The sequence below is a fragment of the Cynocephalus volans genome, chromosome 14 (genome assembly GCF_027409185.1).
Source record: "Cynocephalus volans isolate mCynVol1 chromosome 14, mCynVol1.pri, whole genome shotgun sequence".
Taxonomy (NCBI): Eukaryota; Metazoa; Chordata; class Mammalia; order Dermoptera; family Cynocephalidae; genus Cynocephalus; species Cynocephalus volans.
Genome location: NC_084473.1, coordinates 92,205,898 through 92,275,836, shown reverse-complemented (window position 1 = coordinate 92,275,836; position 69,939 = coordinate 92,205,898). Strand labels below are relative to the sequence as shown.

Here is a 69,939-nt window from a genome sequence, read left to right as displayed (position 1 = left end):
GCACAGCAGCCCAGTCTGTCATCTTGAGCAAGCGTTCAGCCAGAGACTTGATGTGATTTTCTTTATCACTCAGAACTCGTTCTGCCTGGACTTTGGAGTTTTCAAATATTATTTTCTGTTTATTAAGTTCACTCACTTGTTCTTTCAATACTTCCGCTTCTTGTAAAAGCTGTTTCTGGCTTTCCTGAAGTTGGGAATTTTCATTCAAGGCGTCTTTTATTGCCACCTTCAGACGTTCTTCATTCATTTGAAATATTTTGCAGATTAGTTTGGCTTCAGCTACTTGTGACTGGATGGATTTCGATTCATCTTCTAGGGACTGTATCCTTTTTGAAATATCCGCCATCAATTCATCTTGCTCACAATGTTTAGATTTCTGTTCCTTTAATTCTTTTGCTAGAAAGACTATTTCATCCTCAAGTTTAGATTTGGAGCTGCTCAGCTTTTCATAGGTTGCCTCCAAGCTTTGTGCTTCTGTTGACCCCTTCTCAAAGCTGGCATCCTTCACAGCTGACTCCAAGCCTTCATACTCCTCTTGAACAACGCAAAGTTTGTCAAGTAGTTTACATTTTTCTTCAATTAGTCCAGAAAGCTTTTCAGCAAGCTTTTTCTCTCTTCTTACATAAAGCCGGCTTCTCACCGATCGAACACTTCTCCACAAAAACAAGAGAATCAAAAATCCAGTAAGAGCCGCACATGTCACCAGTTCCCACGGAAAACCAGGGCCCGGTCTCAGGTCTTCAGGCAATGCTGCCACAGTCCTGCACAGCTTTCCCAGGACCAGCCCCAAGTACGGCTGAGGGGCAGCCCCGGGCACCTCCATGGCGCCCCCGAGGCTGCTCCGGCTGTGGCCACAGTAGCCACGGCCTGGCCGGGCCACCACCAGCAGCTGAGACAGCTCTGCGTTCTGTCGGGAACGCGAACCGGCCCCGGCGACAGCAGCAGACACAGCGCAGCCGGCCTTGAGGGGAGCCGGGGAGCACTGGCGCCCACCGGCCTCAGGCGTCCCCCACGCGCACCATGGTAACCAGGCCCCTTTGTGACGTCACTTCCGCCACGCGGTTCCGGAGCCTGCCCCGCGCGAGCCTGTGACACACGCTGTCCTAGCCACCCCCACCTCGGCTTGGTTTTGGCCGGGCCACCGCTGGATTTGAATCCATGTTTATAATGATGAAATCTGGGTAATCAGCATACTCATCACTCAAATATTTGTCATTTCTTTGTGCTGGGAAAATTCAAAATCCTCTCTTTTAGCTATTTGAAATTATCTAATAAATGCGTGCTGACTCTAGCCACCTTACAAAGCTGTAGATCAGTACAAATAGTTCCTCCTGTCCAGCTGCAACTTTGTATCTGTAACCTCTGCCTTTCCCCTCCTCGCCCTACCCTTCCCAGCCTCTAGTGACCACTATTCTGCTACTTCTAGGAGATCAACTTTTCCTTTGGCAATTTTTTAAAGGAAATTTTGCGATTTTAATTTCTTTCAGAGGAGCATCCTTCCTTAGATATCTGCCAAGGAACAAAAGTGTTTTCTTTGGACTAACTTTGCCAAAATAGCCGTAGAATGTGGCAATGGGAAGAGGCCTGAGACACTCTGGGCTTCAGCTGGCCCAACGCTTTCTTTATAGGTAATGAAGCAAAGGTCTACAGTAAGTGCACTACTTGTCCAGGGCTGTTTAGCTATTTAGTGGCAGAAGTGTGTTGTATTTCGGGATCTGCTGGATGTCAGTGAAATGCTCTTTGTTTAAAAAACACTTTATTGAGGAATATTTTATATACCTTGTAATCCACCCATTTCAGGTATGCAATTCAATGAGTTCTAGTAAGTTCATCAAGTTGTGCAGCCATCACCACAAATCAGTTTTAGAACATTTTCACCACACCAATAAGATCTCCTGTACCCATTTATTCTTTTTCCCCCCCAGTTTTATTGGTTATGAATATTCACGGGATGCAAGGCTGATTGTCACCGTTCATACCCAAGCTGTGATGGCCAGATTCATACTGGCCACATGACCGTTACATTTATTGTATCACCTTTATTGACTTTCATATGTTGAACCATCCTTGTATCCCTGGCATGAATCCCACTTCAGGTGCCTGAAACCTCTGCCAAGTTTCTCTTTTTGGTGCCCATAGGAGCCAGCCTGTGCCGCTGGTTCCCATGGAAACAGATCCCTGAGACACACCCTGCCTTGCAGCACGCACAAAGCGCTTGCTCGCCCTTTGCCTTTTCTTTTTTGTTTTTTTAGCCAGCCAGTTAGTTCCAACTTTCAGGACCCCAGGGGAATAAAATGAGGACTGTTCCAGAGGGGAGGCAGCTGCCCAGGTGTCTGGCCCAAGCTCCCAGCCCACCCTGCCCCCTGGGGAAAGGGGGGGCAAGCCTCAGGTCAGGGCACAGCTCCCCAGGAGCCCCTCGGCCTTTCAAGGCCAGGACAGCCCTGCTCCTTTGGCTCCCAGCACACTTCCAGGAGCAGGGACGCGCTGAGCGTTTTGAGTCTTCACGGTGGACTTGGGAGGAAGGTGTCTTTATCTCACTCTATGGATGATGACAGTGAGACCCAGAAAAGTAAAAGGGTTTGCCCAAGTCACAGGCTAGAAAGTGACAAAGCCGGGACATAAAGCCTGTTCCTTTCATCCCAAAGCGAGCATGGCGGTCAAGATGCACCCCAACCGATGACACACCCATGTTTCATACGTCAGCTTGGAGACTTGCTGATCACACTGCCCAGGACAGGCCTGGCCTTCCTTACTGTGTGAACTGAAAAGGTAGGACCAGAGAAGCCCACCCCCAAACCAGTGCTGCCCTCTGGTGAGTCACCCTCCCACTGCTCAGAGGTGCTTTCTTCGAAGTTAACAAGCTGTGCAACCAAACAGGTCAGGACGACTGCCCTGCCCACTGGGCCCCCCAGGCCCCGGGGCCTTGGGAACCTCCCACTGCAGCAGCCAACCTGGAGGGTTCCCCTCATGCAACACAGATGTGAATGTTCCTGCCCCCTGCCATGACCCCCCTCTGCCACTGGGTCCTTTCCCAGGCAGGAGGGAATGGGGACCGAGGACGCCTGAGTAGGCTCCTTGCATGGGCCTCAGCGGTGGCCGTGCTGTGGGCACGTGGCCATTAGCAAACTCCCCAAGAGAGAGTCAGTTTTGCAAGAGTCTCTGGCAGCTATCAGACCCAGAAAAGGGGCGGAAGGCTGCAGGAGTGCCTGCCCTGTTAGCTACGAGCTTGAGCCTGATGGGTTGGAACTGTGCTTTTCCTCCCACGGTGGCAGGAGCCCGAGGGCAGGGCAGTTTGGAAGTGGAAAGGGAAGGAATCGTTTCAAGTCTGGATGAAGGCTGCGTTTCCTTATGTTGCAGTTACTGAGCACTTCACACTGGAGGCGGCGGTGATGAGACGCGTTAGCTGACCAGGGTCTTATACTCTCATCCCAGGCAGGAGAGGGGCTTGGCAAGCCCCACCCACAAGTCTTGGGGTCTCCTGGACCTTCCTCATGACCCCCTCCACTCCAGGCCCAAGTTCAATCCCTCCTCCCCAGGACCCCAAGCCGGCAGGTGGAGCTCTTCCGTACCTTTCCCTCAGGCCCTTTCTACTGTTGGGCCTGGCTGAGGGGCAGAGACAGAGAAATTCCCCCTCGGGGTTTGGGCCCTGCCCCACCAAGAGCCCCTGCCTGAGACCAAGGCCCCTCTGGGAGGGGGGTGCGTCTCACCATGCACGTGGTGCCCGCTCTTTAAAGAAGGTCAATAAACACCTGTTGCCCCCCCAAAGCCCTCCTCTGGATGCCACAGAACTCAGGGATGTCACCAGGACACTGAGCCAGCACAGCTGTGGAACTGGAAACCACTTAAAGCAGCTTTATTTGTGTCCACCTCTGGCCCTTGAAACCTCTTCTGCTGGCCAGTCCTCCCACGGCCAGATGGAAACCTGACAGGCCCAGGCTGCTTCTTGGTAGGGAAATACCCGTGGTCTCCACCACTTCACGTCACACAGCACCGCTCGGCTCACGTCCAGGCCCAACAATAAAAAGGGCCTGACGTCATCGTCAAGTCCCCTGCTTTGAAGTGGAGGCCGCTCCTGCTGCCCCGGCCTGGTGGGGTGGGAAGCCTCGGCCGGGCAGCAGGCGTGGTCAGCCTCCAGCTGAACTGTGCTCTGGGCTTGGCGGAGGTTGAAAGCTACGCCTCTTTCTCTCATCGGCATCTCCAAGGGTCTTCAGAGCCCGGACATGGTCCCCACTGTCCCCCTGACTAGAATATTTTGTGTGGGCCTCAGAGAACCAAGGAGCCCCTGACGGGTAGCGGCAGCCCCACCTTCTCTTGGCCTGCATCTGTTCACTGCCCAGGCTGCCTCCTGGGACTGGGCCTGTGAGATTCCACGCCGACTCTCTCACACGAGGCCCTCACCTGGGCCGTCGGCCCTCTCCTCAGCTCCGCCATCAAAGCAGCCAGCCTGTCTCTTGCCCTCTAGACTTTGGGGTGGGGGTGGGGGTGAGGCATCAGTCCACTGGATTTCTCCACCTGCGGAGGACACCTCAAAGCCTAAAGCTCTCTTTAAAGCCCTCTTCCTCTGGCTTGATGTGAACGAGGGCATCTCACCTCACCCTCTGGTCTCAGCTCACCTCCCTGATATCCCCGCCTCTAACCTCAACACTTGACTCCTTGGTACCCTTGGTGTGGGTGAGGGGTCAGGCCATCTCTTCTCTAAATGCGGCATCAATGTGGGCAGGGGTCAGGGGCTGGGCGGGGTCATCTCACGGCACACACCGGCCTCCCTCCCCACATGGGGCTGTGATCATCAGTGTTTGTACGAGGGTTGGAAGCTAACTGCTCCATGCTTTGTCCAGAAAGTGCAAGGAAGGATTTGGGACCATGGAGGAGGGGCCCATGGTGTGGACCAGGCTGGCTGCCAGCCTCCTGGTTTGGTCCCTGGCATTTAGGCTCAGAGAGACAGGGTGCTAGGAGGTAAGATGGGAGGCCCAGAGGGTGGGGAGGGACACTGGCCACCACCACCCAGAGCAGGGCCTCAGGCTGACTCCAGAGAACTCAGTTATGTCCTGAAATGCCACCATCATACGTTGACTCCTTTGGGTAAGTATTGCCTTTGCTATGCAGCCCACATCCAGTCTCTGCATCCTAGTTTCTCAGCCCTCAGGTAGATAAGCAACAAGTCCTGTCTCTTGGTTGATCCTTGTAAAGCGTATAACACGCTTCCCCGTTGATACTCATAGCTCGATAAATAAATGTTAACTCACACTGCTTGTCCCTTCGGGTAGCATGGGCAGGCTCTTGCCCACCAGGCGACCCTCTCTTAGCACAACTCGGCCAACTGGAGCTGCCCTGGCCAGTCACCTGAGACCTTGGATGCCTTGGCCCATCTGGCATTTCTTTGGCAGAATCTTCCATGGGGCCTTTTGCTGGGTGGCAAGGCTGGAGCGTCTGGCACAACAATTCGAGTTTGCAAATACAAAAGCCACATCTTAAACATCACAAATTAGAACTGTGGTTTGGCAAAATATTTTTGTGCTCCTTTGAGGACCTGAAACTCCAAGAATAGTAGAAAACAGAATGTCTGGGATATTTATATACAGGTTAAGAGTCTCTAATCCAAAAATCCAAACTCCTAAACTTTTTGAGTGCTAACATGACACTCAAAGGAAATGCTCATTGGAGCATTCTGCAAATGTATTCTCCAAATATTCCCAAATCTGAAAACATCCTAAATCCAAAATACTTTCCAAGCATTTTGGATAAGGGGTACTCAATCTGTATTTTAATGGGGAGAAGAGAATGACAAAGTTGACTGTGGGACCGCAGGCCGCCAGAGTCATCCGACAGCCATGTTACACATGGTGTAGACAGCTGGAAGCCAGGAGTCATCTCATGCACGCACCTGTCTCCAGAGGCCTGACGCAATACCTCAGACAATGAAGAGACCAACACTAGAATTTTGATTAGACTCAACACATCCACAATTCAACTCAATTTAAAATTGCCTCACATACTCTTGGTAGCAATAAAACTGCAGCCTTTGGAAGATAATCTGGTCCTATCTTTCAGTATTTTCCATGTGGATATTCTTTGTCCCATCAGTGTCACCTCTAGGCCCAAACCCAGAGAAATCTCTGAAGGACACCAGGATGCTCACTGCAGCATTGTGTAGGACAGCACAACCTGGACACAACCTGAGTGTCCACCCGTGGGGCACGGGGTAAATACATGATGGTAAAATCATAATTGATGCAGCTTTAAAAAAAGAATGAGACGGTCCTCTCTACCCTGACATGGAAATAGAGGTCTGCAGGTTTCTAGATAGCAGAGCAGATTTAAACACAGGTGTTCGGACAGCGCAACGGGACCTGAGCTGAGGGACAGGAAAGTGCAGCCTCAAGACCCCGTGTCATTCCGCTTTCTCGCTCTCTTTCCCTGGGATCCAGAACCTCCGCCCTCCTTTTAGGTGCACTGGCTGGGGAGAGGCTGTGGCGGGAGCGGGAGCACGCGGGCAGCGGCTCAAGCGGGGCAGAGGCTGCAGCGGGATCAGGAGCGGGCGGGCAGCGGCCGGAGCCGGGCAGAGCCTGCAGGGGGATCGGGAGCGCGCAGGCAGCGGCTCGAGCAGGCCAGAGGCTGCGGCCAGATCGGGAGAGCGGGGACAGCGGCTGAGCGGTGCAGAGGCTGCAGCGCGATCGGGAGTGCGCAGGCAGCGGATCGAGCGGGACAGAGGCTGGAGCGGGAGCAGGAGGGTGCAGGCAACAGCTGGAGCTGAGCAAAGGCGGAGGCGGGAGCGGGAGCGTGAGCGTCGGGGCAGCGGCGGGAGAGGGGCAGAGGCTCGAGAGGGGCAGAGGCTGCAGCTAGATCGGGAGTGGGCGGGCAGCGGCTCTAGCGGGGCAGAGGCTGCAGCGGGAGCGGGAGGGCGTGGGCAACAGCTGGAGCTGGGCCAAGGCTGCGGTGGGGCGGGAGCAGGAGGGGGTGGGAAACAGCTCGAGCTGGGCAAAGACTGCAGCGGGAGCTGGAGCGCTAGCGTGCGGGCAGAAGCTCGAGCGGTGCAGAGGCTGCAGCGCGATCGGGAGCGCGCAGGCAGCGGCAGCGGCTCGAGCGGGGCAGAGGCTGCTGCGGGATCAGGAGCGGGTGGGCAGCGGCTCTAGCCGGGCAGAGCCTGCAGGGGGAGCGGGAGCGCACGGGCGGCGGCTCCAGCCAGGCAGAGGCTGCAGCGGGATCGGGAGCGCCAGGGCAGCGGCTCGAACGGGGCAGAGGCTGCAGCCAGATCGGGAGCGTGCGGGCAGCTGCTCGAGCGGGGCAGAGGCTGCAGCGGGATCGGGAACGCGCGGGCAGTGGCTCCAGCTGGGCAGAGGCTGCAGCCTGAGCGGGAGCGCGCGGGCAGCCGCTCTAGAGAGGCAGAGGCTGCAGCGGGATCGTGAGCGCGGGCAGCGGCTCCAGCAGGGCAAACGCTGCAGCGGGATCGGAAGCAAGCGGGCAGCAGCTGTAGCGGAGCAGAGGCTGGAGCCGGAGCAGGAGGGCGCGGGCAATAGCTGGAGCTGGGCAAAGGCGGAGGCGGGAGCGGGCGCGTGAGCGGGGGGGAAGCTGCTCGAGAGGGGCAGAAGCTCGAGAGGGGCACGGGCTGCAGCGGGATCGGGAGGGCGCGGGCAGCGGCTCAAACAGGGCAGAGGCTGCAGTGGGATCGGGAGCGCCAGGGCAGCGGCTCGAGCCAGGCAGAGGCTGCAGCGCGATCGGGAGCGCACGGCAGCAGCTCGAACGGGGCAGAGGCTGCAGCGGGAGCAGGAGCGGGAGCGTGCATGCAGCGGCTGCAGCGGGGCAGCGGCTGGAAAGGGGCAGAGGCTGGAAAGGGGGGCTGCATAGGGAGCGGGAGCTGGCGGCAGCAGCTCCAATGGGCCGACGCTGCAGTGGGATCGGGAGCACGCGGGCAGCGGCTCTAGCGGGGCAGAGGCTGCAGCGGAGCGGGAGCGCTGGAGCGCTGAGGAGGCCGCTGCAGCGCTGACGCTCCTCAGAAGCAGCTGGACTCTCCTACCTGCTGCTGCAGGAATCTGTGGCAACACGTTGCTTTGGTGGAAGAACGTGAAGCAAGTTGAGCTTCACAGAGACACTAACTGCAGAAGAAGTGCTTCAGCAGCCACTTCAGATGACTGTGGAGGGTCTTTGGTGCTGCACCAAAACTCAACTGACAAATACTAGGTTTTTAAAGGCCAAGAAGCTTTAGAGAAGAAAATTTCCAGAAAAATGGCTTTGGTTTGAGGAGAACATCCGTGAACAAAGAAAAACGGAAGCACTCCCCTCAGGACAACCTCGGGATACGTCACTTCACAGACTCGGCTGGAGGTTTTTACCCACATGGGCCCGGCCTCTTCTTCTGTCTGTCTCTGAATCTGCCTGAGAAAAGATCTGCAGATGGTTATGGCCACTGCCTCATTTCCAGTTTCCAATATTCTGCAAGTTTCTTTCTTGGCCAATTCTAATCTGGAAGAAGAGACGGAAGGAAACTGTGGAAAATGTAATTAATTCCCAGCTTAGCTGCACTGACAGAGTACAAAGCACCAGAGTGTAATGCCACATACTGTCTTTTTTCTAAGGCATAAATAGGAGACTTACCAAATTATTTTCTAGATAAGAAATATCAAAGAATTTTCTAGAGAATTTCCCCTATTTTACAAAAAAAAAATTTTTTTTTTTGCAAAAACTGAGAAGAAAATCTCATTTATTTTGTTAATGCATACCACCCATATAGGCGCTATAGAGTTGAATGATTTTTTTTTCCCCAAGGATTAAAGTTCTTAACGTTGCGGTCACATGGAAATCATCCTTAATTTTAACCTAAAGATTGACTGGTGCATATTCTTCAGATATTTCAAGCAAAACTTAGCAGTAATGTATTATTTTTATCATCAGAAAAACGTTAACTGTCAATTACACACACACATGCATAATTATATAATACACACATCTCCATGTACGGCGGCACTTCACAAAGCTCAGGGAAGATTCATATTATCTTTCAATTCTATTTTTCCACAAACATTTTGAAGTTCTCAGATACCCATATATGCAGGATGTTATATGGCTTTTTACCTGTATACAGTGCTCACTGTTTTCTATTCATAAAAAATTTAAATTAGAACCATAGAAGCATCATTATACCCTCCTTACAGGTTTCTTTCTAGATAGTAAAGGTCTATGAAACACATAAACACTGGTTAATAATATGCTTCATCTTCTTATCATATCTTCTCACCACAGACTTTTTCATTGCAGCATGGACAGAGGCTTAGATTTCATGTTTTAAGAGCATAAAAATATCCATCGACAGCAAGTTTTTATAAATAGAGGGTCTTGAAGGGTCTTAGATCCACAATTTCTTTTGGTAATTTTAAAAGATTATTATTATTTTTAACGGACACCTAATAACTGTACATATTTATGGGGTACATTGTGATTTTTTTAATTAAAAACCTAGCTGATTTTATTATTATTATCAATACCAAGCAAGTCTTTAAATCAATGAAAATTTAATTAAGCATAAAGTTACTTTCACATTTGTCTACAACCGTAGTAAATACAGTTCTTGGCATAAAGACACAGCCCTTGGAGTTTAAAACATCCCCAACTGCAAGATTACCTAAATAAATTTCCCATTATTGTTTATGTAATAGTGGGTTAGTTAATCAAATTAAAATAATTATACAATCTAGGATAAAATAAAATGGAAATAATTTACTCACGAAATTCATATTTAAATCATCTTTACTTACAAAATAGTATCCTGAGAATTATAATTCCATTAAGCTTCAATTTGAGCAAAAATTGTAGTTACTTAAACTGAAAATGAAAGATAAGTCAAAACTATTTATGAAGAGAGACCAAAAATATCATCAGGTTTCTTGCTGTGCTTCTGGATTTCAGGAGCAGGCTCATTTGAGCACGGAATCGACCCTGAAGGGAACTCACCCCTACTTTCAGAATGTGGGGGTGGAGGTGACAATCCAGCTCCTAGAGGAACATAAGGAGGAAATCCCCTCAGTGAATAGACATTTCTCATTGCAAATGGAGGTGGTGGCTGGACAGAGAAATCCCTTGGTAGAAAATAATTTTGAGGAGCTCCATACATGCTTCCTGGAGGAGGTGGAGGAAAAAGAGTTTCTCTTCTCATGAATGGACCCCTCCTATCCACTGGAAACAATGGACCTCTGATTGCAGGAAAAGGTGGAGGAGCAAAGCCAGGGCCACTTGCTTCCCTTTCAGCAGGCACAGATGAATGAGGCACATTTACATCACCAAGGTCGTCTTTGGTATCATTTCTGCTGGATTCCGTTTGTGAGGGCTTTGGCCCATCCACTTTATCCAAAGAAGCCAGGTTAAAACTTCTGAGTTCTGCTGGGCCAGATGGTCCACCAGGATCAGGATCAAATCCGTCTTGCCTTTGTGGAAGAAGAGCTGGATCAGAACATGGGTGGCCTGGTGGAGGAATCATCATCCTTCGGTGTTGTTCCCACGGAGGTGACAGGAACCCAGATGGAGGTGGTGGCTGCACAGGGAAATCCCTTGGGAGATAATAATTTTGACGAGCTCCATACATGCTTCCTGGAGGAGGTGGAGGAAAAGGAGGTTCTCTTCTCATGAATGGACCCCTCCTATCCACTGGAAACAATGGACCTCTGATTGCAGGAAAAGGTGGAGGAGCAAAGCCAGGGCCACTTGCTTCCCTTTCAGCAGGCACAGATGAATGAGGCACATTTACATTACCAAGGTCGTCTTTGGTTTCATTTCTGCTGGATTCCATTTGTGAGGGCTTTGGCCCATCCACTTTATCCAAAGAAGCCAGGTTAAAACTTCTGAGCTCTGCTGGGCCAGACGGTCCACCAGGATCAGGATCAAATCCGTCTTGCCTTTGTGGAAGAAGAGCTGGATCAGAACATGGGTGGCCTGGTGGGGGAATCATCATCCTTCGGTGTTGTTCCCACGGAGGTGACAGGAACCCAGACGGAGGTGGTGGCTGCACAGGGAAATCCCTTGGGAGATAATAATTTTGAGGAGCTGCATACATGCTTCCTGGAGGAGGTGGAGGAAAAGGAGGTTCTCTTCTCATGAATGGACCCCTCCTATCCACTGGAAACAATGGACCTCTGATTGCAGGAAAAGGTGGAGGAGCAAAGCCAGGGCCACACGCTTCCCTTTCAGCAGGCACCGATGAATGAGGCACATTTTCATTACCAAGGTCGTCTTTTGTATCATTTCTGCTGGATTCCGTTTGTGAGGGCTTTGGCCCATCCACTTTATCCAAAGAAGCCAGGTTAAAACTTCTGAGTTCTGCTGGGCCAGACGGTCCACCAGGATTAGAATCAAATCCGTCTTGCCTTCGTGGAAGAAGAGCTGGATCAGAACATGGGTGGCCTGGTGGAGGGATCCTCATCCTCCGGTGCTGTTCCCACGGAGGTGACAGGTACCCAGATGGTGCTCCATGAGAATCGGTTAACCTATCACAGCCCGATTCTCCTCTTTCATTGGTCATCTGGTGATCCAGAGTATTCTCTGGGCCTCTTGAGCCTCTTCCTCCTCCTCGCCCTGGAGTCAAAGGTGCGAGTCTGAGTGGAGAGAGAAAAGCTCTCGTTTCAGATGAAGGTCGACCCACTGGTGAGGCACCACATGGGGAATGCTCTCCGCCAAATGCTGTCTTTGGAACATCAACTACATATGGATCTTTTTTGAAAAGTTCAAATTTAAACTCTTTTTCAGCTAATTTTTGTCTCTTGGAAACATTTACTTTCCTTAAATACCTGAGGTGTCTTTCAGCAGTCTCAGCTGCCACCCAGCTGCCATGCGCTTCTTTCTCATAGGAAGTCATCTGCCCTTGATAAGAACGAACGCTTCTCTCCAATTCTTCTTCTGCATCTCTGGCTCTCCTTCTGTAGGTCTCCAGTTCCTCAGCTGCATGGCTCATCTTCTCTTCTACTTTGGAAAGTTTCTCCTCCTTCTCTAACCGGTCCTTTTCCTCTGCTATTAACTTCCTGTGGAGTTTCATTCCATTTTCTTGATACAGTTCAGTCATTCCTTTAAGTTTCTGCCGAAGCTTCTGATTTTCACTTTCCAACTGTGTGTTTTCTGACTGTAAAGATGCTTGTTCAGTCTGGAGATTTGTAATATGCTCTATAAGCTCTTCCTTTGTTTTATCTACTTCAGACAACTCAGTGTAAATTTGGTTTCTTTCTCCTTCTAGGGTTTTGAAAGAAGCATTTAACTTAGCAGTGTGAATCAGTTTCTTCAAAGCTCCTTTTGGCAGATCATCTAAGCGAGCACCCTTTTGTGATTCACTCTTCATCTGCAATTCCAAGTCATCAGCCATCATGTCTTCTCCAAGCACAGCAGCCCAGTCTGTCATCTTGAGCAAGCGTTCAGCCAGAGACTTGATGTGATTTTCTTTATCACTCAGAACTCGTTCTGCCTGGACTTTGGAGTTTTCAAATATTATTTTCTGTTTATTAAGTTCACTCACTTGTTCTTTCAATACTTCCGCTTCTTGTAAAAGCTGTTTCTGGCTTTCCTGAAGTTGGGAATTTTCATTCAAGGCGTCTTTTATTGCCACCTTCAGACGTTCTTCATTCATTTGAAATATTTTGCAGATTAGTTTGGCTTCAGCTACTTGTGACTGGATGGATTTCGATTCATCTTCTAGGGACTGTATCCTTTTTGAAATATCCGCCATCAATTCATCTTGCTCACAATGTTTAGATTTCTGTTCCTTTAATTCTTTTGCTAGAAAGACTATTTCATCCTCAAGTTTAGATTTGGAGCTGCTCAGCTTTTCATAGGTTGCCTCCAAGCTTTGTGCTTCTGTTGACCCCTTCTCAAAGCTGGCATCCTTCACAGCTGACTCCAAGCCTTCATACTCCTCTTGAACAACGCAAAGTTTGTCAAGTAGTTTACATTTTTCTTCAATTAGTCCAGAAAGCTTTTCAGCAAGCTTTTTCTCTCTTCTTACATAAAGCCGGCTTCTCACCGATCGAACACTTCTCCACAAAAACAAGAGAATCAAAAATCCAGTAAGAGCCGCACATGTCACCAGTTCCCACGGAAAACCAGGGCCCGGTCTCAGGTCTTCAGGCAATGCTGCCACAGTCCTGCACAGCTTTCCCAGGACCAGCCCCAAGTACGGCTGAGGGGCAGCCCCGGGCACCTCCATGGCGCCCCCGAGGCTGCTCCGGCTGTGGCCACAGTAGCCACGGCCTGGCCGGGCCACCACCAGCAGCTGAGACAGCTCTGCGTTCTGTCGGGAACGCGAACCGGCCCCGGCGACAGCAGCAGACACAGCGCAGCCGGCCTTGAGGGGAGCCGGGGAGCACTGGCGCCCACCGGCCTCAGGCGTCCCCCACGCGCACCATGGTAACCAGGCCCCTTTGTGACGTCACTTCCGCCACGCGGTTCCGGAGCCTGCCCCGCGCGAGCCTGTGACACACGCTGTCCTAGCCACCCCCACCTCGGCTTGGTTTTGGCCGGGCCACCGCTGGATTTGAATCCATGTTTATAATGATGAAATCTGGGTAATCAGCATACTCATCACTCAAATATTTGTCATTTCTTTGTGCTGGGAAAATTCAAAATCCTCTCTTTTAGCTATTTGAAATTATCTAATAAATGCGTGCTGACTCTAGCCACCTTACAAAGCTGTAGATCAGTACAAATAGTTCCTCCTGTCCAGCTGCAACTTTGTATCTGTAACCTCTGCCTTTCCCCTCCTCGCCCTACCCTTCCCAGCCTCTAGTGACCACTATTCTGCTACTTCTAGGAGATCAACTTTTCCTTTGGCAATTTTTTAAAGGAAATTTTGCGATTTTAATTTCTTTCAGAGGAGCATCCTTCCTTAGATATCTGCCAAGGAACAAAAGTGTTTTCTTTGGACTAACTTTGCCAAAATAGCCGTAGAATGTGGCAATGGGAAGAGGCCTGAGACACTCTGGGCTTCAGCTGGCCCAACGCTTTCTTTATAGGTAATGAAGCAAAGGTCTACAGTAAGTGCACTACTTGTCCAGGGCTGTTTAGCTATTTAGTGGCAGAAGTGTGTTGTATTTCGGGATCTGCTGGATGTCAGTGAAATGCTCTTTGTTTAAAAAACACTTTATTGAGGAATATTTTATATACCTTGTAATCCACCCATTTCAGGTATGCAATTCAATGAGTTCTAGTAAGTTCATCAAGTTGTGCAGCCATCACCACAAATCAGTTTTAGAACATTTTCACCACACCAATAAGATCTCCTGTACCCATTTATTCTTTTTCCCCCCCAGTTTTATTGGTTATGAATATTCACGGGATGCAAGGCTGATTGTCACCGTTCATACCCAAGCTGTGATGGCCAGATTCATACTGGCCACATGACCGTTACATTTATTGTATCACCTTTATTGACTTTCATATGTTGAACCATCCTTGTATCCCTGGCATGAATCCCACTTCAGGTGCCTGAAACCTCTGCCAAGTTTCTCTTTTTGGTGCCCATAGGAGCCAGCCTGTGCCGCTGGTTCCCATGGAAACAGATCCCTGAGACACACCCTGCCTTGCAGCACGCACAAAGCGCTTGCTCGCCCTTTGCCTTTTCTTTTTTGTTTTTTTAGCCAGCCAGTTAGTTCCAACTTTCAGGACCCCAGGGGAATAAAATGAGGACTGTTCCAGAGGGGAGGCAGCTGCCCAGGTGTCTGGCCCAAGCTCCCAGCCCACCCTGCCCCCTGGGGAAAGGGGGGGCAAGCCTCAGGTCAGGGCACAGCTCCCCAGGAGCCCCTCGGCCTTTCAAGGCCAGGACAGCCCTGCTCCTTTGGCTCCCAGCACACTTCCAGGAGCAGGGACGCGCTGAGCGTTTTGAGTCTTCACGGTGGACTTGGGAGGAAGGTGTCTTTATCTCACTCTATGGATGATGACAGTGAGACCCAGAAAAGTAAAAGGGTTTGCCCAAGTCACAGGCTAGAAAGTGACAAAGCCGGGACATAAAGCCTGTTCCTTTCATCCCAAAGCGAGCATGGCGGTCAAGATGCACCCCAACCGATGACACACCCATGTTTCATACGTCAGCTTGGAGACTTGCTGATCACACTGCCCAGGACAGGCCTGGCCTTCCTTACTGTGTGAACTGAAAAGGTAGGACCAGAGAAGCCCACCCCCAAACCAGTGCTGCCCTCTGGTGAGTCACCCTCCCACTGCTCAGAGGTGCTTTCTTCGAAGTTAACAAGCTGTGCAACCAAACAGGTCAGGACGACTGCCCTGCCCACTGGGCCCCCCAGGCCCCGGGGCCTTGGGAACCTCCCACTGCAGCAGCCAACCTGGAGGGTTCCCCTCATGCAACACAGATGTGAATGTTCCTGCCCCCTGCCATGACCCCCCTCTGCCACTGGGTCCTTTCCCAGGCAGGAGGGAATGGGGACCGAGGACGCCTGAGTAGGCTCCTTGCATGGGCCTCAGCGGTGGCCGTGCTGTGGGCACGTGGCCATTAGCAAACTCCCCAAGAGAGAGTCAGTTTTGCAAGAGTCTCTGGCAGCTATCAGACCCAGAAAAGGGGCGGAAGGCTGCAGGAGTGCCTGCCCTGTTAGCTACGAGCTTGAGCCTGATGGGTTGGAACTGTGCTTTTCCTCCCACGGTGGCAGGAGCCCGAGGGCAGGGCAGTTTGGAAGTGGAAAGGGAAGGAATCGTTTCAAGTCTGGATGAAGGCTGCGTTTCCTTATGTTGCAGTTACTGAGCACTTCACACTGGAGGCGGCGGTGATGAGACGCGTTAGCTGACCAGGGTCTCATACTCTCATCCCAGGCAGGAGAGGGGCTTGGCAAGCCCCACCCACAAGTCTTGGGGTCTCCTGGACCTTCCTCATGACCCCCTCCACTCCAGGCCCAAGTTCAATCCCTCCTCCCCAGGACCCCAAGCCGGCAGGTGGAGCTCTTCCGTACCTTTCCCTCAGGCCCTTTCTACTGTTGGGCCTGGCTGAGGGGCAGAGACAGAGAAATTCCCCCTCGGGGTTTGGGCCCTGCCCCACCAAGAGCCCCTGCCTGAGACCAAGGCCCCTCTGGGAGGGGGGTGCGTCTCACCATGCACGTGGTGCCCGCTCTTTAAAGAAGGTCAATAAACACCTGTTGCCCCCCCAAAGCCCTCCTCTGGATGCCACAGAACTCAGGGATGTCACCAGGACACTGAGCCAGCACAGCTGTGGAACTGGAAACCACTTAAAGCAGCTTTATTTGTGTCCACCTCTGGCCCTTGAAACCTCTTCTGCTGGCCAGTCCTCCCACGGCCAGATGGAAACCTGACAGGCCCAGGCTGCTTCTTGGTAGGGAAATACCCGTGGTCTCCACCACTTCACGTCACACAGCACCGCTCGGCTCACGTCCAGGCCCAACAATAAAAAGGGCCTGACGTCATCGTCAAGTCCCCTGCTTTGAAGTGGAGGCCGCTCCTGCTGCCCCGGCCTGGTGGGGTGGGAAGCCTCGGCCGGGCAGCAGGCGTGGTCAGCCTCCAGCTGAACTGTGCTCTGGGCTTGGCGGAGGTTGAAAGCTACGCCTCTTTCTCTCATCGGCATCTCCAAGGGTCTTCAGAGCCCGGACATGGTCCCCACTGTCCCCCTGACTAGAATATTTTGTGTGGGCCTCAGAGAACCAAGGAGCCCCTGACGGGTAGCGGCAGCCCCACCTTCTCTTGGCCTGCATCTGTTCACTGCCCAGGCTGCCTCCTGGGACTGGGCCTGTGAGATTCCACGCCGACTCTCTCACACGAGGCCCTCACCTGGGCCGTCGGCCCTCTCCTCAGCTCCGCCATCAAAGCAGCCAGCCTGTCTCTTGCCCTCTAGACTTTGGGGTGGGGGTGGGGGTGAGGCATCAGTCCACTGGATTTCTCCACCTGCGGAGGACACCTCAAAGCCTAAAGCTCTCTTTAAAGCCCTCTTCCTCTGGCTTGATGTGAACGAGGGCATCTCACCTCACCCTCTGGTCTCAGCTCACCTCCCTGATATCCCCGCCTCTAACCTCAACACTTGACTCCTTGGTACCCTTGGTGTGGGTGAGGGGTCAGGCCATCTCTTCTCTAAATGCGGCATCAATGTGGGCAGGGGTCAGGGGCTGGGCGGGGTCATCTCACGGCACACACCGGCCTCCCTCCCCACATGGGGCTGTGATCATCAGTGTTTGTACGAGGGTTGGAAGCTAACTGCTCCATGCTTTGTCCAGAAAGTGCAAGGAAGGATTTGGGACCATGGAGGAGGGGCCCATGGTGTGGACCAGGCTGGCTGCCAGCCTCCTGGTTTGGTCCCTGGCATTTAGGCTCAGAGAGACAGGGTGCTAGGAGGTAAGATGGGAGGCCCAGAGGGTGGGGAGGGACACTGGCCACCACCACCCAGAGCAGGGCCTCAGGCTGACTCCAGAGAACTCAGTTATGTCCTGAAATGCCACCATCATACGTTGACTCCTTTGGGTAAGTATTGCCTTTGCTATGCAGCCCACATCCAGTCTCTGCATCCTAGTTTCTCAGCCCTCAGGTAGATAAGCAACAAGTCCTGTCTCTTGGTTGATCCTTGTAAAGCGTATAACACGCTTCCCCGTTGATACTCATAGCTCGATAAATAAATGTTAACTCACACTGCTTGTCCCTTCGGGTAGCATGGGCAGGCTCTTGCCCACCAGGCGACCCTCTCTTAGCACAACTCGGCCAACTGGAGCTGCCCTGGCCAGTCACCTGAGACCTTGGATGCCTTGGCCCATCTGGCATTTCTTTGGCAGAATCTTCCATGGGGCCTTTTGCTGGGTGGCAAGGCTGGAGCGTCTGGCACAACAATTCGAGTTTGCAAATACAAAAGCCACATCTTAAACATCACAAATTAGAACTGTGGTTTGGCAAAATATTTTTGTGCTCCTTTGAGGACCTGAAACTCCAAGAATAGTAGAAAACAGAATGTCTGGGATATTTATATACAGGTTAAGAGTCTCTAATCCAAAAATCCAAACTCCTAAACTTTTTGAGTGCTAACATGACACTCAAAGGAAATGCTCATTGGAGCATTCTGCAAATGTATTCTCCAAATATTCCCAAATCTGAAAACATCCTAAATCCAAAATACTTTCCAAGCATTTTGGATAAGGGGTACTCAATCTGTATTTTAATGGGGAGAAGAGAATGACAAAGTTGACTGTGGGACCGCAGGCCGCCAGAGTCATCCGACAGCCATGTTACACATGGTGTAGACAGCTGGAAGCCAGGAGTCATCTCATGCACGCACCTGTCTCCAGAGGCCTGACGCAATACCTCAGACAATGAAGAGACCAACACTAGAATTTTGATTAGACTCAACACATCCACAATTCAACTCAATTTAAAATTGCCTCACATACTCTTGGTAGCAATAAAACTGCAGCCTTTGGAAGATAATCTGGTCCTATCTTTCAGTATTTTCCATGTGGATATTCTTTGTCCCATCAGTGTCACCTCTAGGCCCAAACCCAGAGAAATCTCTGAAGGACACCAGGATGCTCACTGCAGCATTGTGTAGGACAGCACAACCTGGACACAACCTGAGTGTCCACCCGTGGGGCACGGGGTAAATACATGATGGTAAAATCATAATTGATGCAGCTTTAAAAAAAGAATGAGACGGTCCTCTCTACCCTGACATGGAAATAGAGGTCTGCAGGTTTCTAGATAGCAGAGCAGATTTAAACACAGGTGTTCGGACAGCGCAACGGGACCTGAGCTGAGGGACAGGAAAGTGCAGCCTCAAGACCCCGTGTCATTCCGCTTTCTCGCTCTCTTTCCCTGGGATCCAGAACCTCCGCCCTCCTTTTAGGTGCACTGGCTGGGGAGAGGCTGTGGCGGGAGCGGGAGCACGCGGGCAGCGGCTCAAGCGGGGCAGAGGCTGCAGCGGGATCAGGAGCGGGCGGGCAGCGGCCGGAGCCGGGCAGAGCCTGCAGGGGGATCGGGAGCGCGCAGGCAGCGGCTCGAGCAGGCCAGAGGCTGCGGCCAGATCGGGAGAGCGGGGACAGCGGCTGAGCGGTGCAGAGGCTGCAGCGCGATCGGGAGTGCGCAGGCAGCGGATCGAGCGGGACAGAGGCTGGAGCGGGAGCAGGAGGGTGCAGGCAACAGCTGGAGCTGGGCAAAGGCGGAGGCGGGAGCGGGAGCGTGAGCGTCGGGGCAGCGGCGGGAGAGGGGCAGAGGCTCGAGAGGGGCAGAGGCTGCAGCTAGATCGGGAGTGGGCGGGCAGCGGCTCTAGCGGGGCAGAGGCTGCAGCGGGAGCGGGAGGGCGTGGGCAACAGCTGGAGCTGGGCAAAGACTGCTGCGTGAGCTGGAGCGCTAGCGTGCGGGCAGAAGCTCGAGCGGGGCAGAGGTTGCGGCGGGATCGGGAACGCGCAGGCAGCGCCTCGAGCGGTGCAGAGGCTGCAGCGCGATCGGGAGCGCGCAGGCAGCGGCTCGAGCGGGGCAGAGGCTGCTGTGGGATCAGGAGCGGGTGGGGAGCGGCTCGAGCCGGGCAGAGCCTGCAGGGGGAGCGGGAGCACAGGGGCAGCGGCTCCAGCCGGGCAGAGGCTGCAGCAGGATCGGGAGCGCGCGGGCAGTGGCTCCAGTGAGGCAGAGGCTGCAGCGGGTTCTGGAGCGCGCGGGCAGCGGCTCCAGGCGGGCAGAGGCTGCTGTGGGATCAGGAGCGGGTGGGGAGCAGCTCGAGCCGGGCAGAGCCTGCAGGGGGAGCGGGAGCACACGGGCAGCGGCTCCAGCCGGGCAGAGGCTGCAGCAGGATCGGGAGCGCGCAGGCAGCGGCTCGAGCAGGGCAGAGGCTGCAGCGAGATCGGTAGCGCGCGGGCAGTGGCTCCAGTGAGGCAGAGGCTGCAGCGGGTTCTGGAGCGCGCGGGCAGCGGCTCCAGGCGGGCAGAGGCTGCAGCGAGATCGGGAGCGTGCGGGCAGCCGCTGGAGCGAGGCAGGGGCTGCAGCGGGATCGTGAGCACGGGCAGCGGCTCCAGCAGGGCAAAAGCTGCAGCGGGATCGGGAGCAAGCGGGCAGCAGCTCTAGCGGAGCAGAGGCTGGAGCGGGAGCAGGAGGGCTCGGGCAACAGCTGGAGCTGGGCCAAGGCGGAGGCGGGAGCGGGAGCGTGAGTGTGGGGGCAGCGGCGGGAGAGGGGCAGAGGCTCGAGAGGGGCAGAGGCTGCAGCGTGATCGGGAGAGCCAGGGCAGCGGCTGCAGCAGGGCAGAGGCTGCAGCGGGAGCGGGAGGGCGTGGGCAACAGCTGGAGCTGGGCCAAGGCTGCGGTGGGGCGGGAGCAGGAGGGGTTGGGAAACAGCTCGAGCTGGGCAAAGACTGCAGCGGGAGCTGGAGCGCTAGCGTGCGGGCAGAAGCTCGAGCGGTGCAGAGGCTGCAGCGCGATCGGGAGTGCGCAGGCAGCGGCAGCGGCTCGAGCGGGGCAGAGGCTGCTGCGGGATCAGGAGCGGGTGGGCAGCGGCTCTAGCCGGGCAGAGCCTGCAGGGGGAGCGGGAGCGCACGGGCGGCGGCTCCAGCCAGGCAGAGGCTGCAGCGGGATCGGGAGCGCGCAGGCAGCGGCTCGAGCAGGGCAGAGGCTGCAGCCAGATCGGGAGCGTGCGGGCAGCTGCTCGAGCGGGGCAGAGGCTGCAGCGGGATCGGGAACGCGCGGGCAGTGGCTCCAGCTGGGCAGAGGCTGCAGCCTGAGCGGGAGCGCGCGGGCAGCCGCTCTAGAGAGGCAGAGGCTGCAGCGGGATCGTGAGCGCGGGCAGCGGCTCCAGCAGGGCAAACGCTGCAGCGGGATCGGAAGCAAGCGGGCAGCAGCTGTAGCGGAGCAGAGGCTGGAGCCGGAGCAGGAGGGCGCGGGCAATAGCTGGAGCTGGGCAAAGGCGGAGGCGGGAGCGGGCGCGTGAGCGGGGGGGAAGCTGCTCGAGAGGGGCAGAAGCTCGAGAGGGGCACGGGCTGCAGCGGGATCGGGAGGGCGCGGGCAGCGGCTCAAACAGGGCAGAGGCTGCAGCGGGATCGGGAGCGCCAGGGCAGCGGCTCGAGCCAGGCAGAGGCTGCAGCGCGATCGGGAGCGCACGGCAGCAGCTCGAACGGGGCAGAGGCTGCAGCGGGAGCAGGAGCGGGAGCGTGCATGCAGCGGCTGCAGCGGGGCAGCGGCTGGAAAGGGGCAGAGGCTGGAAAGGGGGGCTGCATAGGGAGCGGGAGCTGGCGGCAGCAGCTCCAATGGGCCGACGCTGCAGTGGGATCGGGAGCACGCGGGCAGCGGCTCTAGCGGGGCAGAGGCTGGAGCGGAGCGGGAGCGCTGGAGCGCTGAGGAGGCCGCTGCAGCGCTGACGCTCCTCAGAAGCAGCTGGACTCTCCTACCTGCTGCTGCAGGAATCTGTGGCAACACGTTGCTTTGGTGGAAGAACGTGAAGCAAGTTGAGCTTCACAGAGACACTAACTGCAGAAGAAGTGCTTCAGCAGCCACTTCAGATGACTGTGGAGGGTCTTTGGTGCTGCACCAAAACTCAACTGACAAATACTAGGTTTTTAAAGGCCAAGAAGCTTTAGAGAAGAAAATTTCCAGAAAAATGGCTTTGGTTTGAGGAGAACATCCGTGAACAAAGAAAAACGGAAGCACTCCCCTCAGGACAACCTCGGGATACGTCACTTCACAGACTCGGCTGGAGGTTTTTACCCACATGGGCCCGGCCTCTTCTTCTGTCTGTCTCTGAATCTGCCTGAGAAAAGATCTGCAGATGGTTATGGCCACTGCCTCATTTCCAGTTTCCAATATTCTGCAAGTTTCTTTCTTGGCCAATTCTAATCTGGAAGAAGAGACGGAAGGAAACTGTGGAAAATGTAATTAATTCCCAGCTTAGCTGCACTGACAGAGTACAAAGCACCAGAGTGTAATGCCACATACTGTCTTTTTTCTAAGGCATAAATAGGAGACTTACCAAATTATTTTCTAGATAAGAAATATCAAAGAATTTTCTAGAGAATTTCCCCTATTTTACAAAAAAAAAATTTTTTTTTTTGCAAAAACTGAGAAGAAAATCTCATTTATTTTGTTAATGCATACCACCCATATAGGCGCTATAGAGTTGAATGATTTTTTTTTCCCCAAGGATTAAAGTTCTTAACGTTGCGGTCACATGGAAATCATCCTTAATTTTAACCTAAAGATTGACTGGTGCATATTCTTCAGATATTTCAAGCAAAACTTAGCAGTAATGTATTATTTTTATCATCAGAAAAACGTTAACTGTCAATTACACACACACATGCATAATTATATAATACACACATCTCCATGTACGGCGGCACTTCACAAAGCTCAGGGAAGATTCATATTATCTTTCAATTCTATTTTTCCACAAACATTTTGAAGTTCTCAGATACCCATATATGCAGGATGTTATATGGCTTTTTACCTGTATACAGTGCTCACTGTTTTCTATTCATAAAAAATTTAAATTAGAACCATAGAAGCATCATTATACCCTCCTTACAGGTTTCTTTCTAGATAGTAAAGGTCTATGAAACACATAAACACTGGTTAATAATATGCTTCATCTTCTTATCATATCTTCTCACCACAGACTTTTTCATTGCAGCATGGACAGAGGCTTAGATTTCATGTTTTAAGAGCATAAAAATATCCATCGACAGCAAGTTTTTATAAATAGAGGGTCTTGAAGGGTCTTAGATCCACAATTTCTTTTGGTAATTTTAAAAGATTATTATTATTTTTAACGGACACCTAATAACTGTACATATTTATGGGGTACATTGTGATTTTTTTAATTAAAAACCTAGCTGATTTTATTATTATTATCAATACCAAGCAAGTCTTTAAATCAATGAAAATTTAATTAAGCATAAAGTTACTTTCACATTTGTCTACAACCGTAGTAAATACAGTTCTTGGCATAAAGACACAGCCCTTGGAGTTTAAAACATCCCCAACTGCAAGATTACCTAAATAAATTTCCCATTATTGTTTATGTAATAGTGGGTTAGTTAATCAAATTAAAATAATTATACAATCTAGGATAAAATAAAATGGAAATAATTTACTCACGAAATTCATATTTAAATCATCTTTACTTACAAAATAGTATCCTGAGAATTATAATTCCATTAAGCTTCAATTTGAGCAAAAATTGTAGTTACTTAAACTGAAAATGAAAGATAAGTCAAAACTATTTATGAAGAGAGACCAAAAATATCATCAGGTTTCTTGCTGTGCTTCTGGATTTCAGGAGCAGGCTCATTTGAGCACGGAATCGACCCTGAAGGGAACTCACCCCTACTTTCAGAATGTGGGGGTGGAGGTGACAATCCAGCTCCTAGAGGAACATAAGGAGGAAATCCCCTCAGTGAATAGACATTTCTCATTGCAAATGGAGGTGGTGGCTGGACAGAGAAATCCCTTGGTAGAAAATAATTTTGAGGAGCTCCATACATGCTTCCTGGAGGAGGTGGAGGAAAAAGAGTTTCTCTTCTCATGAATGGACCCCTCCTATCCACTGGAAACAATGGACCTCTGATTGCAGGAAAAGGTGGAGGAGCAAAGCCAGGGCCACTTGCTTCCCTTTCAGCAGGCACAGATGAATGAGGCACATTTACATCACCAAGGTCGTCTTTGGTATCATTTCTGCTGGATTCCGTTTGTGAGGGCTTTGGCCCATCCACTTTATCCAAAGAAGCCAGGTTAAAACTTCTGAGTTCTGCTGGGCCAGATGGTCCACCAGGATCAGGATCAAATCCGTCTTGCCTTTGTGGAAGAAGAGCTGGATCAGAACATGGGTGGCCTGGTGGAGGAATCATCATCCTTCGGTGTTGTTCCCACGGAGGTGACAGGAACCCAGATGGAGGTGGTGGCTGCACAGGGAAATCCCTTGGGAGATAATAATTTTGAGGAGCTCCATACATGCTTCCTGGAGGAGGTGGAGGAAAAGGAGGTTCTCTTCTCATGAATGGACCCCTCCTATCCACTGGAAACAATGGACCTCTGATTGCAGGAAAAGGTGGAGGAGCAAAGCCAGGGCCACTTGCTTCCCTTTCAGCAGGCACAGATGAATGAGGCACATTTACATTACCAAGGTCGTCTTTGGTTTCATTTCTGCTGGATTCCGTTTGTGAGGGCTTTGGCCCATCCACTTTATCCAAAGAAGCCAGGTTAAAACTTCTGAGCTCTGCTGGGCCAGACGGTCCACCAGGATCAGGATCAAATCCGTCTTGCCTTTGTGGAAGAAGAGCTGGATCAGAACATGGGTGGCCTGGTGGGGGAATCATCATCCTTCGGTGTTGTTCCCACGGAGGTGACAGGAACCCAGACGGAGGTGGTGGCTGCACAGGGAAATCCCTTGGGAGATAATAATTTTGAGGAGCTGCATACATGCTTCCTGGAGGAGGTGGAGGAAAAGGAGGTTCTCTTCTCATGAATGGACCCCTCCTATCCACTGGAAACAATGGACCTCTGATTGCAGGAAAAGGTGGAGGAGCAAAGCCAGGGCCACACGCTTCCCTTTCAGCAGGCACCGATGAATGAGGCACATTTTCATTACCAAGGTCGTCTTTTGTATCATTTCTGCTGGATTCCGTTTGTGAGGGCTTTGGCCCATCCACTTTATCCAAAGAAGCCAGGTTAAAACTTCTGAGTTCTGCTGGGCCAGACGGTCCACCAGGATTAGAATCAAATCCGTCTTGCCTTCGTGGAAGAAGAGCTGGATCAGAACATGGGTGGCCTGGTGGAGGGATCCTCATCCTCCGGTGCTGTTCCCACGGAGGTGACAGGTACCCAGATGGTGCTCCATGAGAATCGGTTAACCTATCACAGCCCGATTCTCCTCTTTCATTGGTCATCTGGTGATCCAGAGTATTCTCTGGGCCTCTTGAGCCTCTTCCTCCTCCTCGCCCTGGAGTCAAAGGTGCGAGTCTGAGTGGAGAGAGAAAAGCTCTCGTTTCAGATGAAGGTCGACCCACTGGTGAGGCACCACATGGGGAATGCTCTCCGCCAAATGCTGTCTTTGGAACATCAACTACATATGGATCTTTTTTGAAAAGTTCAAATTTAAACTCTTTTTCAGCTAATTTTTGTCTCTTGGAAACATTTACTTTCCTTAAATACCTGAGGTGTCTTTCAGCAGTCTCAGCTGCCACCCAGCTGCCATGCGCTTCTTTCTCATAGGAAGTCATCTGCCCTTGATAAGAACGAACGCTTCTCTCCAATTCTTCTTCTGCATCTCTGGCTCTCCTTCTGTAGGTCTCCAGTTCCTCAGCTGCATGGCTCATCTTCTCTTCTACTTTGGAAAGTTTCTCCTCCTTCTCTAACCGGTCCTTTTCCTCTGCTATTAACTTCCTGTGGAGTTTCATTCCATTTTCTTGATACAGTTCAGTCATTCCTTTAAGTTTCTGCCGAAGCTTCTGATTTTCACTTTCCAACTGTGTGTTTTCTGACTGTAAAGATGCTTGTTCAGTCTGGAGATTTGTAATATGCTCTATAAGCTCTTCCTTTGTTTTATCTACTTCAGACAACTCAGTGTAAATTTGGTTTCTTTCTCCTTCTAGGGTTTTGAAAGAAGCATTTAACTTAGCAGTGTGAATCAGTTTCTTCAAAGCTCCTTTTGGCAGATCATCTAAGCGAGCACCCTTTTGTGATTCACTCTTCATCTGCAATTCCAAGTCATCAGCCATCATGTCTTCTCCAAGCACAGCAGCCCAGTCTGTCATCTTGAGCAAGCGTTCAGCCAGAGACTTGATGTGATTTTCTTTATCACTCAGAACTCGTTCTGCCTGGACTTTGGAGTTTTCAAATATTATTTTCTGTTTATTAAGTTCACTCACTTGTTCTTTCAATACTTCCGCTTCTTGTAAAAGCTGTTTCTGGCTTTCCTGAAGTTGGGAATTTTCATTCAAGGCGTCTTTTATTGCCACCTTCAGACGTTCTTCATTCATTTGAAATATTTTGCAGATTAGTTTGGCTTCAGCTACTTGTGACTGGATGGATTTCGATTCATCTTCTAGGGACTGTATCCTTTTTGAAATATCCGCCATCAATTCATCTTGCTCACAATGTTTAGATTTCTGTTCCTTTAATTCTTTTGCTAGAAAGACTATTTCATCCTCAAGTTTAGATTTGGAGCTGCTCAGCTTTTCATAGGTTGCCTCCAAGCTTTGTGCTTCTGTTGACCCCTTCTCAAAGCTGGCATCCTTCACAGCTGACTCCAAGCCTTCATACTCCTCTTGAACAACGCAAAGTTTGTCAAGTAGTTTACATTTTTCTTCAATTAGTCCAGAAAGCTTTTCAGCAAGCTTTTTCTCTCTTCTTACATAAAGCCGGCTTCTCACCGATCGAACACTTCTCCACAAAAACAAGAGAATCAAAAATCCAGTAAGAGCCGCACATGTCACCAGTTCCCACGGAAAACCAGGGCCCGGTCTCAGGTCTTCAGGCAATGCTGCCACAGTCCTGCACAGCTTTCCCAGGACCAGCCCCAAGTACGGCTGAGGGGCAGCCCCGGGCACCTCCATGGCGCCCCCGAGGCTGCTCCGGCTGTGGCCACAGTAGCCACGGCCTGGCCGGGCCACCACCAGCAGCTGAGACAGCTCTGCGTTCTGTCGGGAACGCGAACCGGCCCCGGCGACAGCAGCAGACACAGCGCAGCCGGCCTTGAGGGGAGCCGGGGAGCACTGGCGCCCACCGGCCTCAGGCGTCCCCCACGCGCACCATGGTAACCAGGCCCCTTTGTGACGTCACTTCCGCCACGCGGTTCCGGAGCCTGCCCCGCGCGAGCCTGTGACACACGCTGTCCTAGCCACCCCCACCTCGGCTTGGTTTTGGCCGGGCCACCGCTGGATTTGAATCCATGTTTATAATGATGAAATCTGGGTAATCAGCATACTCATCACTCAAATATTTGTCATTTCTTTGTGCTGGGAAAATTCAAAATCCTCTCTTTTAGCTATTTGAAATTATCTAATAAATGCGTGCTGACTCTAGCCACCTTACAAAGCTGTAGATCAGTACAAATAGTTCCTCCTGTCCAGCTGCAACTTTGTATCTGTAACCTCTGCCTTTCCCCTCCTCGCCCTACCCTTCCCAGCCTCTAGTGACCACTATTCTGCTACTTCTAGGAGATCAACTTTTCCTTTGGCAATTTTTTAAAGGAAATTTTGCGATTTTAATTTCTTTCAGAGGAGCATCCTTCCTTAGATATCTGCCAAGGAACAAAAGTGTTTTCTTTGGACTAACTTTGCCAAAATAGCCGTAGAATGTGGCAATGGGAAGAGGCCTGAGACACTCTGGGCTTCAGCTGGCCCAACGCTTTCTTTATAGGTAATGAAGCAAAGGTCTACAGTAAGTGCACTACTTGTCCAGGGCTGTTTAGCTATTTAGTGGCAGAAGTGTGTTGTATTTCGGGATCTGCTGGATGTCAGTGAAATGCTCTTTGTTTAAAAAACACTTTATTGAGGAATATTTTATATACCTTGTAATCCACCCATTTCAGGTATGCAATTCAATGAGTTCTAGTAAGTTCATCAAGTTGTGCAGCCATCACCACAAATCAGTTTTAGAACATTTTCACCACACCAATAAGATCTCCTGTACCCATTTATTCTTTTTCCCCCCCAGTTTTATTGGTTATGAATATTCACGGGATGCAAGGCTGATTGTCACCGTTCATACCCAAGCTGTGATGGCCAGATTCATACTGGCCACATGACCGTTACATTTATTGTATCACCTTTATTGACTTTCATATGTTGAACCATCCTTGTATCCCTGGCATGAATCCCACTTCAGGTGCCTGAAACCTCTGCCAAGTTTCTCTTTTTGGTGCCCATAGGAGCCAGCCTGTGCCGCTGGTTCCCATGGAAACAGATCCCTGAGACACACCCTGCCTTGCAGCACGCACAAAGCGCTTGCTCGCCCTTTGCCTTTTCTTTTTTGTTTTTTTAGCCAGCCAGTTAGTTCCAACTTTCAGGACCCCAGGGGAATAAAATGAGGACTGTTCCAGAGGGGAGGCAGCTGCCCAGGTGTCTGGCCCAAGCTCCCAGCCCACCCTGCCCCCTGGGGAAAGGGGGGGCAAGCCTCAGGTCAGGGCACAGCTCCCCAGGAGCCCCTCGGCCTTTCAAGGCCAGGACAGCCCTGCTCCTTTGGCTCCCAGCACACTTCCAGGAGCAGGGACGCGCTGAGCGTTTTGAGTCTTCACGGTGGACTTGGGAGGAAGGTGTCTTTATCTCACTCTATGGATGATGACAGTGAGACCCAGAAAAGTAAAAGGGTTTGCCCAAGTCACAGGCTAGAAAGTGACAAAGCCGGGACATAAAGCCTGTTCCTTTCATCCCAAAGCGAGCATGGCGGTCAAGATGCACCCCAACCGATGACACACCCATGTTTCATACGTCAGCTTGGAGACTTGCTGATCACACTGCCCAGGACAGGCCTGGCCTTCCTTACTGTGTGAACTGAAAAGGTAGGACCAGAGAAGCCCACCCCCAAACCAGTGCTGCCCTCTGGTGAGTCACCCTCCCACTGCTCAGAGGTGCTTTCTTCGAAGTTAACAAGCTGTGCAACCAAACAGGTCAGGACGACTGCCCTGCCCACTGGGCCCCCCAGGCCCCGGGGCCTTGGGAACCTCCCACTGCAGCAGCCAACCTGGAGGGTTCCCCTCATGCAACACAGATGTGAATGTTCCTGCCCCCTGCCATGACCCCCCTCTGCCACTGGGTCCTTTCCCAGGCAGGAGGGAATGGGGACCGAGGACGCCTGAGTAGGCTCCTTGCATGGGCCTCAGCGGTGGCCGTGCTGTGGGCACGTGGCCATTAGCAAACTCCCCAAGAGAGAGTCAGTTTTGCAAGAGTCTCTGGCAGCTATCAGACCCAGAAAAGGGGCGGAAGGCTGCAGGAGTGCCTGCCCTGTTAGCTACGAGCTTGAGCCTGATGGGTTGGAACTGTGCTTTTCCTCCCACGGTGGCAGGAGCCCGAGGGCAGGGCAGTTTGGAAGTGGAAAGGGAAGGAATCGTTTCAAGTCTGGATGAAGGCTGCGTTTCCTTATGTTGCAGTTACTGAGCACTTCACACTGGAGGCGGCGGTGATGAGACGCGTTAGCTGACCAGGGTCTCATACTCTCATCCCAGGCAGGAGAGGGGCTTGGCAAGCCCCACCCACAAGTCTTGGGGTCTCCTGGACCTTCCTCATGACCCCCTCCACTCCAGGCCCAAGTTCAATCCCTCCTCCCCAGGACCCCAAGCCGGCAGGTGGAGCTCTTCCGTACCTTTCCCTCAGGCCCTTTCTACTGTTGGGCCTGGCTGAGGGGCAGAGACAGAGAAATTCCCCCTCGGGGTTTGGGCCCTGCCCCACCAAGAGCCCCTGCCTGAGACCAAGGCCCCTCTGGGAGGGGGGTGCGTCTCACCATGCACGTGGTGCCCGCTCTTTAAAGAAGGTCAATAAACACCTGTTGCCCCCCCAAAGCCCTCCTCTGGATGCCACAGAACTCAGGGATGTCACCAGGACACTGAGCCAGCACAGCTGTGGAACTGGAAACCACTTAAAGCAGCTTTATTTGTGTCCACCTCTGGCCCTTGAAACCTCTTCTGCTGGCCAGTCCTCCCACGGCCAGATGGAAACCTGACAGGCCCAGGCTGCTTCTTGGTAGGGAAATACCCGTGGTCTCCACCACTTCACGTCACACAGCACCGCTCGGCTCACGTCCAGGCCCAACAATAAAAAGGGCCTGACGTCATCGTCAAGTCCCCTGCTTTGAAGTGGAGGCCGCTCCTGCTGCCCCGGCCTGGTGGGGTGGGAAGCCTCGGCCGGGCAGCAGGCGTGGTCAGCCTCCAGCTGAACTGTGCTCTGGGCTTGGCGGAGGTTGAAAGCTACGCCTCTTTCTCTCATCGGCATCTCCAAGGGTCTTCAGAGCCCGGACATGGTCCCCACTGTCCCCCTGACTAGAATATTTTGTGTGGGCCTCAGAGAACCAAGGAGCCCCTGACGGGTAGCGGCAGCCCCACCTTCTCTTGGCCTGCATCTGTTCACTGCCCAGGCTGCCTCCTGGGACTGGGCCTGTGAGATTCCACGCCGACTCTCTCACACGAGGCCCTCACCTGGGCCGTCGGCCCTCTCCTCAGCTCCGCCATCAAAGCAGCCAGCCTGTCTCTTGCCCTCTAGACTTTGGGGTGGGGGTGGGGGTGAGGCATCAGTCCACTGGATTTCTCCACCTGCGGAGGACACCTCAAAGCCTAAAGCTCTCTTTAAAGCCCTCTTCCTCTGGCTTGATGTGAACGAGGGCATCTCACCTCACCCTCTGGTCTCAGCTCACCTCCCTGATATCCCCGCCTCTAACCTCAACACTTGACTCCTTGGTACCCTTGGTGTGGGTGAGGGGTCAGGCCATCTCTTCTCTAAATGCGGCATCAATGTGGGCAGGGGTCAGGGGCTGGGCGGGGTCATCTCACGGCACACACCGGCCTCCCTCCCCACATGGGGCTGTGATCATCAGTGTTTGTACGAGGGTTGGAAGCTAACTGCTCCATGCTTTGTCCAGAAAGTGCAAGGAAGGATTTGGGACCATGGAGGAGGGGCCCATGGTGTGGACCAGGCTGGCTGCCAGCCTCCTGGTTTGGTCCCTGGCATTTAGGCTCAGAGAGACAGGGTGCTAGGAGGTAAGATGGGAGGCCCAGAGGGTGGGGAGGGACACTGGCCACCACCACCCAGAGCAGGGCCTCAGGCTGACTCCAGAGAACTCAGTTATGTCCTGAAATGCCACCATCATACGTTGACTCCTTTGGGTAAGTATTGCCTTTGCTATGCAGCCCACATCCAGTCTCTGCATCCTAGTTTCTCAGCCCTCAGGTAGATAAGCAACAAGTCCTGTCTCTTGGTTGATCCTTGTAAAGCGTATAACACGCTTCCCCGTTGATACTCATAGCTCGATAAATAAATGTTAACTCACACTGCTTGTCCCTTCGGGTAGCATGGGCAGGCTCTCGCCCACCAGGCGGCCCTCTCTTAGCACAACTCGGCCAACTGGAGCTGCCCTGGCCAGTCACCTGAGACCTTGGATGCCTTGGCCCATCTGGCATTTCTTTGGCAGAATCTTCCATGGGGCCTTTTGCTGGGTGGCAAGGCTGGAGCGTCTGGCACAACAATTCGAGTTTGCAAATACAAAAGCCACATCTTAAACATCACAAATTAGAACTGTGGTTTGGCAAAATATTTTTGTGCTCCTTTGAGGACCTGAAACTCCAAGAATAGTAGAAAACAGAATGTCAGGTTAAGAGTCTCTAATCCAAAAATCCAAACTCCTAAACTTTTTGAGTGCTAACATGACACTCAAAGGAAATGCTCATTGGAGCATTCTGCAAATGTATTCTCCAAATATTCCCAAATCTGAAAACATCCTAAATCCAAAATACTTTCCAAGCATTTTGGATAAGGGGTACTCAATCTGTATTTTAATGGGGAGAAGAGAATGACAAAGTTGACTGTGGGACCGCAGGCCGCCAGAGTCATCCGACAGCCATGTTACACATGGTGTAGACAGCTGGAAGCCAGGAGTCATCTCATGCACGCACCTGTCTCCAGAGGCCTGACGCAATACCTCAGACAATGAAGAGACCAACACTAGAATTTTGATTAGACTCAACACATCCACAATTCAACTCAATTTAAAATTGCCTCACATACTCTTGGTAGCAATAAAACTGCAGCCTTTGGAAGATAATCTGGTCCTATCTTTCAGTATTTTCCATGTGGATATTCTTTGTCCCATCAGTGTCACCTCTAGGCCCAAACCCAGAGAAATCTCTGAAGGACACCAGGATGCTCACTGCAGCATTGTGTAGGACAGCACAACCTGGACACAACCTGAGTGTCCACCCGTGGGGCACGGGGTAAATACATGATGGTAAAATCATAATTGATGCAGCTTTAAAAAAAGAATGAGACGGTCCTCTCTACCCTGACATGGAAATAGAGGTCTGCAGGTTTCTAGATAGCAGAGCAGATTTAAACACAGGTGTTCGGACAGCGCAACGGGACCTGAGCTGAGGGACAGGAAAGTGCAGCCTCAAGACCCCGTGTCATTCCGCTTTCTCGCTCTCTTTCCCTGGGATCCAGAACCTCCGCCCTCCTTTTAGGTGCACTGGCTGGGGAGAGGCTGTGGCGGGAGCGGGAGCACGCGGGCAGCGGCTCAAGCGGGGCAGAGGCTGCAGCGGGATCAGGAGCGGGCGGGCAGCGGCCGGAGCCGGGCAGAGCCTGCAGGGGGATCGGGAGCGCGCAGGCAGCGGCTCGAGCAGGCCAGAGGCTGCGGCCAGATCGGGAGAGCGGGGACAGCGGCTGAGCGGTGCAGAGGCTGCAGCGCGATCGGGAGTGCGCAGGCAGCGGATCGAGCGGGACAGAGGCTGGAGCGGGAGCAGGAGGGTGCAGGCAACAGCTGGAGCTGGGCAAAGGCGGAGGCGGGAGCGGGAGCGTGAGCGTCGGGGCAGCGGCGGGAGAGGGGCAGAGGCTCGAGAGGGGCAGAGGCTGCAGCTAGATCAGGAGTGGGCGGGCAGCGGCTCTAGCGGGGCAGAGGCTGCAGCGGGAGCGGGAGGGCGTGGGCAACAGCTGGAGCTGGGCCAAGGCTGCGGTGGGGCGGGAGCAGGAGGGGGTGGGAAACAGCTCGAGCTGGGCAAAGACTGCAGCGGGAGCTGGAGCGCTAGCGTGCGGGCAGAAGCTCGAGCGGTGCAGAGGCTGCAGCGCGATCGGGAGCGCGCAGGCAGCGGCAGCGGCTCGAGCGGGGCAGAGGCTGCTGCGGGATCAGGAGCGGGTGGGCAGCGGCTCTAGCCGGGCAGAGCCTGCAGGGGGAGCGGGAGCGCACGGGCGGCGGCTCCAGCCAGGCAGAGGCTGCAGCGGGATCGGGAGCGCGCAGGCAGCGGCTCGAGCAGGGCAGAGGCTGCAGCCAGATCTGGAGCGCGGGGGCAGCGGCTCAAGCGGTGCAGAGGCTGCAGCCAGATCGGGAGCGTGCGGGCAGCTGCTCGAGCGGGGCAGAGGCTGCAGCGGGATCGGGAACGCGCGGGCAGTGGCTCCAGCTGGGCAGAGGCTGCAGCCTGAGCGGGAGCGCGCGGGCAGCCGCTCTAGAGAGGCAGAGGCTGCAGCGGGATCGTGAGCGCGGGCAGCGGCTCCAGCAGGGCAAACGCTGCAGCGGGATCGGAAGCAAGCGGGCAGCAGCTGTAGCGGAGCAGAGGCTGGAGCCGGAGCAGGAGGGCGCGGGCAATAGCTGGAGCTGGGCAAAGGCGGAGGCGGGAGCGGGCGCGTGAGCGGGGGGGAAGCTGCTCGAGAGGGGCAGAAGCTCGAGAGGGGCACGGGCTGCAGCGGGATCGGGAGGGCGCGGGCAGCGGCTCAAACAGGGCAGAGGCTGCAGCGGGATCGGGAGCGCCAGGGCAGCGGCTCGAGCCAGGCAGAGGCTGCAGCGCGATCGGGAGCGCACGGCAGCAGCTCGAACGGGGCAGAGGCTGCAGCGGGAGCAGGAGCGGGAGCGTGCATGCAGCGGCTGCAGCGGGGCAGCGGCTGGAAAGGGGCAGAGGCTGGAAAGGGGGGCTGCATAGGGAGCGGGAGCTGGCGGCAGCAGCTCCAATGGGCCGACGCTGCAGTGGGATCGGGAGCACGCGGGCAGCGGCTCTAGCGGGGCAGAGGCTGCAGCGGAGCGGGAGCGCTGGAGCGCTGAGGAGGCCGCTGCAGCGCTGACGCTCCTCAGAAGCAGCTGGACTCTCCTACCTGCTGCTGCAGGAATCTGTGGCAACACGTTGCTTTGGTGGAAGAACGTGAAGCAAGTTGAGCTTCACAGAGACACTAACTGCAGAAGAAGTGCTTCAGCAGCCACTTCAGATGACTGTGGAGGGTCTTTGGTGCTGCACCAAAACTCAACTGACAAATACTAGGTTTTTAAAGGCCAAGAAGCTTTAGAGAAGAAAATTTCCAGAAAAATGGCTTTGGTTTGAGGAGAACATCCGTGAACAAAGAAAAACGGAAGCACTCCCCTCAGGACAACCTCGGGATACGTCACTTCACAGACTCGGCTGGAGGTTTTTACCCACATGGGCCCGGCCTCTTCTTCTGTCTCTCTCTGAATCTGCCTGAGAAAAGATCTGCAGATGGTTATGGCCACTGCCTCATTTCCAGTTTCCAATATTCTGCAAGTTTCTTTCTTGGCCAATTCTAATCTGGAAGAAGAGACGGAAGGAAACTGTGGAAAATGTAATTAATTCCCAGCTTAGCTGCACTGACAGAGTACAAAGCACCAGAGTGTAATGCCACATACTGTCTTTTTTCTAAGGCATAAATAGGAGACTTACCAAATTATTTTCTAGATAAGAAATATCAAAGAATTTTCTAGAGAATTTCCCCTATTTTACAAAAAAAAAATTTTTTTTTTTGCAAAAACTGAGAAGAAAATCTCATTTATTTTGTTAATGCATACCACCCATATAGGCGCTATAGAGTTGAATGATTTTTTTTTCCCCAAGGATTAAAGTTCTTAACGTTGCGGTCACATGGAAATCATCCTTAATTTTAACCTAAAGATTGACTGGTGCATATTCTTCAGATATTTCAAGCAAAACTTAGCAGTAATGTATTATTTTTATCATCAGAAAAACGTTAACTGTCAATTACACACACACATGCATAATTATATAATACACACATCTCCATGTACGGCGGCACTTCACAAAGCTCAGGGAAGATTCATATTATCTTTCAATTCTATTTTTCCACAAACATTTTGAAGTTCTCAGATACCCATATATGCAGGATGTTATATGGCTTTTTACCTGTATACAGTGCTCACTGTTTTCTATTCATAAAAAATTTAAATTAGAACCATAGAAGCATCATTATACCCTCCTTACAGGTTTCTTTCTAGATAGTAAAGGTCTATGAAACACATAAACACTGGTTAATAATATGCTTCATCTTCTTATCATATCTTCTCACCACAGACTTTTTCATTGCAGCATGGACAGAGGCTTAGATTTCATGTTTTAAGAGCATAAAAATATCCATCGACAGCAAGTTTTTATAAATAGAGGGTCTTGAAGGGTCTTAGATCCACAATTTCTTTTGGTAATTTTAAAAGATTATTATTATTTTTAACGGACACCTAATAACTGTACATATTTATGGGGTACATTGTGATTTTTTTAATTAAAAACCTAGCTGATTTTATTATTATTATCAATACCAAGCAAGTCTTTAAATCAATGAAAATTTAATTAAGCATAAAGTTACTTTCACATTTGTCTACAACCGTAGTAAATACAGTTCTTGGCATAAAGACACAGCCCTTGGAGTTTAAAACATCCCCAACTGCAAGATTACCTAAATAAATTTCCCATTATTGTTTATGTAATAGTGGGTTAGTTAATCAAATTAAAATAATTATACAATCTAGGATAAAATAAAATGGAAATAATTTACTCACGAAATTCATATTTAAATCATCTTTACTTACAAAATAGTATCCTGAGAATTATAATTCCATTAAGCTTCAATTTGAGCAAAAATTGTAGTTACTTAAACTGAAAATGAAAGATAAGTCAAAACTATTTATGAAGAGAGACCAAAAATATCATCAGGTTTCTTGCTGTGCTTCTGGATTTCAGGAGCAGGCTCATTTGAGCACGGAATCGACCCTGAAGGGAACTCACCCCTACTTTCAGAATGTGGGGGTGGAGGTGACAATCCAGCTCCTAGAGGAACATAAGGAGGAAATCCCCTCAGTGAATAGACATTTCTCATTGCAAATGGAGGTGGTGGCTGGACAGAGAAATCCCTTGGTAGAAAATAATTTTGAGGAGCTCCATACATGCTTCCTGGAGGAGGTGGAGGAAAAAGAGTTTCTCTTCTCATGAATGGACCCCTCCTATCCACTGGAAACAATGGACCTCTGATTGCAGGAAAAGGTGGAGGAGCAAAGCCAGGGCCACTTGCTTCCCTTTCAGCAGGCACAGATGAATGAGGCACATTTACATCACCAAGGTCGTCTTTGGTATCATTTCTGCTGGATTCCGTTTGTGAGGGCTTTGGCCCATCCACTTTATCCAAAGAAGCCAGGTTAAAACTTCTGAGTTCTGCTGGGCCAGATGGTCCACCAGGATCAGGATCAAATCCGTCTTGCCTTTGTGGAAGAAGAGCTGGATCAGAACATGGGTGGCCTGGTGGAGGAATCATCATCCTTCGGTGTTGTTCCCACGGAGGTGACAGGAACCCAGATGGAGGTGGTGGCTGCACAGGGAAATCCCTTGGGAGATAATAATTTTGACGAGCTCCATACATGCTTCCTGGAGGAGGTGGAGGAAAAGGAGGTTCTCTTCTCATGAATGGACCCCTCCTATCCACTGGAAACAATGGACCTCTGATTGCAGGAAAAGGTGGAGGAGCAAAGCCAGGGCCACTTGCTTCCCTTTCAGCAGGCACAGATGAATGAGGCACATTTACATTACCAAGGTCGTCTTTGGTTTCATTTCTGCTGGATTCCGTTTGTGAGGGCTTTGGCCCATCCACTTTATCCAAAGAAGCCAGGTTAAAACTTCTGAGCTCTGCTGGGCCAGACGGTCCACCAGGATCAGGATCAAATCCGTCTTGCCTTTGTGGAAGAAGAGCTGGATCAGAACATGGGTGGCCTGGTGGGGGAATCATCATCCTTCGGTGTTGTTCCCACGGAGGTGACAGGAACCCAGACGGAGGTGGTGGCTGCACAGGGAAATCCCTTGGGAGATAATAATTTTGAGGAGCTGCATACATGCTTCCTGGAGGAGGTGGAGGAAAAGGAGGTTCTCTTCTCATGAATGGACCCCTCCTATCCACTGGAAACAATGGACCTCTGATTGCAGGAAAAGGTGGAGGAGCAAAGCCAGGGCCACACGCTTCCCTTTCAGCAGGCACAGATGAATGAGGCACATTTTCATTACCAAGGTCGTCTTTTGTATCATTTCTGCTGGATTCCGTTTGTGAGGGCTTTGGCCCATCCACTTTATCCAAAGAAGCCAGGTTAAAACTTCTGAGTTCTGCTGGGCCAGACGGTCCACCAGGATTAGAATCAAATCCGTCTTGCCTTCGTGGAAGAAGAGCTGGATCAGAACATGGGTGGCCTGGTGGAGGGATCCTCATCCTCCGGTGCTGTTCCCACGGAGGTGACAGGTACCCAGATGGTGCTCCATGAGAATCGGTTAACCTATCACAGCCCGATTCTCCTCTTTCATTGGTCATCTGGTGATCCAGAGTATTCTCTGGGCCTCTTGAGCCTCTTCCTCCTCCTCGCCCTGGAGTCAAAGGTGCGAGTCTGAGTGGAGAGAGAAAAGCTCTCGTTTCAGATGAAGGTCGACCCACTGGTGAGGCACCACATGGGGAATGCTCTCCGCCAAATGCTGTCTTTGGAACATCAACTACATATGGATCTTTTTTGAAAAGTTCAAATTTAAACTCTTTTTCAGCTAATTTTTGTCTCTTGGAAACATTTACTTTCCTTAAATACCTGAGGTGTCTTTCAGCAGTCTCAGCTGCCACCCAGCTGCCATGCGCTTCTTTCTCATAGGAAGTCATCTGCCCTTGATAAGAACGAACGCTTCTCTCCAATTCTTCTTCTGCATCTCTGGCTCTCCTTCTGTAGGTCTCCAGTTCCTCAGCTGCATGGCTCATCTTCTCTTCTACTTTGGAAAGTTTCTCCTCCTTCTCTAACCGGTCCTTTTCCTCTGCTATTAACTTCCTGTGGAGTTTCATTCCATTTTCTTGATACAGTTCAGTCATTCCTTTAAGTTTCTGCCGAAGCTTCTGATTTTCACTTTCCAACTGTGTGTTTTCTGACTGTAAAGATGCTTGTTCAGTCTGGAGATTTGTAATATGCTCTATAAGCTCTTCCTTTGTTTTATCTACTTCAGACAACTCAGTGTAAATTTGGTTTCTTTCTCCTTCTAGGGTTTTGAAAGAAGCATTTAACTTAGCAGTGTGAATCAGTTTCTTCAAAGCTCCTTTTGGCAGATCATCTAAGCGAGCACCCTTTTGTGATTCACTCTTCATCTGCAATTCCAAGTCATCAGCCATCATGTCTTCTCCAAGCACAGCAGCCCAGTCTGTCATCTTGAGCAAGCGTTCAGCCAGAGACTTGATGTGATTTTCTTTATCACTCAGAACTCGTTCTGCCTGGACTTTGGAGTTTTCAAATATTATTTTCTGTTTATTAAGTTCACTCACTTGTTCTTTCAATACTTCCGCTTCTTGTAAAAGCTGTTTCTGGCTTTCCTGAAGTTGGGAATTTTCATTCAAGGCGTCTTTTATTGCCACCTTCAGACGTTCTTCATTCATTTGAAATATTTTGCAGATTAGTTTGGCTTCAGCTACTTGTGACTGGATGGATTTCGATTCATCTTCTAGGGACTGTATCCTTTTTGAAATATCCGCCATCAATTCATCTTGCTCACAATGTTTAGATTTCTGTTCCTTTAATTCTTTTGCTAGAAAGACTATTTCATCCTCAAGTTTAGATTTGGAGCTGCTCAGCTTTTCATAGGTTGCCTCCAAGCTTTGTGCTTCTGTTGACCCCTTCTCAAAGCTGGCATCCTTCACAGCTGACTCCAAGCCTTCATACTCCTCTTGAACAACGCAAAGTTTGTCAAGTAGTTTACATTTTTCTTCAATTAGTCCAGAAAGCTTTTCAGCAAGCTTTTTCTCTCTTCTTACATAAAGCCGGCTTCTCACCGATCGAACACTTCTCCACAAAAACAAGAGAATCAAAAATCCAGTAAGAGCCGCACATGTCACCAGTTCCCACGGAAAACCAGGGCCCGGTCTCAGGTCTTCAGGCAATGCTGCCACAGTCCTGCACAGCTTTCCCAGGACCAGCCCCAAGTACGGCTGAGGGGCAGCCCCGGGCACCTCCATGGCGCCCCCGAGGCTGCTCCGGCTGTGGCCACAGTAGCCACGGCCTGGCCGGGCCACCACCAGCAGCTGAGACAGCTCTGCGTTCTGTCGGGAACGCGAACCGGCCCCGGCGACAGCAGCAGACACAGCGCAGCCGGCCTTGAGGGGAGCCGGGGAGCACTGGCGCCCACCGGCCTCAGGCGTCCCCCACGCGCACCATGGTAACCAGGCCCCTTTGTGACGTCACTTCCGCCACGCGGTTCCGGAGCCTGCCCCGCGCGAGCCTGTGACACACGCTGTCCTAGCCACCCCCACCTCGGCTTGGTTTTGGCCGGGCCACCGCTGGATTTGAATCCATGTTTATAATGATGAAATCTGGGTAATCAGCATACTCATCACTCAAATATTTGTCATTTCTTTGTGCTGGGAAAATTCAAAATCCTCTCTTTTAGCTATTTGAAATTATCTAATAAATGCGTGCTGACTCTAGCCACCTTACAAAGCTGTAGATCAGTACAAATAGTTCCTCCTGTCCAGCTGCAACTTTGTATCTGTAACCTCTGCCTTTCCCCTCCTCGCCCTACCCTTCCCAGCCTCTAGTGACCACTATTCTGCTACTTCTAGGAGATCAACTTTTCCTTTGGCAATTTTTTAAAGGAAATTTTGCGATTTTAATTTCTTTCAGAGGAGCATCCTTCCTTAGATATCTGCCAAGGAACAAAAGTGTTTTCTTTGGACTAACTTTGCCAAAATAGCCGTAGAATGTGGCAATGGGAAGAGGCCTGAGACACTCTGGGCTTCAGCTGGCCCAACGCTTTCTTTATAGGTAATGAAGCAAAGGTCTACAGTAAGTGCACTACTTGTCCAGGGCTGTTTAGCTATTTAGTGGCAGAAGTGTGTTGTATTTCGGGATCTGCTGGATGTCAGTGAAATGCTCTTTGTTTAAAAAACACTTTATTGAGGAATATTTTATATACCTTGTAATCCACCCATTTCAGGTATGCAATTCAATGAGTTCTAGTAAGTTCATCAAGTTGTGCAGCCATCACCACAAATCAGTTTTAGAACATTTTCACCACACCAATAAGATCTCCTGTACCCATTTATTCTTTTTCCCCCCCAGTTTTATTGGTTATGAATATTCACGGGATGCAAGGCTGATTGTCACCGTTCATACCCAAGCTGTGATGGCCAGATTCATACTGGCCACATGACCGTTACATTTATTGTATCACCTTTATTGACTTTCATATGTTGAACCATCCTTGTATCCCTGGCATGAATCCCACTTCAGGTGCCTGAAACCTCTGCCAAGTTTCTCTTTTTGGTGCCCATAGGAGCCAGCCTGTGCCGCTGGTTCCCATGGAAACAGATCCCTGAGACACACCCTGCCTTGCAGCACGCACAAAGCGCTTGCTCGCCCTTTGCCTTTTCTTTTTTGTTTTTTTAGCCAGCCAGTTAGTTCCAACTTTCAGGACCCCAGGGGAATAAAATGAGGACTGTTCCAGAGGGGAGGCAGCTGCCCAGGTGTCTGGCCCAAGCTCCCAGCCCACCCTGCCCCCTGGGGAAAGGGGGGGCAAGCCTCAGGTCAGGGCACAGCTCCCCAGGAGCCCCTCGGCCTTTCAAGGCCAGGACAGCCCTGCTCCTTTGGCTCCCAGCACACTTCCAGGAGCAGGGACGCGCTGAGCGTTTTGAGTCTTCACGGTGGACTTGGGAGGAAGGTGTCTTTATCTCACTCTATGGATGATGACAGTGAGACCCAGAAAAGTAAAAGGGTTTGCCCAAGTCACAGGCTAGAAAGTGACAAAGCCGGGACATAAAGCCTGTTCCTTTCATCCCAAAGCGAGCATGGCGGTCAAGATGCACCCCAACCGATGACACACCCATGTTTCATACGTCAGCTTGGAGACTTGCTGATCACACTGCCCAGGACAGGCCTGGCCTTCCTTACTGTGTGAACTGAAAAGGTAGGACCAGAGAAGCCCACCCCCAAACCAGTGCTGCCCTCTGGTGAGTCACCCTCCCACTGCTCAGAGGTGCTTTCTTCGAAGTTAACAAGCTGTGCAACCAAACAGGTCAGGACGACTGCCCTGCCCACTGGGCCCCCCAGGCCCCGGGGCCTTGGGAACCTCCCACTGCAGCAGCCAACCTGGAGGGTTCCCCTCATGCAACACAGATGTGAATGTTCCTGCCCCCTGCCATGACCCCCCTCTGCCACTGGGTCCTTTCCCAGGCAGGAGGGAATGGGGACCGAGGACGCCTGAGTAGGCTCCTTGCATGGGCCTCAGCGGTGGCCGTGCTGTGGGCACGTGGCCATTAGCAAACTCCCCAAGAGAGAGTCAGTTTTGCAAGAGTCTCTGGCAGCTATCAGACCCAGAAAAGGGGCGGAAGGCTGCAGGAGTGCCTGCCCTGTTAGCTACGAGCTTGAGCCTGATGGGTTGGAACTGTGCTTTTCCTCCCACGGTGGCAGGAGCCCGAGGGCAGGGCAGTTTGGAAGTGGAAAGGGAAGGAATCGTTTCAAGTCTGGATGAAGGCTGCGTTTCCTTATGTTGCAGTTACTGAGCACTTCACACTGGAGGCGGCGGTGATGAGACGCGTTAGCTGACCAGGGTCTCATACTCTCATCCCAGGCAGGAGAGGGGCTTGGCAAGCCCCACCCACAAGTCTTGGGGTCTCCTGGACCTTCCTCATGACCCCCTCCACTCCAGGCCCAAGTTCAATCCCTCCTCCCCAGGACCCCAAGCCGGCAGGTGGAGCTCTTCCGTACCTTTCCCTCAGGCCCTTTCTACTGTTGGGCCTGGCTGAGGGGCAGAGACAGAGAAATTCCCCCTCGGGGTTTGGGCCCTGCCCCACCAAGAGCCCCTGCCTGAGACCAAGGCCCCTCTGGGAGGGGGGTGCGTCTCACCATGCACGTGGTGCCCGCTCTTTAAAGAAGGTCAATAAACACCTGTTGCCCCCCCAAAGCCCTCCTCTGGATGCCACAGAACTCAGGGATGTCACCAGGACACTGAGCCAGCACAGCTGTGGAACTGGAAACCACTTAAAGCAGCTTTATTTGTGTCCACCTCTGGCCCTTGAAACCTCTTCTGCTGGCCAGTCCTCCCACGGCCAGATGGAAACCTGACAGGCCCAGGCTGCTTCTTGGTAGGGAAATACCCGTGGTCTCCACCACTTCACGTCACACAGCACCGCTCGGCTCACGTCCAGGCCCAACAATAAAAAGGGCCTGACGTCATCGTCAAGTCCCCTGCTTTGAAGTGGAGGCCGCTCCTGCTGCCCCGGCCTGGTGGGGTGGGAAGCCTCGGCCGGGCAGCAGGCGTGGTCAGCCTCCAGCTGAACTGTGCTCTGGGCTTGGCGGAGGTTGAAAGCTACGCCTCTTTCTCTCATCGGCATCTCCAAGGGTCTTCAGAGCCCGGACATGGTCCCCACTGTCCCCCTGACTAGAATATTTTGTGTGGGCCTCAGAGAACCAAGGAGCCCCTGACGGGTAGCGGCAGCCCCACCTTCTCTTGGCCTGCATCTGTTCACTGCCCAGGCTGCCTCCTGGGACTGGGCCTGTGAGATTCCACGCCGACTCTCTCACACGAGGCCCTCACCTGGGCCGTCGGCCCTCTCCTCAGCTCCGCCATCAAAGCAGCCAGCCTGTCTCTTGCCCTCTAGACTTTGGGGTGGGGGTGGGGGTGAGGCATCAGTCCACTGGATTTCTCCACCTGCGGAGGACACCTCAAAGCCTAAAGCTCTCTTTAAAGCCCTCTTCCTCTGGCTTGATGTGAACGAGGGCATCTCACCTCACCCTCTGGTCTCAGCTCACCTCCCTGATATCCCCGCCTCTAACCTCAACACTTGACTCCTTGGTACCCTTGGTGTGGGTGAGGGGTCAGGCCATCTCTTCTCTAAATGCGGCATCAATGTGGGCAGGGGTCAGGGGCTGGGCGGGGTCATCTCACGGCACACACCGGCCTCCCTCCCCACATGGGGCTGTGATCATCAGTGTTTGTACGAGGGTTGGAAGCTAACTGCTCCATGCTTTGTCCAGAAAGTGCAAGGAAGGATTTGGGACCATGGAGGAGGGGCCCATGGTGTGGACCAGGCTGGCTGCCAGCCTCCTGGTTTGGTCCCTGGCATTTAGGCTCAGAGAGACAGGGTGCTAGGAGGTAAGATGGGAGGCCCAGAGGGTGGGGAGGGACACTGGCCACCACCACCCAGAGCAGGGCCTCAGGCTGACTCCAGAGAACTCAGTTATGTCCTGAAATGCCACCATCATACGTTGACTCCTTTGGGTAAGTATTGCCTTTGCTATGCAGCCCACATCCAGTCTCTGCATCCTAGTTTCTCAGCCCTCAGGTAGATAAGCAACAAGTCCTGTCTCTTGGTTGATCCTTGTAAAGCGTATAACACGCTTCCCCGTTGATACTCATAGCTCGATAAATAAATGTTAACTCACACTGCTTGTCCCTTCGGGTAGCATGGGCAGGCTCTTGCCCACCAGGCGACCCTCTCTTAGCACAACTCGGCCAACTGGAGCTGCCCTGGCCAGTCACCTGAGACCTTGGATGCCTTGGCCCATCTGGCATTTCTTTGGCAGAATCTTCCATGGGGCCTTTTGCTGGGTGGCAAGGCTGGAGCGTCTGGCACAACAATTCGAGTTTGCAAATACAAAAGCCACATCTTAAACATCACAAATTAGAACTGTGGTTTGGCAAAATATTTTTGTGCTCCTTTGAGGACCTGAAACTCCAAGAATAGTAGAAAACAGAATGTCTGGGATATTTATATACAGGTTAAGAGTCTCTAATCCAAAAATCCAAACTCCTAAACTTTTTGAGTGCTAACATGACACTCAAAGGAAATGCTCATTGGAGCATTCTGCAAATGTATTCTCCAAATATTCCCAAATCTGAAAACATCCTAAATCCAAAATACTTTCCAAGCATTTTGGATAAGGGGTACTCAATCTGTATTTTAATGGGGAGAAGAGAATGACAAAGTTGACTGTGGGACCGCAGGCCGCCAGAGTCATCCGACAGCCATGTTACACATGGTGTAGACAGCTGGAAGCCAGGAGTCATCTCATGCACGCACCTGTCTCCAGAGGCCTGACGCAATACCTCAGACAATGAAGAGACCAACACTAGAATTTTGATTAGACTCAACACATCCACAATTCAACTCAATTTAAAATTGCCTCACATACTCTTGGTAGCAATAAAACTGCAGCCTTTGGAAGATAATCTGGTCCTATCTTTCAGTATTTTCCATGTGGATATTCTTTGTCCCATCAGTGTCACCTCTAGGCCCAAACCCAGAGAAATCTCTGAAGGACACCAGGATGCTCACTGCAGCATTGTGTAGGACAGCACAACCTGGACACAACCTGAGTGTCCACCCGTGGGGCACGGGGTAAATACATGATGGTAAAATCATAATTGATGCAGCTTTAAAAAAAGAATGAGACGGTCCTCTCTACCCTGACATGGAAATAGAGGTCTGCAGGTTTCTAGATAGCAGAGCAGATTTAAACACAGGTGTTCGGACAGCGCAACGGGACCTGAGCTGAGGGACAGGAAAGTGCAGCCTCAAGACCCCGTGTCATTCCGCTTTCTCGCTCTCTTTCCCTGGGATCCAGAACCTCCGCCCTCCTTTTAGGTGCACTGGCTGGGGAGAGGCTGTGGCGGGAGCGGGAGCACGCGGGCAGCGGCTCAAGCGGGGCAGAGGCTGCAGCGGGATCAGGAGCGGGCGGGCAGCGGCCGGAGCCGGGCAGAGCCTGCAGGGGGATCGGGAGCGCGCAGGCAGCGGCTCGAGCAGGCCAGAGGCTGCGGCCAGATCGGGAGAGCGGGGACAGCGGCTGAGCGGTGCAGAGGCTGCAGCGCGATCGGGAGTGCGCAGGCAGCGGATCGAGCGGGACAGAGGCTGGAGCGGGAGCAGGAGGGTGCAGGCAACAGCTGGAGCTGAGCAAAGGCGGAGGCGGGAGCGGGAGCGTGAGCGTCGGGGCAGCGGCGGGAGAGGGGCAGAGGCTCGAGAGGGGCAGAGGCTGCAGCTAGATCGGGAGTGGGCGGGCAGCGGCTCTAGCGGGGCAGAGGCTGCAGCGGGAGCGGGAGGGCGTGGGCAACAGCTGGAGCTGGGCCAAGGCTGCGGTGGGGCGGGAGCAGGAGGGGGTGGGAAACAGCTCGAGCTGGGCAAAGACTGCAGCGGGAGCTGGAGCGCTAGCGTGCGGGCAGAAGCTCGAGCGGTGCAGAGGCTGCAGCGCGATCGGGAGCGCGCAGGCAGCGGCAGCGGCTCGAGCGGGGCAGAGGCTGCTGCGGGATCAGGAGCGGGTGGGCAGCGGCTCTAGCCGGGCAGAGCCTGCAGGGGGAGCGGGAGCGCACGGGCGGCGGCTCCAGCCAGGCAGAGGCTGCAGCGGGATCGGGAGCGCGCAGGCAGCGGCTCGAGCAGGGCAGAGGCTGCAGCCAGATCGGGAGCGCGGGGGCAGCGGCTCAAGCGGTGCAGAGGCTGCAGCCAGATCGGGAGCGTGCGGGCAGCTGCTCGAGCGGGGCAGAGGCTGCAGCGGGATCGGGAACGCGCGGGCAGTGGCTCCAGCTGGGCAGAGGCTGCAGCCTGAGCGGGAGCGCGCGGGCAGCCGCTCTAGAGAGGCAGAGGCTGCAGCGGGATCGTGAGCGCGGGCAGCGGCTCCAGCAGGGCAAACGCTGCAGCGGGATCGGAAGCAAGCGGGCAGCAGCTGTAGCGGAGCAGAGGCTGGAGCCGGAGCAGGAGGGCGCGGGCAATAGCTGGAGCTGGGCAAAGGCGGAGGCGGGAGCGGGCGCGTGAGCGGGGGGGAAGCTGCTCGAGAGGGGCAGAAGCTCGAGAGGGGCACGGGCTGCAGCGGGATCGGGAGGGCGCGGGCAGCGGCTCAAACAGGGCAGAGGCTGCAGTGGGATCGGGAGCGCCAGGGCAGCGGCTCGAGCCAGGCAGAGGCTGCAGCGCGATCGGGAGCGCACGGCAGCAGCTCGAACGGGGCAGAGGCTGCAGCGGGAGCAGGAGCGGGAGCGTGCATGCAGCGGCTGCAGCGGGGCAGCGGCTGGAAAGGGGCAGAGGCTGGAAAGGGGGGCTGCATAGGGAGCGGGAGCTGGCGGCAGCAGCTCCAATGGGCCGACGCTGCAGTGGGATCGGGAGCACGCGGGCAGCGGCTCTAGCGGGGCAGAGGCTGCAGCGGAGCGGGAGCGCTGGAGCGCTGAGGAGGCCGCTGCAGCGCTGACGCTCCTCAGAAGCAGCTGGACTCTCCTACCTGCTGCTGCAGGAATCTGTGGCAACACGTTGCTTTGGTGGAAGAACGTGAAGCAAGTTGAGCTTCACAGAGACACTAACTGCAGAAGAAGTGCTTCAGCAGCCACTTCAGATGACTGTGGAGGGTCTTTGGTGCTGCACCAAAACTCAACTGACAAATACTAGGTTTTTAAAGGCCAAGAAGCTTTAGAGAAGAAAATTTCCAGAAAAATGGCTTTGGTTTGAGGAGAACATCCGTGAACAAAGAAAAACGGAAGCACTCCCCTCAGGACAACCTCGGGATACGTCACTTCACAGACTCGGCTGGAGGTTTTTACCCACATGGGCCCGGCCTCTTCTTCTGTCTGTCTCTGAATCTGCCTGAGAAAAGATCTGCAGATGGTTATGGCCACTGCCTCATTTCCAGTTTCCAATATTCTGCAAGTTTCTTTCTTGGCCAATTCTAATCTGGAAGAAGAGACGGAAGGAAACTGTGGAAAATGTAATTAATTCCCAGCTTAGCTGCACTGACAGAGTACAAAGCACCAGAGTGTAATGCCACATACTGTCTTTTTTCTAAGGCATAAATAGGAGACTTACCAAATTATTTTCTAGATAAGAAATATCAAAGAATTTTCTAGAGAATTTCCCCTATTTTACAAAAAAAAAATTTTTTTTTTTGCAAAAACTGAGAAGAAAATCTCATTTATTTTGTTAATGCATACCACCCATATAGGCGCTATAGAGTTGAATGATTTTTTTTTCCCCAAGGATTAAAGTTCTTAACGTTGCGGTCACATGGAAATCATCCTTAATTTTAACCTAAAGATTGACTGGTGCATATTCTTCAGATATTTCAAGCAAAACTTAGCAGTAATGTATTATTTTTATCATCAGAAAAACGTTAACTGTCAATTACACACACACATGCATAATTATATAATACACACATCTCCATGTACGGCGGCACTTCACAAAGCTCAGGGAAGATTCATATTATCTTTCAATTCTATTTTTCCACAAACATTTTGAAGTTCTCAGATACCCATATATGCAGGATGTTATATGGCTTTTTACCTGTATACAGTGCTCACTGTTTTCTATTCATAAAAAATTTAAATTAGAACCATAGAAGCATCATTATACCCTCCTTACAGGTTTCTTTCTAGATAGTAAAGGTCTATGAAACACATAAACACTGGTTAATAATATGCTTCATCTTCTTATCATATCTTCTCACCACAGACTTTTTCATTGCAGCATGGACAGAGGCTTAGATTTCATGTTTTAAGAGCATAAAAATATCCATCGACAGCAAGTTTTTATAAATAGAGGGTCTTGAAGGGTCTTAGATCCACAATTTCTTTTGGTAATTTTAAAAGATTATTATTATTTTTAACGGACACCTAATAACTGTACATATTTATGGGGTACATTGTGATTTTTTTAATTAAAAACCTAGCTGATTTTATTATTATTATCAATACCAAGCAAGTCTTTAAATCAATGAAAATTTAATTAAGCATAAAGTTACTTTCACATTTGTCTACAACCGTAGTAAATACAGTTCTTGGCATAAAGACACAGCCCTTGGAGTTTAAAACATCCCCAACTGCAAGATTACCTAAATAAATTTCCCATTATTGTTTATGTAATAGTGGGTTAGTTAATCAAATTAAAATAATTATACAATCTAGGATAAAATAAAATGGAAATAATTTACTCACGAAATTCATATTTAAATCATCTTTATTTACAAAATAGTATCCTGAGAATTATAATTCCATTAAGCTTCAATTTGAGCAAAAATTGTAGTTACTTAAACTGAAAATGAAAGATAAGTCAAAACTATTTATGAAGAGAGACCAAAAATATCATCAGGTTTCTTGCTGTGCTTCTGGATTTCAGGAGCAGGCTCATTTGAGCACGGAATCGACCCTGAAGGGAACTCACCCCTACTTTCAGAATGTGGGGGTGGAGGTGACAATCCAGCTCCTAGAGGAACATAAGGAGGAAATCCCCTCAGTGAATAGACATTTCTCATTGCAAATGGAGGTGGTGGCTGGACAGAGAAATCCCTTGGTAGAAAATAATTTTGAGGAGCTGCATACATGCTTCCTGGAGGAGGTGGAGGAAAGGAGGTTCTCTTCTCATGAATGGACCCCTCCTATCCACTGGAAACAATGGACCTCTGATTGCAGGAAAAGGTGGAGGAGCAAAGCCAGGGCCACTTGCTTCCCTTTCAGCAGGCACAGATGAATGAGGCACATTTACATCACCAAGGTCGTCTTTGGTATCATTTCTGCTGGATTCCGTTTGTGAGGGCTTTGGCCCATCCACTTTATCCAAAGAAGCCAGGTTAAAACTTCTGAGCTCTGCTGGGCCAGACGGTCCACCAGGATCAGGATCAAATCCGTCTTGCCTTTGTGGAAGAAGAGCTGGATCAGAACATGGGTGGCCTGGTGGGGGAATCATCATCCTTCGGTGTTGTTCCCACGGAGGTGACAGGAACCCAGATGGAGGTGGTGGCTGCACAGGGAAATCCCTTGGGAGATAATAATTTTGAGGAGCTCCATACATGCTTCCTGGAGGAGGTGGAGGAAAAGGACGTTCTCTTCTCATGAATGGACCCCTACTATCCACTGGAAACAATGGACCTCTGATTGCAGGAAAAGGTGGAGGAGCAAAGCCAGGGCCACACGCTTCCCTTTCAGCAGGCACAGATGAATGAGGCACATTTACATTACCAAGGTCGTCTTTGGTATCATTTCTGCTGGATTCCGTTTGTGAGGGCTTTGGCCCATCCACTTTATCCAAAGAAGCCAGGTTAAAACTTCTGAGTTCTGCTGGGCCAGACGGTCCACCAGGATTAGAATCAAATCCGTCTTGCCTTCGTGGAAGAAGAGCTGGATCAGAACATGGGTGGCCTGGTGGAGGGATCCTCATCCTCCGGTGCTGTTCCCACGGAGGTGACAGGTACCCAGATGGTGCTCCATGAGAATCGGTTAACCTATCACAGCCCGATTCTCCTCTTTCATTGGTCATCTGGTGATCCAGAGTATTCTCTGGGCCTCTTGAGCCTCTTCCTCCTCCTCGCCCTGGAGTCAAAGGTGCGAGTCTGAGTGGAGAGAGAAAAGCTCTCGTTTCGGATGAAGGTCGACCCACTGGTGAGGCACCACATGGGGAATGCTCTCCGCCAAATGCTGTCTTTGGAACATCAACTACATATGGATCTTTTTTGAAAAGTTCAAATTTAAACTCTTTTTCAGCTAATTTTTGTCTCTTGGAAACATTTACTTTCCTTAAATACCTGAGGTGTCTTTCAGCAGTCTCAGCTGCCACCCAGCTGCCGTGCGCTTCTTTCTCATAGGAAGTCATCTGCCCTTGATAAGAACGAACGCTTCTCTCCAATTCTTCTTCTGCATCTCTGGCTCTCCTTCTGTAGGTCTCCAGTTCCTCAGCTGCATGGCTCATCTTCTCTTCTACTTTGGAAAGTTTCTCCTCCTTCTCTAACCGGTCCTTTTCCTCTGCTATTAACTTCCTGTGGAGTTTCATTCCATTTTCTTGATACAGTTCAGTCATTCCTTTAAGTTTCTGCCGAAGCTTCTGATTTTCACTTTCCAACTGTGTGTTTTCTGACTGTAAAGATGCTTGTTCAGTCTGGAGATTTGTAATATGCTCTATAAGCTCTTCCTTTGTTTTATCTACTTCAGACAACTCAGTGTAAATTTGGTTTCTTTCTCCTTCTAGGGTTTTGAAAGAAGCATTTAACTTAGCAGTGTGAATCAGTTTCTTCAAAGCTCCTTTTGGCAGATCATCTAAGCGAGCACCCTTTTGTGATTCACTCTTCATCTGCAATTCCAAGTCATCAGCCATCATGTCTTCTCCAAGCACAGCAGCCCAGTCTGTCATCTTGAGCAAGCGTTCAGCCAGAGACTTGATGTGATTTTCTTTATCACTCAGAACTCGTTCTGCCTGGACTTTGGAGTTTTCAAATATTATTTTCTGTTTATTAAGTTCACTCACTTGTTCTTTCAATACTTCCGCTTCTTGTAAAAGCTGTTTCTGGCTTTCCTGAAGTTGGGAATTTTCATTCAAGGCGTCTTTTATTGCCACCTTCAGACGTTCTTCATTCATTTGAAATATTTTGCAGATTAGTTTGGCTTCAGCTACTTGTGACTGGATGGATTTCGATTCATCTTCTAGGGACTGTATCCTTTTTGAAATATCCGCCATCAATTCATCTTGCTCACAATGTTTAGATTTCTGTTCCTTTAATTCTTTTGCTAGAAAGACTATTTCATCCTCAAGTTTAGATTTGGAGCTGCTCAGCTTTTCATAGGTTGCCTCCAAGCTTTGTGCTTCTGTTGACCCCTTCTCAAAGCTGGCATCCTTCACAGCTGACTCCAAGCCTTCATACTCCTCTTGAACAACGCAAAGTTTGTCAAGTAGTTTACATTTTTCTTCAATTAGTCCAGAAAGCTTTTCAGCAAGCTTTTTCTCTCTTCTTACATAAAGCCGGCTTCTCACCGATCGAACACTTCTCCACAAAAACAAGAGAATCAAAAATCCAGTAAGAGCCGCACATGTCACCAGTTCCCACGGAAAACCAGGGCCCGGTCTCAGGTCTTCAGGCAATGCTGCCACAGTCCTGCACAGCTTTCCCAGGACCAGCCCCAAGTACGGCTGAGGGGCAGCCCCGGGCACCTCCATGGCGCCCCCGAGGCTGCTCCGGCTGTGGCCACAGTAGCCACGGCCTGGCCGGGCCACCACCAGCAGCTGAGACAGCTCTGCGTTCTGTCGGGAACGCGAACCGGCCCCGGCGACAGCAGCAGACACAGCGCAGCCGGCCTTGAGGGGAGCCGGGGAGCACTGGCGCCCACCGGCCTCAGGCGTCCCCCACGCGCACCATGGTAACCAGGCCCCTTTGTGACGTCACTTCCGCCACGCGGTTCCGGAGCCTGCCCCCCGCGAGCCTGTGGCACACGTTGTCCTAGCCACCCCCACCTCGGCTTGGTTTTGGCCGGGCCACCGCTGGATTTGAATCCATGTTTATAATGATGAAATCTGGGTAATCAGCATACTCATCACTCAAATATTTGTCATTTCTTTGTGCTGGGAAAATTCAAAATCCTCTCTTTTAGCTATTTGAAATTATCTAATAAATGCGTGCTGACTCTAGCCACCTTACAAAGCTGTAGATCAGTACAAATAGTTCCTCCTGTCCAGCTGCAACTTTGTATCTGTAACCTCTGCCTTTCCCCTCCTCGCCCTACCCTTCCCAGCCTCTAGTGACCACTATTCTGCTACTTCTAGGAGATCAACTTTTCCTTTGGCAGTTTTTTAAAGGAAATTTTGCGATTTTAATTTCTTTCAGAGGAGCATCCTTCCTTAGATATCTGCCAAGGAACAAAAGTGTTTTCTTTGGACTAACTTTGCCAAAATAGCCGTAGAATGTGGCAATGGGAAGAGGCCTGAGACACTCTGGGCTTCAGCTGGCCCAACGCTTTCTTTATAGGTAATGAAGCAAAGGTCTACAGTAAGTGCACTACTTGTCCAGGGCTGTTTAGCTATTTAGTGGCAGAAGTGTGTTGTATTTCGGGATCTGCTGGATGTCAGTGAAATGCTCTTTGTTTAAAAAACACTTTATTGAGGAATATTTTAGATACCTTGTAATCCACCCATTTCAGGTATGCAATTCAATGAGTTCTAGTAAGTTCATCAAGTTGTGCAGCCATCACCACAAATCAGTTTTAGAACATTTTCACCACACCAATAAGATCTCCTGTACCCATTTATTCTTTTTTCCCCCCAGTTTTATTGGTTATGAATATTCACGGGATGCAAGGCTGATTGTCACCGTTCATACCCAAGCTGTGATGGCCAGATTCATACTGGCCACATGACCGTTACATTTATTGTATCACCTTTATTGACTTTCATATGTTGAACCATCCTTGTATCCCTGGCATGAATCCCACTTCAGGTGCCTGAAACCTCTGCCAAGTTTCTCTTTTTGGTGCCCATAGGAGCCAGCCTGTGCCGCTGGTTCCCATGGAAACAGATCCCTGAGACACACCCTGCCTTGCAGCACGCACAAAGCGCTTGCTCGCCCTTTGCCTTTTCTTTTTTGTTTTTTTAGCCAGCCAGTTAGTTCCAACTTTCAGGACCCCAGGGGAATAAAATGAGGACTGTTCCAGAGGGGAGGCAGCTGCCCAGGTGTCTGGCCCAAGCTCCCAGCCCACCCTGCCCCCTGGGGAAAGGGGGGGCAAGCCTCAGGTCAGGGCACAGCTCCCCAGGAGCCCCTCGGCCTTTCAAGGCCAGGACAGCCCTGCTCCTTTGGCTCCCAGCACACTTCCAGGAGCAGGGACGCGCTGAGCGTTTTGAGTCTTCACGGTGGACTTGGGAGGAAGGTGTCTTTATCTCACTCTATGGATGATGACAGTGAGACCCAGAAAAGTAAAAGGGTTTGCCCAAGTCACAGGCTAGAAAGTGACAAAGCCGGGACATAAAGCCTGTTCCTTTCATCCCAAAGCGAGCATGGCGGTCAAGATGCACCCCAACCGATGACACACCCATGTTTCATACGTCAGCTTGGAGACTTGCTGATCACACTGCCCAGGACAGGCCTGGCCTTCCTTACTGTGTGAACTGAAAAGGTAGGACCAGAGAAGCCCACCCCCAAACCAGTGCTGCCCTCTGGTGAGTCACCCTCCCACTGCTCAGAGGTGCTTTCTTCGAAGTTAACAAGCTGTGCAACCAAACAGGTCAGGACGACTGCCCTGCCCACTGGGCCCCCCAGGCCCCGGGGCCTTGGGAACCTCCCACTGCAGCAGCCAACCTGGAGGGTTCCCCTCATGCAACACAGATGTGAATGTTCCTGCCCCCTGCCATGACCCCCCTCTGCCACTGGGTCCTTTCCCAGGCAGGAGGGAATGGGGACCGAGGACGCCTGAGTAGGCTCCTTGCATGGGCCTCAGCGGTGGCCGTGCTGTGGGCACGTGGCCATTAGCAAACTCCCCAAGAGAGAGTCAGTTTTGCAAGAGTCTCTGGCAGCTATCAGACCCAGAAAAGGGGCGGAAGGCTGCAGGAGTGCCTGCCCTGTTAGCTACGAGCTTGAGCCTGATGGGTTGGAACTGTGCTTTTCCTCCCACGGTGGCAGGAGCCCGAGGGCAGGGCAGTTTGGAAGTGGAAAGGGAAGGAATCGTTTCAAGTCTGGATGAAGGCTGCGTTTCCTTATGTTGCAGTTACTGAGCACTTCACACTGGAGGCGGCGGTGATGAGACGCGTTAGCTGACCAGGGTCTCATACTCTCATCCCAGGCAGGAGAGGGGCTTGGCAAGCCCCACCCACAAGTCTTGGGGTCTCCTGGACCTTCCTCATGACCCCCTCCACTCCAGGCCCAAGTTCAATCCCTCCTCCCCAGGACCCCAAGCCGGCAGGTGGAGCTCTTCCGTACCTTTCCCTCAGGCCCTTTCTACTGTTGGGCCTGGCTGAGGGGCAGAGACAGAGAAATTCCCCCTCGGGGTTTGGGCCCTGCCCCACCAAGAGCCCCTGCCTGAGACCAAGGCCCCTCTGGGAGGGGGGTGCGTCTCACCATGCACGTGGTGCCCGCTCTTTAAAGAAGGTCAATAAACACCTGTTGCCCCCCCAAAGCCCTCCTCTGGATGCCACAGAACTCAGGGATGTCACCAGGACACTGAGCCAGCACAGCTGTGGAACTGGAAACCACTTAAAGCAGCTTTATTTGTGTCCACCTCTGGCCCTTGAAACCTCTTCTGCTGGCCAGTCCTCCCACGGCCAGATGGAAACCTGACAGGCCCAGGCTGCTTCTTGGTAGGGAAATACCCGTGGTCTCCACCACTTCACGTCACACAGCACCGCTCGGCTCACGTCCAGGCCCAACAATAAAAAGGGCCTGACGTCATCGTCAAGTCCCCTGCTTTGAAGTGGAGGCCGCTCCTGCTGCCCCGGCCTGGTGGGGTGGGAAGCCTCGGCCGGGCAGCAGGCGTGGTCAGCCTCCAGCTGAACTGTGCTCTGGGCTTGGCGGAGGTTGAAAGCTACGCCTCTTTCTCTCATCGGCATCTCCAAGGGTCTTCAGAGCCCGGACATGGTCCCCACTGTCCCCCTGACTAGAATATTTTGTGTGGGCCTCAGAGAACCAAGGAGCCCCTGACGGGTAGCGGCAGCCCCACCTTCTCTTGGCCTGCATCTGTTCACTGCCCAGGCTGCCTCCTGGGACTGGGCCTGTGAGATTCCACGCCGACTCTCTCACACGAGGCCCTCACCTGGGCCGTCGGCCCTCTCCTCAGCTCCGCCATCAAAGCAGCCAGCCTGTCTCTTGCCCTCTAGACTTTGGGGTGGGGGTGGGGGTGAGGCATCAGTCCACTGGATTTCTCCACCTGCGGAGGACACCTCAAAGCCTAAAGCTCTCTTTAAAGCCCTCTTCCTCTGGCTTGATGTGAACGAGGGCATCTCACCTCACCCTCTGGTCTCAGCTCACCTCCCTGATATCCCCGCCTCTAACCTCAACACTTGACTCCTTGGTACCCTTGGTGTGGGTGAGGGGTCAGGCCATCTCTTCTCTAAATGCGGCATCAATGTGGGCAGGGGTCAGGGGCTGGGCGGGGTCATCTCACGGCACACACCGGCCTCCCTCCCCACATGGGGCTGTGATCATCAGTGTTTGTACGAGGGTTGGAAGCTAACTGCTCCATGCTTTGTCCAGAAAGTGCAAGGAAGGATTTGGGACCATGGAGGAGGGGCCCATGGTGTGGACCAGGCTGGCTGCCAGCCTCCTGGTTTGGTCCCTGGCATTTAGGCTCAGAGAGACAGGGTGCTAGGAGGTAAGATGGGAGGCCCAGAGGGTGGGGAGGGACACTGGCCACCACCACCCAGAGCAGGGCCTCAGGCTGACTCCAGAGAACTCAGTTATGTCCTGAAATGCCACCATCATACGTTGACTCCTTTGGGTAAGTATTGCCTTTGCTATGCAGCCCACATCCAGTCTCTGCATCCTAGTTTCTCAGCCCTCAGGTAGATAAGCAACAAGTCCTGTCTCTTGGTTGATCCTTGTAAAGCGTATAACACGCTTCCCCGTTGATACTCATAGCTCGATAAATAAATGTTAACTCACACTGCTTGTCCCTTCGGGTAGCATGGGCAGGCTCTCGCCCACCAGGCGACCCTCTCTTAGCACAACTCGGCCAACTGGAGCTGCCCTGGCCAGTCACCTGAGACCTTGGATGCCTTGGCCCATCTGGCATTTCTTTGGCAGAATCTTCCATGGGGCCTTTTGCTGGGTGGCAAGGCTGGAGCGTCTGGCACAACAATTCGAGTTTGCAAATACAAAAGCCACATCTTAAACATCACAAATTAGAACTGTGGTTTGGCAAAATATTTTTGTGCTCCTTTGAGGACCTGAAACTCCAAGAATAGTAGAAAACAGAATGTCTGGGATATTTATATACAGGTTAAGAGTCTCTAATCCAAAAATCCAAACTCCTAAACTTTTTGAGTGCTAACATGACACTCAAAGGAAATGCTCATTGGAGCATTCTGCAAATGTATTCTCCAAATATTCCCAAATCTGAAAACATCCTAAATCCAAAATACTTTCCAAGCATTTTGGATAAGGGGTACTCAATCTGTATTTTAATGGGGAGAAGAGAATGACAAAGTTGACTGTGGGACCGCAGGCCGCCAGAGTCATCCGACAGCCATGTTACACATGGTGTAGACAGCTGGAAGCCAGGAGTCATCTCATGCACGCACCTGTCTCCAGAGGCCTGACGCAATACCTCAGACAATGAAGAGACCAACACTAGAATTTTGATTAGACTCAACACATCCACAATTCAACTCAATTTAAAATTGCCTCACATACTCTTGGTAGCAATAAAACTGCAGCCTTTGGAAGATAATCTGGTCCTATCTTTCAGTATTTTCCATGTGGATATTCTTTGTCCCATCAGTGTCACCTCTAGGCCCAAACCCAGAGAAATCTCTGAAGGACACCAGGATGCTCACTGCAGCATTGTGTAGGACAGCACAACCTGGACACAACCTGAGTGTCCACCCGTGGGGCACGGGGTAAATACATGATGGTAAAATCATAATTGATGCAGCTTTAAAAAAAGAATGAGACGGTCCTCTCTACCCTGACATGGAAATAGAGGTCTGCAGGTTTCTAGATAGCAGAGCAGATTTAAACACAGGTGTTCGGACAGCGCAACGGGACCTGAGCTGAGGGACAGGAAAGTGCAGCCTCAAGACCCCGTGTCATTCCGCTTTCTCGCTCTCTTTCCCTGGGATCCAGAACCTCCGCCCTCCTTTTAGGTGCACTGGCTGGGGAGAGGCTGTGGCGGGAGCGGGAGCACGCGGGCAGCGGCTCAAGCGGGGCAGAGGCTGCAGCGGGATCAGGAGCGGGCGGGCAGCGGCCGGAGCCGGGCAGAGCCTGCAGGGGGATCGGGAGCGCGCAGGCAGCGGCTCGAGCAGGCCAGAGGCTGCGGCCAGATCGGGAGAGCGGGGACAGCGGCTGAGCGGTGCAGAGGCTGCAGCGCGATCGGGAGTGCGCAGGCAGCGGATCGAGCGGGACAGAGGCTGGAGCGGGAGCAGGAGGGTGCAGGCAACAGCTGGAGCTGAGCAAAGGCGGAGGCGGGAGCGGGAGCGTGAGCGTCGGGGCAGCGGCGGGAGAGGGGCAGAGGCTCGAGAGGGGCAGAGGCTGCAGCTAGATCGGGAGTGGGCGGGCAGCGGCTCTAGCGGGGCAGAGGCTGCAGCGGGAGCGGGAGGGCGTGGGCAACAGCTGGAGCTGGGCCAAGGCTGCGGTGGGGCGGGAGCAGGAGGGGGTGGGAAACAGCTCGAGCTGGGCAAAGACTGCAGCGGGAGCTGGAGCGCTAGCGTGCGGGCAGAAGCTCGAGCGGTGCAGAGGCTGCAGCGCGATCGGGAGCGCGCAGGCAGCGGCAGCGGCTCGAGCGGGGCAGAGGCTGCTGCGGGATCAGGAGCGGGTGGGCAGCGGCTCTAGCCGGGCAGAGCCTGCAGGGGGAGCGGGAGCGCACGGGCGGCGGCTCCAGCCAGGCAGAGGCTGCAGCGGGATCGGGAGCGCGCAGGCAGCGGCTCGAGCAGGGCAGAGGCTGCAGCCAGATCGGGAGCGCGGGGGCAGCGGCTCAAGCGGTGCAGAGGCTGCAGCCAGATCGGGAGCGTGCGGGCAGCTGCTCGAGCGGGGCAGAGGCTGCAGCGGGATCGGGAACGCGCGGGCAGTGGCTCCAGCTGGGCAGAGGCTGCAGCCTGAGCGGGAGCGCGCGGGCAGCCGCTCTAGAGAGGCAGAGGCTGCAGCGGGATCGTGAGCGCGGGCAGCGGCTCCAGCAGGGCAAACGCTGCAGCGGGATCGGAAGCAAGCGGGCAGCAGCTGTAGCGGAGCAGAGGCTGGAGCCGGAGCAGGAGGGCGCGGGCAATAGCTGGAGCTGGGCAAAGGCGGAGGCGGGAGCGGGCGCGTGAGCGGGGGGGAAGCTGCTCGAGAGGGGCAGAAGCTCGAGAGGGGCACGGGCTGCAGCGGGATCGGGAGGGCGCGGGCAGCGGCTCAAACAGGGCAGAGGCTGCAGCGGGATCGGGAGCGCCAGGGCAGCGGCTCGAGCCAGGCAGAGGCTGCAGCGCGATCGGGAGCGCACGGCAGCAGCTCGAACGGGGCAGAGGCTGCAGCGGGAGCAGGAGCGGGAGCGTGCATGCAGCGGCTGCAGCGGGGCAGCGGCTGGAAAGGGGCAGAGGCTGGAAAGGGGGGCTGCATAGGGAGCGGGAGCTGGCGGCAGCAGCTCCAATGGGCCGACGCTGCAGTGGGATCGGGAGCACGCGGGCAGCGGCTCTAGCGGGGCAGAGGCTGCAGCGGAGCGGGAGCGCTGGAGCGCTGAGGAGGCCGCTGCAGCGCTGACGCTCCTCAGAAGCAGCTGGACTCTCCTACCTGCTGCTGCAGGAATCTGTGGCAACACGTTGCTTTGGTGGAAGAACGTGAAGCAAGTTGAGCTTCACAGAGACACTAACTGCAGAAGAAGTGCTTCAGCAGCCACTTCAGATGACTGTGGAGGGTCTTTGGTGCTGCACCAAAACTCAACTGACAAATACTAGGTTTTTAAAGGCCAAGAAGCTTTAGAGAAGAAAATTTCCAGAAAAATGGCTTTGGTTTGAGGAGAACATCCGTGAACAAAGAAAAACGGAAGCACTCCCCTCAGGACAACCTCGGGATACGTCACTTCACAGACTCGGCTGGAGGTTTTTACCCACATGGGCCCGGCCTCTTCTTCTGTCTCTCTCTGAATCTGCCTGAGAAAAGATCTGCAGATGGTTATGGCCACTGCCTCATTTCCAGTTTCCAATATTCTGCAAGTTTCTTTCTTGGCCAATTCTAATCTGGAAGAAGAGACGGAAGGAAACTGTGGAAAATGTAATTAATTCCCAGCTTAGCTGCACTGACAGAGTACAAAGCACCAGAGTGTAATGCCACATACTGTCTTTTTTCTAAGGCATAAATAGGAGACTTACCAAATTATTTTCTAGATAAGAAATATCAAAGAATTTTCTAGAGAATTTCCCCTATTTTACAAAAAAAAAATTTTTTTTTTTGCAAAAACTGAGAAGAAAATCTCATTTATTTTGTTAATGCATACCACCCATATAGGCGCTATAGAGTTGAATGATTTTTTTTTCCCCAAGGATTAAAGTTCTTAACGTTGCGGTCACATGGAAATCATCCTTAATTTTAACCTAAAGATTGACTGGTGCATATTCTTCAGATATTTCAAGCAAAACTTAGCAGTAATGTATTATTTTTATCATCAGAAAAACGTTAACTGTCAATTACACACACACATGCATAATTATATAATACACACATCTCCATGTACGGCGGCACTTCACAAAGCTCAGGGAAGATTCATATTATCTTTCAATTCTATTTTTCCACAAACATTTTGAAGTTCTCAGATACCCATATATGCAGGATGTTATATGGCTTTTTACCTGTATACAGTGCTCACTGTTTTCTATTCATAAAAAATTTAAATTAGAACCATAGAAGCATCATTATACCCTCCTTACAGGTTTCTTTCTAGATAGTAAAGGTCTATGAAACACATAAACACTGGTTAATAATATGCTTCATCTTCTTATCATATCTTCTCACCACAGACTTTTTCATTGCAGCATGGACAGAGGCTTAGATTTCATGTTTTAAGAGCATAAAAATATCCATCGACAGCAAGTTTTTATAAATAGAGGGTCTTGAAGGGTCTTAGATCCACAATTTCTTTTGGTAATTTTAAAAGATTATTATTATTTTTAACGGACACCTAATAACTGTACATATTTATGGGGTACATTGTGATTTTTTTAATTAAAAACCTAGCTGATTTTATTATTATTATCAATACCAAGCAAGTCTTTAAATCAATGAAAATTTAATTAAGCATAAAGTTACTTTCACATTTGTCTACAACCGTAGTAAATACAGTTCTTGGCATAAAGACACAGCCCTTGGAGTTTAAAACATCCCCAACTGCAAGATTACCTAAATAAATTTCCCATTATTGTTTATGTAATAGTGGGTTAGTTAATCAAATTAAAATAATTATACAATCTAGGATAAAATAAAATGGAAATAATTTACTCACGAAATTCATATTTAAATCATCTTTATTTACAAAATAGTATCCTGAGAATTATAATTCCATTAAGCTTCAATTTGAGCAAAAATTGTAGTTACTTAAACTGAAAATGAAAGATAAGTCAAAACTATTTATGAAGAGAGACCAAAAATATCATCAGGTTTCTTGCTGTGCTTCTGGATTTCAGGAGCAGGCTCATTTGAGCACGGAATCGACCCTGAAGGGAACTCACCCCTACTTTCAGAATGTGGGGGTGGAGGTGACAATCCAGCTCCTAGAGGAACATAAGGAGGAAATCCCCTCAGTGAATAGACATTTCTCATTGCAAATGGAGGTGGTGGCTGGACAGAGAAATCCCTTGGTAGAAAATAATTTTGAGGAGCTGCATACATGCTTCCTGGAGGAGGTGGAGGAAAGGAGGTTCTCTTCTCATGAATGGACCCCTCCTATCCACTGGAAACAATGGACCTCTGATTGCAGGAAAAGGTGGAGGAGCAAAGCCAGGGCCACTTGCTTCCCTTTCAGCAGGCACAGATGAATGAGGCACATTTACATCACCAAGGTCGTCTTTGGTATCATTTCTGCTGGATTCCGTTTGTGAGGGCTTTGGCCCATCCACTTTATCCAAAGAAGCCAGGTTAAAACTTCTGAGCTCTGCTGGGCCAGACGGTCCACCAGGATCAGGATCAAATCCGTCTTGCCTTTGTGGAAGAAGAGCTGGATCAGAACATGGGTGGCCTGGTGGGGGAATCATCATCCTTCGGTGTTGTTCCCACGGAGGTGACAGGAACCCAGACGGAGGTGGTGGCTGCACAGGGAAATCCCTTGGGAGATAATAATTTTGAGGAGCTCCATACATGCTTCCTGGAGGAGGTGGAGGAAAAGGACGTTCTCTTCTCATGAATGGACCCCTACTATCCACTGGAAACAATGGACCTCTGATTGCAGGAAAAGGTGGAGGAGCAAAGCCAGGGCCACACGCTTCCCTTTCAGCAGGCACAGATGAATGAGGCACATTTACATTACCAAGGTCGTCTTTGGTATCATTTCTGCTGGATTCCGTTTGTGAGGGCTTTGGCCCATCCACTTTATCCAAAGAAGCCAGGTTAAAACTTCTGAGTTCTGCTGGGCCAGACGGTCCACCAGGATTAGAATCAAATCCGTCTTGCCTTCGTGGAAGAAGAGCTGGATCAGAACATGGGTGGCCTGGTGGAGGGATCCTCATCCTCCGGTGCTGTTCCCACGGAGGTGACAGGTACCCAGATGGTGCTCCATGAGAATCGGTTAACCTATCACAGCCCGATTCTCCTCTTTCATTGGTCATCTGGTGATCCAGAGTATTCTCTGGGCCTCTTGAGCCTCTTCCTCCTCCTCGCCCTGGAGTCAAAGGTGCGAGTCTGAGTGGAGAGAGAAAAGCTCTCGTTTCGGATGAAGGTCGACCCACTGGTGAGGCACCACATGGGGAATGCTCTCCGCCAAATGCTGTCTTTGGAACATCAACTACATATGGATCTTTTTTGAAAAGTTCAAATTTAAACTCTTTTTCAGCTAATTTTTGTCTCTTGGAAACATTTACTTTCCTTAAATACCTGAGGTGTCTTTCAGCAGTCTCAGCTGCCACCCAGCTGCCGTGCGCTTCTTTCTCATAGGAAGTCATCTGCCCTTGATAAGAACGAACGCTTCTCTCCAATTCTTCTTCTGCATCTCTGGCTCTCCTTCTGTAGGTCTCCAGTTCCTCAGCTGCATGGCTCATCTTCTCTTCTACTTTGGAAAGTTTCTCCTCCTTCTCTAACCGGTCCTTTTCCTCTGCTATTAACTTCCTGTGGAGTTTCATTCCATTTTCTTGATACAGTTCAGTCATTCCTTTAAGTTTCTGCCGAAGCTTCTGATTTTCACTTTCCAACTGTGTGTTTTCTGACTGTAAAGATGCTTGTTCAGTCTGGAGATTTGTAATATGCTCTATAAGCTCTTCCTTTGTTTTATCTACTTCAGACAACTCAGTGTAAATTTGGTTTCTTTCTCCTTCTAGGGTTTTGAAAGAAGCATTTAACTTAGCAGTGTGAATCAGTTTCTTCAAAGCTCCTTTTGGCAGATCATCTAAGCGAGCACCCTTTTGTGATTCACTCTTCATCTGCAATTCCAAGTCATCAGCCATCATGTCTTCTCCAAGCACAGCAGCCCAGTCTGTCATCTTGAGCAAGCGTTCAGCCAGAGACTTGATGTGATTTTCTTTATCACTCAGAACTCGTTCTGCCTGGACTTTGGAGTTTTCAAATATTATTTTCTGTTTATTAAGTTCACTCACTTGTTCTTTCAATACTTCCGCTTCTTGTAAAAGCTGTTTCTGGCTTTCCTGAAGTTGGGAATTTTCATTCAAGGCGTCTTTTATTGCCACCTTCAGACGTTCTTCATTCATTTGAAATATTTTGCAGATTAGTTTGGCTTCAGCTACTTGTGACTGGATGGATTTCGATTCATCTTCTAGGGACTGTATCCTTTTTGAAATATCCGCCATCAATTCATCTTGCTCACAATGTTTAGATTTCTGTTCCTTTAATTCTTTTGCTAGAAAGACTATTTCATCCTCAAGTTTAGATTTGGAGCTGCTCAGCTTTTCATAGGTTGCCTCCAAGCTTTGTGCTTCTGTTGACCCCTTCTCAAAGCTGGCATCCTTCACAGCTGACTCCAAGCCTTCATACTCCTCTTGAACAACGCAAAGTTTGTCAAGTAGTTTACATTTTTCTTCAATTAGTCCAGAAAGCTTTTCAGCAAGCTTTTTCTCTCTTCTTACATAAAGCCGGCTTCTCACCGATCGAACACTTCTCCACAAAAACAAGAGAATCAAAAATCCAGTAAGAGCCGCACATGTCACCAGTTCCCACGGAAAACCAGGGCCCGGTCTCAGGTCTTCAGGCAATGCTGCCACAGTCCTGCACAGCTTTCCCAGGACCAGCCCCAAGTACGGCTGAGGGGCAGCCCCGGGCACCTCCATGGCGCCCCCGAGGCTGCTCCGGCTGTGGCCACAGTAGCCACGGCCTGGCCGGGCCACCACCAGCAGCTGAGACAGCTCTGCGTTCTGTCGGGAACGCGAACCGGCCCCGGCGACAGCAGCAGACACAGCGCAGCCGGCCTTGAGGGGAGCCGGGGAGCACTGGCGCCCACCGGCCTCAGGCGTCCCCCACGCGCACCATGGTAACCAGGCCCCTTTGTGACGTCACTTCCGCCACGCGGTTCCGGAGCCTGCCCCCCGCGAGCCTGTGGCACACGTTGTCCTAGCCACCCCCACCTCGGCTTGGTTTTGGCCGGGCCACCGCTGGATTTGAATCCATGTTTATAATGATGAAATCTGGGTAATCAGCATACTCATCACTCAAATATTTGTCATTTCTTTGTGCTGGGAAAATTCAAAATCCTCTCTTTTAGCTATTTGAAATTATCTAATAAATGCGTGCTGACTCTAGCCACCTTACAAAGCTGTAGATCAGTACAAATAGTTCCTCCTGTCCAGCTGCAACTTTGTATCTGTAACCTCTGCCTTTCCCCTCCTCGCCCTACCCTTCCCAGCCTCTAGTGACCACTATTCTGCTACTTCTAGGAGATCAACTTTTCCTTTGGCAGTTTTTTAAAGGAAATTTTGCGATTTTAATTTCTTTCAGAGGAGCATCCTTCCTTAGATATCTGCCAAGGAACAAAAGTGTTTTCTTTGGACTAACTTTGCCAAAATAGCCGTAGAATGTGGCAATGGGAAGAGGCCTGAGACACTCTGGGCTTCAGCTGGCCCAACGCTTTCTTTATAGGTAATGAAGCAAAGGTCTACAGTAAGTGCACTACTTGTCCAGGGCTGTTTAGCTATTTAGTGGCAGAAGTGTGTTGTATTTCGGGATCTGCTGGATGTCAGTGAAATGCTCTTTGTTTAAAAAACACTTTATTGAGGAATATTTTAGATACCTTGTAATCCACCCATTTCAGGTATGCAATTCAATGAGTTCTAGTAAGTTCATCAAGTTGTGCAGCCATCACCACAAATCAGTTTTAGAACATTTTCACCACACCAATAAGATCTCCTGTACCCATTTATTCTTTTTTCCCCCCAGTTTTATTGGTTATGAATATTCACGGGATGCAAGGCTGATTGTCACCGTTCATACCCAAGCTGTGATGGCCAGATTCATACTGGCCACATGACCGTTACATTTATTGTATCACCTTTATTGACTTTCATATGTTGAACCATCCTTGTATCCCTGGCATGAATCCCACTTCAGGTGCCTGAAACCTCTGCCAAGTTTCTCTTTTTGGTGCCCATAGGAGCCAGCCTGTGCCGCTGGTTCCCATGGAAACAGATCCCTGAGACACACCCTGCCTTGCAGCACGCACAAAGCGCTTGCTCGCCCTTTGCCTTTTCTTTTTTGTTTTTTTAGCCAGCCAGTTAGTTCCAACTTTCAGGACCCCAGGGGAATAAAATGAGGACTGTTCCAGAGGGGAGGCAGCTGCCCAGGTGTCTGGCCCAAGCTCCCAGCCCACCCTGCCCCCTGGGGAAAGGGGGGGCAAGCCTCAGGTCAGGGCACAGCTCCCCAGGAGCCCCTCGGCCTTTCAAGGCCAGGACAGCCCTGCTCCTTTGGCTCCCAGCACACTTCCAGGAGCAGGGACGCGCTGAGCGTTTTGAGTCTTCACGGTGGACTTGGGAGGAAGGTGTCTTTATCTCACTCTATGGATGATGACAGTGAGACCCAGAAAAGTAAAAGGGTTTGCCCAAGTCACAGGCTAGAAAGTGACAAAGCCGGGACATAAAGCCTGTTCCTTTCATCCCAAAGCGAGCATGGCGGTCAAGATGCACCCCAACCGATGACACACCCATGTTTCATACGTCAGCTTGGAGACTTGCTGATCACACTGCCCAGGACAGGCCTGGCCTTCCTTACTGTGTGAACTGAAAAGGTAGGACCAGAGAAGCCCACCCCCAAACCAGTGCTGCCCTCTGGTGAGTCACCCTCCCACTGCTCAGAGGTGCTTTCTTCGAAGTTAACAAGCTGTGCAACCAAACAGGTCAGGACGACTGCCCTGCCCACTGGGCCCCCCAGGCCCCGGGGCCTTGGGAACCTCCCACTGCAGCAGCCAACCTGGAGGGTTCCCCTCATGCAACACAGATGTGAATGTTCCTGCCCCCTGCCATGACCCCCCTCTGCCACTGGGTCCTTTCCCAGGCAGGAGGGAATGGGGACCGAGGACGCCTGAGTAGGCTCCTTGCATGGGCCTCAGCGGTGGCCGTGCTGTGGGCACGTGGCCATTAGCAAACTCCCCAAGAGAGAGTCAGTTTTGCAAGAGTCTCTGGCAGCTATCAGACCCAGAAAAGGGGCGGAAGGCTGCAGGAGTGCCTGCCCTGTTAGCTACGAGCTTGAGCCTGATGGGTTGGAACTGTGCTTTTCCTCCCACGGTGGCAGGAGCCCGAGGGCAGGGCAGTTTGGAAGTGGAAAGGGAAGGAATCGTTTCAAGTCTGGATGAAGGCTGCGTTTCCTTATGTTGCAGTTACTGAGCACTTCACACTGGAGGCGGCGGTGATGAGACGCGTTAGCTGACCAGGGTCTCATACTCTCATCCCAGGCAGGAGAGGGGCTTGGCAAGCCCCACCCACAAGTCTTGGGGTCTCCTGGACCTTCCTCATGACCCCCTCCACTCCAGGCCCAAGTTCAATCCCTCCTCCCCAGGACCCCAAGCCGGCAGGTGGAGCTCTTCCGTACCTTTCCCTCAGGCCCTTTCTACTGTTGGGCCTGGCTGAGGGGCAGAGACAGAGAAATTCCCCCTCGGGGTTTGGGCCCTGCCCCACCAAGAGCCCCTGCCTGAGACCAAGGCCCCTCTGGGAGGGGGGTGCGTCTCACCATGCACGTGGTGCCCGCTCTTTAAAGAAGGTCAATAAACACCTGTTGCCCCCCCAAAGCCCTCCTCTGGATGCCACAGAACTCAGGGATGTCACCAGGACACTGAGCCAGCACAGCTGTGGAACTGGAAACCACTTAAAGCAGCTTTATTTGTGTCCACCTCTGGCCCTTGAAACCTCTTCTGCTGGCCAGTCCTCCCACGGCCAGATGGAAACCTGACAGGCCCAGGCTGCTTCTTGGTAGGGAAATACCCGTGGTCTCCACCACTTCACGTCACACAGCACCGCTCGGCTCACGTCCAGGCCCAACAATAAAAAGGGCCTGACGTCATCGTCAAGTCCCCTGCTTTGAAGTGGAGGCCGCTCCTGCTGCCCCGGCCTGGTGGGGTGGGAAGCCTCGGCCGGGCAGCAGGCGTGGTCAGCCTCCAGCTGAACTGTGCTCTGGGCTTGGCGGAGGTTGAAAGCTACGCCTCTTTCTCTCATCGGCATCTCCAAGGGTCTTCAGAGCCCGGACATGGTCCCCACTGTCCCCCTGACTAGAATATTTTGTGTGGGCCTCAGAGAACCAAGGAGCCCCTGACGGGTAGCGGCAGCCCCACCTTCTCTTGGCCTGCATCTGTTCACTGCCCAGGCTGCCTCCTGGGACTGGGCCTGTGAGATTCCACGCCGACTCTCTCACACGAGGCCCTCACCTGGGCCGTCGGCCCTCTCCTCAGCTCCGCCATCAAAGCAGCCAGCCTGTCTCTTGCCCTCTAGACTTTGGGGTGGGGGTGGGGGTGAGGCATCAGTCCACTGGATTTCTCCACCTGCGGAGGACACCTCAAAGCCTAAAGCTCTCTTTAAAGCCCTCTTCCTCTGGCTTGATGTGAACGAGGGCATCTCACCTCACCCTCTGGTCTCAGCTCACCTCCCTGATATCCCCGCCTCTAACCTCAACACTTGACTCCTTGGTACCCTTGGTGTGGGTGAGGGGTCAGGCCATCTCTTCTCTAAATGCGGCATCAATGTGGGCAGGGGTCAGGGGCTGGGCGGGGTCATCTCACGGCACACACCGGCCTCCCTCCCCACATGGGGCTGTGATCATCAGTGTTTGTACGAGGGTTGGAAGCTAACTGCTCCATGCTTTGTCCAGAAAGTGCAAGGAAGGATTTGGGACCATGGAGGAGGGGCCCATGGTGTGGACCAGGCTGGCTGCCAGCCTCCTGGTTTGGTCCCTGGCATTTAGGCTCAGAGAGACAGGGTGCTAGGAGGTAAGATGGGAGGCCCAGAGGGTGGGGAGGGACACTGGCCACCACCACCCAGAGCAGGGCCTCAGGCTGACTCCAGAGAACTCAGTTATGTCCTGAAATGCCACCATCATACGTTGACTCCTTTGGGTAAGTATTGCCTTTGCTATGCAGCCCACATCCAGTCTCTGCATCCTAGTTTCTCAGCCCTCAGGTAGATAAGCAACAAGTCCTGTCTCTTGGTTGATCCTTGTAAAGCGTATAACACGCTTCCCCGTTGATACTCATAGCTCGATAAATAAATGTTAACTCACACTGCTTGTCCCTTCGGGTAGCATGGGCAGGCTCTCGCCCACCAGGCGACCCTCTCTTAGCACAACTCGGCCAACTGGAGCTGCCCTGGCCAGTCACCTGAGACCTTGGATGCCTTGGCCCATCTGGCATTTCTTTGGCAGAATCTTCCATGGGGCCTTTTGCTGGGTGGCAAGGCTGGAGCGTCTGGCACAACAATTCGAGTTTGCAAATACAAAAGCCACATCTTAAACATCACAAATTAGAACTGTGGTTTGGCAAAATATTTTTGTGCTCCTTTGAGGACCTGAAACTCCAAGAATAGTAGAAAACAGAATGTCTGGGATATTTATATACAGGTTAAGAGTCTCTAATCCAAAAATCCAAACTCCTAAACTTTTTGAGTGCTAACATGACACTCAAAGGAAATGCTCATTGGAGCATTCTGCAAATGTATTCTCCAAATATTCCCAAATCTGAAAACATCCTAAATCCAAAATACTTTCCAAGCATTTTGGATAAGGGGTACTCAATCTGTATTTTAATGGGGAGAAGAGAATGACAAAGTTGACTGTGGGACCGCAGGCCGCCAGAGTCATCCGACAGCCATGTTACACATGGTGTAGACAGCTGGAAGCCAGGAGTCATCTCATGCACGCACCTGTCTCCAGAGGCCTGACGCAATACCTCAGACAATGAAGAGACCAACACTAGAATTTTGATTAGACTCAACACATCCACAATTCAACTCAATTTAAAATTGCCTCACATACTCTTGGTAGCAATAAAACTGCAGCCTTTGGAAGATAATCTGGTCCTATCTTTCAGTATTTTCCATGTGGATATTCTTTGTCCCATCAGTGTCACCTCTAGGCCCAAACCCAGAGAAATCTCTGAAGGACACCAGGATGCTCACTGCAGCATTGTGTAGGACAGCACAACCTGGACACAACCTGAGTGTCCACCCGTGGGGCACGGGGTAAATACATGATGGTAAAATCATAATTGATGCAGCTTTAAAAAAAGAATGAGACGGTCCTCTCTACCCTGACATGGAAATAGAGGTCTGCAGGTTTCTAGATAGCAGAGCAGATTTAAACACAGGTGTTCGGACAGCGCAACGGGACCTGAGCTGAGGGACAGGAAAGTGCAGCCTCAAGACCCCGTGTCATTCCGCTTTCTCGCTCTCTTTCCCTGGGATCCAGAACCTCCGCCCTCCTTTTAGGTGCACTGGCTGGGGAGAGGGCTGTGTGGCGGGAGCGGGAGCACGCGGGCAGCGGCTCAAGCGGGGCAGAGGCTGCAGCGGGATCAGGAGCGGGCGGGCAGCGGCCGGAGCCGGGCAGAGCCTGCAGGGGGATCGGGAGCGCGCAGGCAGCGGCTCGAGCAGGCCAGAGGCTGCGGCCAGATCGGGAGAGCGGGGACAGCGGCTGAGCGGTGCAGAGGCTGCAAGCGCGATCGGGAGTGCGCAGGCAGCGGATCGAGCGGGACAGAGGCTGGAGCGGGAGCAGGAGGGTGCAGGCAACAGCTGGAGCTGAGCAAAGGCGGAGGCGGGAGCGGGAGCGTGAGCGTCGGGGCAGCGGCGGGAGAGGGGCAGAGGCTCGAGAGGGGCAGAGGCTGCAGCTAGATCGGGAGTGGGCGGGCAGCGGCTCTAGCGGGGCAGAGGCTGCAGCGGGAGCGGGAGGGCGTGGGCAACAGCTGGAGCTGGGCCAAGGCTGCGGTGGGGCGGGAGCAGGAGGGGGTGGGGAAACAGCTCGAGCTGGGCAAAGACTGCAGCGGGAGCTGGAGCGCTAGCGTGCGAGCAGAAGCTCGAGCGGGTGCAGAGGCTGCAGCGCGATCGGGAGCGCGCAGGCAGCGGCAGCGGCTCGAGCGGGGCAGAGGCTGCTGCGGGATCAGGAGCGGGTGGGCAGCGGCTCTAGCCGGGCAGAGCCTGCAGGGGGAGCGGGAGGCGCACGGGCGGCGGCTCCAGCCAGGCAGAGGCTGCAGCGGGATCGGGAGCGCGCAGGCAGCGGCTCGAGCAGGGCAGAGGCTGCAGCCAGATCGGGAGCGCGGGGGCAGCGGCTCAAGCGGTGCAGAGGCTGCAGCCAGATCGGGAGCGTGCGGGCAGCTCGAGCCAGAGGCTGCAGCGGGATCGGGAACGCGCGGGCAGTGGCTCCAGCTGGGCAGAGGCTGCAGCCTGAGCGGGAGCGCGCGGGCAGCCGCTCTAGAGAGGCAGAGGCTGCAGCGGGATCGTGAGCGCGGGCAGCGGCTCCAGCAGGGCAAACGCTGCAGCGGGATCGGAAGCAAGCGGGCAGCAGCTGTAGCGGAGCAGAGGCTGGAGCCGGAGCAGGAGGGCGCGGGCAATAGCTGGAGCTGGGCAAAGGCGGAGGCGGGAGCGGGCGCGTGAGCGGGGGGGAAGCTGCTCGAGAGGGGCAGAAGCTCGAGAGGGGCACGGGCTGCAGCGGGATCGGGAGGGCGCGGGCAGCGGCTCAAACAGGGCAGAGGCTGCAGCGGGATCGGGAGCGCCAGGGCAGCGGCTCGAGCCAGGCAGAGGCTGCAGCGCGATCGGGAGCGCACGGCAGCAGCTCGAACGGGGCAGAGGCTGCAGCGGGAGCAGGAGCGGGAGCGTGCATGCAGCGGCTGCAGCGGGGCAGCGGCTGGAAAGGGGCAGAGGCTGGAAAGGGGGGCTGCATAGGGAGCGGGAGCTGGCGGCAGCAGCTCCAATGGGCCGACGCTGCAGTGGGATCGGGAGCACGCGGGCAGCGGCTCTAGCGGGGCAGAGGCTGCAGCGGAGCGGGAGCGCTGGAGCGCTGAGGAGGCCGCTGCAGCGCTGA

General features: G+C 52.1%; 5 protein-coding genes across 5 annotated transcripts in view; all 5 read right to left on the bottom strand.

The window, feature by feature from the left end:
• Positions 1–178, bottom strand: part of LOC134362793 (melanoma inhibitory activity protein 2-like) — a gene marked incomplete at both ends in the record, with an annotated part of 2,577 nt that extends 2,399 nt beyond the window's left edge. Inside the window, one exon of the mRNA XM_063078069.1 lies at positions 1–178. This exon is cut by the window's left edge and continues 1,355 nt beyond it. Coding sequence (XP_062934139.1) covers positions 1–178 — 178 coding nt within the window.
• Positions 179–9,952: 9,774 nt separating this feature from the next.
• On the bottom strand, positions 9,953–12,529 carry LOC134362794 (melanoma inhibitory activity protein 2-like; the record flags this gene model as incomplete). The annotated part of the gene is made up of 2 exons (XM_063078070.1): positions 9,953–10,054; positions 10,997–12,529. Coding segments are annotated over 2 exons (1,635 nt in total), but the record flags the coding sequence as incomplete, so codon positions are not given.
• A 23,116-nt stretch (positions 12,530–35,645) lies between these two features.
• On the bottom strand, positions 35,646–38,222 carry LOC134362795 (melanoma inhibitory activity protein 2-like; the record flags this gene model as incomplete). Its single annotated transcript, XM_063078071.1, has 2 exons — positions 35,646–35,747; positions 36,690–38,222. Coding segments are annotated over 2 exons (1,635 nt in total), but the record flags the coding sequence as incomplete, so codon positions are not given.
• Positions 38,223–48,003: 9,781 nt separating this feature from the next.
• On the bottom strand, positions 48,004–50,798 carry LOC134362676 (melanoma inhibitory activity protein 2-like; the record flags this gene model as incomplete). Its single annotated transcript, XM_063077853.1, has 2 exons — positions 48,621–50,798; positions 48,004–48,147 (listed from the first exon to the last, which is right to left on the bottom strand). Coding segments are annotated over exons 1-2 (2,322 nt in total), but the record flags the coding sequence as incomplete, so codon positions are not given.
• Positions 50,799–59,934: 9,136 nt separating this feature from the next.
• Positions 59,935–62,729, bottom strand: LOC134362677 (melanoma inhibitory activity protein 2-like; the record flags this gene model as incomplete). The annotated part of the gene is made up of 2 exons (XM_063077854.1): positions 60,552–62,729; positions 59,935–60,078 (listed from the first exon to the last, which is right to left on the bottom strand). Coding segments are annotated over exons 1-2 (2,322 nt in total), but the record flags the coding sequence as incomplete, so codon positions are not given.
• Positions 62,730–69,939: the final 7,210 nt, after the last annotated feature.